Source organism: Castanea sativa, chromosome 8 (genome assembly GCF_040712315.1).
Source record: "Castanea sativa cultivar Marrone di Chiusa Pesio chromosome 8, ASM4071231v1".
NCBI lineage: Eukaryota > Viridiplantae > Streptophyta > Magnoliopsida > Fagales > Fagaceae > Castanea > Castanea sativa.
Genome location: NC_134020.1, coordinates 54015555 through 54076877, shown reverse-complemented (window position 1 = coordinate 54076877; position 61323 = coordinate 54015555). Strand labels below are relative to the sequence as shown.

Here is a 61323-nt window from a genome sequence, read left to right as displayed (position 1 = left end):
ATGGCCAGAGCAAGACATCATCTTGAATGGAGCAACAAAGAGGGATAGCCTTGATAGTAGCTACCTCAAAGTCATAGAAAATTCGGTCAAGCTCTTCTTTCCACGTTCTGTTGTTTGGGTCAATCAAATCACTCACCCTGACCGTGTCTTCTCCATCTGGTTTTGGTGATAAAATTCTGGGTTTGTTCTTCACAAGAAGCCAATTGTCGACCCACACCCGGATTGAAGTCCCTGTGCCTATTCTCCACACCGCTCCGCGTTTTATTACCTCCCTCCCTTTTATTATGCTTTTCCAAGCATAAGAAGCATTACTTGGGGATCTTGCTTCCATCAATGAGGTGTTTGGAAAAAATTTTGCTTTGAAAACCTTGTAGAATAATGATTGGGTGTCATGTAGAAGTCTCCACGTTTGTTTTGCCAAGAGTGCATCATTAAACGTGGCTAAGTCTTTAAAACCCATACCTCCTTGTGATTTAGGCTTACATAAATCCGACCATTTCACCCAATGAATCTTTCAATTATCACCTCTTTGACCCCAAAAAAATTTGTGGATTAGTGCTTCAATCTCATTACACAATGTAAGTGGTAATTTAAAGCAAGACATGGTGTAGGTGGGAAGAGCTTGTGCAACAGCTTTAATAAGAATTTCTCTACCTGCCTGAGACAAAAGCTTTGATTCCAACCTTGTAGTTTCTTCCAAACTTGTTGCTTTATGTGAGTGAAACTCTCGGTCTTATTTCTGCCAACTAGGGAGGGGAGACCTAAGTACTTCTCATATTGTTGAACCACTGTTACTCCAAGCATATTCTTGATCCTATCTTGGATCTCAGCATTAGTGGATTTGCTAAAAAAGAGCGTGGTTTTAGCTCGGTTTATTTATTGACGAGAGGCACGCTCATATTTAGCAAGAATGTTCAACAAAGTTTGGCATTCATTCTCCGTAGCCCTACAAAAAATTAGGCTATCGTCTGCAAAGAGTAAATAGGTTAGTTTTGGGCCATTGCGGCAAAGTGACACACCACGAATATCACCGTTTATTGATACTTTATTTATTAGTCCATGCAGCCCTTCTGTGCACATAAGGAAAAGGTATAGGGATAAGGGATCTCCTTGTTGAAGTCCCCCCTTGATGGTGTGATGTGACCATGGGGTTCTCCATTTATCAACACCGAATATGATGCCATGGTAATGCATGCCATCATTAGTTTCACCCATCTATCTTGAAAACCCATTTTCACCAAGACTTTCTCCATAAAAGACCACTCTACCCTGTCATATGCCTTACTCATGTCAAGTTTCAAGGCCATAAAACCCGTCTTCCCCTTATTATGATCTCTCATGTAGTGCAATGTTTCAAAAGCCACTAGGATATTATCTGAAATCAACTGATCAGATGTAAAAGCACTTAATTTGGTGCTCCTAAATGAGATGAGGCATAATAATTTTCAATCTATTTGCCAAAACTTTTAGAGAAAGTCCTATAAAGCACATTACTTAAGCTTATAGGCCTAAATTGAGACACATATTCTGGATTCTTAACCTTCGGTATCAGAGTGATGAAAGAGTGACAAAGAGATTGTAGGAGCACACTTGTATTGAGATAATGCAGTATGTAGTTGGTCACGTCGGACCCAATCAAAGACCAATAGTTTTGGTAGAATAAAGGGGCATACCGTCAGGACCAGGAGATTTAAGGGGGGCCATCTGCTTCACTGCTCTTTCCACCTCTTCAATAGTAAACTCTCTGTCAAGCTGAACGTTCATGTCAGGTGTAACCACATGTGGTATAACGTCAATCACTTCGGTCAGGCCACTCGGTTCATCAGATGAGAATAAGTTCTGGTAGAAATCTAGAATAGTAGCATTCACGTGTTCTTGCCCAACACACCAGTTACCCATGGCATCCCGTAGCTTGGTGATGTAGTTTCGTCGGCGTCGTTGTGAAGCTTTGCTGTGAAAAAATTTTGTATTACGGTCACCATCTCTAAGCCACATTACTCGTGAGCGCTGTCCCCACATCTTGGCTTCCTTGTCCAGCAACTGATTTACTTCCCTTTCTAATAACTTCATACGGGTTGAGTTTCCAGTTCGAGCTGCCTCCTTTTCTGCGTTTTTGAGTTGCTTACACTTTTTATCGAGCTCTCTTCTGACACTTCCAAAACATTTTTTGCTCCATCGTGCCAGCTCCTTTCCACACTTGTCTACCTTATTGAGAACTTTGGTGTCCCACGAGTCTTCAACCCTTTCCCTCCATACGGCTTCTACTGTATTAGTGCACCCTTCCTCCGTTAGCCACATTTGCTCAAATCTAAATGGTTTGTGGAAGCTCGAGTCCATCCCCTCTGGGGTTATCCACAGCGGTTTATGGTCAGAGGTTGTTACATCTAAATGGTGGATTTTTGTACCCGGGAATCTTGTAAACCACTCTATTGTGGCCAAACCTCTGTCAAGTCTCTCAAAAATTGTATAGTCAGCAAAGTGTTTATGCCAAGTGTAAGGAAACCCCACATACCCCAGGTCTATGAAACTACAATCATCCAGAGCGTCTCGAAAGAGTTACATCTGTGAATGCGGCCGGGTTCTCCCCCCTCTTTTCTCCGATTGACGAGTAATCTCATTGAAGTCTCCGGCACATAACCATGGTGAAGCTCTCCTATTTTTCAAATCTCTCAATTTATCCCACGATTCATATCTTTTTTGGGTGTCTAGTTCACCGTAGAAACCGGTGAATCTCCATTCTTCAGGTGTATTTTTATTAATTGTGGTGTCTATATGGTTCGGGGAGAAAGTTTCAACATTTAAGTTAAAGTCTTCCTTCCAAAATAGTGCCAGACCACCTGCTTTATTTCTCCTTGGAACTTCAAACAGATTCTTGAATTGAATTCTCCTTTTCACTTGTTCTAGCCTAGCTTTATCTGTCTATGTTTCGGCTATAAACACAACAGAGAGATCTTTTGCCCACACCAAATCTGCAAGCTGATCGACTGTCAATGGGTTCCCAAGCCCACGACAGTTCCATACTAGGAGACTCATTGCTTCTGGCAGGGCTGTTGAACAGCCTCTGCCAATATCTGAATATTTTCCTTACCACTCTGAGAATCCACAATTTTTTTGTTTGGTAACCCGGTGTGATTTGCATGGTTGCTAGCTAGCCTCTTCTGACCCAGGATTTCAATGTTGTCCGATGTTGGTTCCCCTCCATTTCTGAGCATACGTTTCCAAGTTGTGAGGTTGGCTTTGTTTTGCGGGTTTACTTTTGGGGTGGAAGTATCAGAGAGGGGATAGGGTGGTGTAAGTGTCGTGGTAATATTTTTGGAGGGACTATCATGGGTTTGTGTTTGCATGGTATTGTGGTTTGACGTGGGGTTGTTTTTCTTTTGTGGGGTTACTGTCAGGTTGGAAATATCAGAGAAAGGCATGGATGGTATTGGTGACGTGGTAGGACACTTGGGGTGAAAAGTGGGGTAATGTGTTTTTTGGATATTATGGGATGGTGTGTTATGATATTTGGGATAAGAGGTGGGGTCATGTGTTTTTTGGATATTAATATTATGGGATGGTGTGTTATGATATTTGGGATGAGAGGTGGGGTCTTGTGTTTCCAGGATATTATGGGATGACGTGGGTGGAGTGATATTTTGGGGTAGAATATTATGGGAATTGTTCTCTGGTAGAGGCAATTCAAATTTGCTTAAATCTCAGTCTATCTCTTCAATAACAGTCTAGAAATCATTCATATGAGTAAAGTGCGGCATAAAATCCGAGCGTGATGGAGACAAGTTAGCAGTGGGCTTACCAGTAAGGAAAGTATCTTCTACCTGCGGATTCGACGCCATTCTCGAGTCTGTACTTTCCTTGTCGGGTTGTGCTGCTTTTTCTAACCAAGTTGACTTATCAGACGTCGGCGAGTGATGGGTGGGTCCCTGAGAGTGTTCACCGGTCTGTTTGGCTACCTTCGCCGCGTAAAACCCCGGGACTAATATCACCGATCTACTCTTTCCATTGAATGGTGGTGCCTTAATCCAGGGTCCGTACTGCTTCTCCATTTCAGGTAATGTTCCTTCACTTTCGATCCATCAATCGCAATCCTTGTCGCTATGCGTCAGGCAACCGCACCAGTAACACAGGTTAGGAAGCCGTTCATATTTAAATGTGACCCATTGTTCTCTATTATCGTCAAAAGCAATCACGCGTCCCCTACACAGAGGCAATGAAATATCAATCGAAACCTGAACCCTCATAAAACTTCCCCCATCCTCTATAGGGGCATTCTGTAGGCAGCATACTTGACCAGCCGTCTCACATAAACCTTCCACCACTCTTTTGTTCATGAACCTAACCGGAATACCATGGACCTGAACCCAGAATTGGGTGAGGTTAAAAGGCAGGTTATCAACTTCAGAGTCCGCTTCATACCATTGCAAAACCATAAGAATTTTATCATAGCTCCATGGTTCATTTGCAATGATATTATCAACATCTACCTTACTATCGAAAATAAATAATACTATATGGTTTCCAAGATTTTTCAACCGGAAACCATTTTTGGATCGCCATAAAGGATGGAATATTGCTGCAATGGCGTCCATATTTAAAGCTCTCTTTGTTAAGAATTTGGCTGCGATAATATACTCCGTCGTATCCAAATCTGGTATCATACGGAACTTAGGTTCTTCCCGTTGAGAAAGAGAGAGGCCCTTCCATTGTTTCGTGAGTTCGTCCATGGAGATGAGTACAGTGTTTCCCAAATACCCGAGAAAAAAAAAATACCAACAAACCTTAGTGTAACCTTGTTACCCTAAGGGACATAGACACCTCCGGTGAGGGACGACTATTCTACAGCCTAGGAGAAGTTAGGGTTACTAACTTTCACTAGCGACAGAAAAGCTCAAAACTAGTTAGTTACTCTGTTTCTGGTATATAAGGAAAGAGCTAGATATTTAATACACACAAAATTCATTCTCTCAAGCATGGCAGTATGGGAATCTTCCTCTCCTAAACAAATTGGAGGTAAGATTGCTCACTATTACCTTTCCCAAACTCCGCAAAAAATGGAAATTTTGAGCATTATCTTCGACCATTTCACAATGGGAGAGATGGAGGGCGGAAAAACCTATGTTGCCTGAATCATCTGTAATGAATGGAGGAGAGGGTCCTAACAGCTACACTCAAGACTCCGCCTATCAGGTATTCTTCGTAATTCAAGCCTACATTTTTACCTATTTACTTGGAGTACCACATTGTCGTTTAACTGTGTTTGTTGAAGAAACTACAACTTATATGAATTCTGTTGGGATTGATATTGGCATACTTGATAACAATCACTCTGAAATATCAGTAACAACGGACCAAGTTACTTTAGAAGGGGTAACTTTCTTATGGTAAGATTGCAGCGGACTTAACCCGATAAAGAATTAGAACTTCAAGATTGGTTTATTTAACTTCATTTTGAGTTAGAGCCAAATTTATATTTATTACTCGGCTAAATTATACATTTTGACTTTGATGGGTTTTTTTTTTTTTTCAAAAACAAGTTCAATTTTATTTACCACATACTTGATTAACTTATTCATATTCTTTTCCCGTTCAAAGTATATATCATAGTTAAAATTATGTACTCATTCACAAATATAATGATTGATAACAAAATTATAATTGAGATTATATTCTTCAAGTTCTTTTATAAACTCTTGAAAACTAGGTTCATTAATCTCGTGTCGTTAGAATAATATATATTATGACATACTTCTACTACAAAAATGAACATGCTCATTTATATCATTAAAAATAATAAAATAATAGTTTGATATCTCATGAAATTATTTATAAAATTAAGAAAACTCTTTATCAATCTTACGTCACTTGATAACTATTTATTGGATTTTTTTTCTTTTTTTATTCAAAATATCCACAATTAGATTGTACATTCTCTTTGTTCTTTATCATGTATACCAAATTTCATAAAAATTGATGTTATATCATCCGATGAATGTTAAAAATGTTAATCATCTCGTGTTGTAGGGAGGGGCTGTTGAAGCAGCCAAAGAAAAGATCAACGAGGTCATAGACAATCACTTTGACATCAACTCCCTTTCATCAGTTTCTCCAAACCCAATATGTGTAGCAGACTTGGGTTGTTCCACGGGACCCAATACGTACTTTTATCTCAGTGCAGAACATAATAGAAGCAATAGAACTCAAATACAGATCAAAAGGAGTAAATACCGAAATCCTAAAATTTATAGTATTCTTCAATGACTAGGTCTCCAATGATTTCAACACCCTCTTCAAGTCCCTCCCTCGATCCCAACAGGCAATACTTTGCGATTGGGGTAACGGGTAGTTTTCATGGCATCTTGTCCTTATATCTCAGTGGTATGGGATTCAGATGCCAGATGGAGTTTTCTTGGGACTCAACATTCTCTAGGTTCGTGGAGGTGGTTTAGAATGTGATAGACTTGGGGGAACATCTTGATGAGTTGGCAATGCTGGCTTGGACCATATGGTTTCGGAGAAACCAGTTGAGAACTAATGATAGAGCCTTCCCGATTTCCCAGGTTAATTACTACACAAGCAAACTCATCACTAAGTGAGTTTGTTCGTGCTTTTCTAATAATTCCTTCAATTGTTCCCCAGATCAACTCTTTCAGAGTTGTACATTGGAATCCTTCTCCTGAAGCTATAGTTAAAGTGAACTACGATGGTGCTCTATTGAGAGCTTGGCGGCTGTTCATCCTCTATTATACTTTAGGATGATTCGGAAATTGTGAACAATGCTCTTAGAAGTGAAGAAGAATCTTTCACCTCGTTTGGCCACTTGATTGTTGAAGCCAAGACTCTTGCAAGGACCTTTTATACAATTACTTTCTCTCATACACGTAATCAAGCAAACTCTATAGCTCATAATTTTGCTAGACATGCTAGTTATGTTAGCAGTTTCACAATGTGGACAGAGAGTGTTCCTTCACCTCTCAATTCTGTAATTTTAGACGAACTTGGTTAAGTTTTTCTAATAAAATCTATTTTACTTTCTTCTTTAAAAAAAAAGAGTAATAGATGCCATGAATCATTTAACAATGATTCATTTAACAATGGTGGTGATTCATTTTTGTAAATGTAATTGATAACATATTAGTTTCAATCTTTGAAAATTGAAATTCAAATATGGCGCAAATATCTTTTGCTTGGGTCTTTTTCGCTGTCTTGCCACATGTCGAACTTTCATTAGTAGTTCTTGGACCCCAAGACAAGGCTTTTCTATTTTCTTTTAATTACAAATGCATTCACCATAAATTAAGCTGCTAATCATCAACATTCTCAAACAATCATTGCAATGGCTAAAACCATAGCAATACGTAGCCGAAGTCTGAACTGCAAATATTCTGTATTATATGCAAAATTGCAACTTAAATTTGGGAAATAGGCCAACACCTTCAGCCAGGTACGGCTGTATCACCAACAGAAAAGATTCTGCATCATAATGTACGGCTGTATCACCAACAGAAAAGATCAGACTGCTACCTGGATGAGCATATAATTATTTTCAACCAAGTCTAGATAATAAACAAAATTGGATTGGGTCATACTTCCAATGTACCATGTCTTATGAAACAGAAGTCATGCACAGCTTCAAAACATTCCCATTTCTTCCCGTTGCAACTTGCAATCATACTCATTCATCCAAAACAACCAAAAAGAGAGAAACAATAAGCACCCCAAGGAAACACTTTTTTCCAAAGACACTCGTGGGAAATTTCCCACCTCAAGCAGCAAAACCGGCTATGCATTTATCTAGTGAACAGATTATTGTCTATCAAATATATCAATCACAACCTCCCATTTGTCTGATTTTTTTCCCCATTTTAAACATTGGTTATTTTATAAGGAAAGAAAAAATCTAACAATTTGTGATTGATAGAAGCATAAATGGAACACAAAAAGTGAAATAGATGATTTTTATTTATCAAATTAGTATCATTTTGGTAAATCTCAACATAATTTAAAAGCTATACATAGAAAAATCCTTGTACAAGCTGTGCAATTCACATACAAAGCATTACCCAAACCAGCATACGAATTATCAAGAGGCTATACGACCATAAATAAGACCTAGCTAAATCCAATCCATTTAACCAAGGATGGAACAAAGTGACAAATTACATATCAAAAGCAATCAAATTATATAGCCAAAATGGATAGATGATACACAGCTACACTATTGTTGCTTATAGTAGCCACTTTGGTGAGGAGGAGGGTATAGAGCTAGGATGGTGTCCAGATTATTGTGCATGGGTGTTGGTAGTGCCTCGCCACCCCGGACAAGCAGGTTGGCCATACTCATGGCTTGCATGTGACTGCTGCTGTTGGGCCTGAGGATGTGGATATGGAACAGAAGTAGGTGGAACATGGTAAGGAGAAGGCACCTGTGGCGAGCGATAAGCGGGAGGGGGGGACCATACCCAGGCATTGTAGGCTGCTCCGGTGGCTGATAGTAAGGTGCTTGTGGCCGAGGATCTGCTTACTGTTGTGAATTGGATCTTTGATTCTGATGTTCTACTGAAGGGTAGTTTTTGTAAGCACCTACGTTTTTATTATCCTAGAAATTGAGGCCCGCCATTTGTCTTTGCATATCTTCAGTCATTTCCCGGCACTGGATGTTTCTGGTCATGACAAAATCGCTGCATTGCTGCTTTACATTTGTGATTGCATCCTGTTGAAAAAAGACAGCTCATTTATCAACTCTTTTTTTATGTTAATTCTATTGAAAAAAAAAAAAATATCTTGATGTATATACAAGTTACAAACATTCCTAAAGAATTAGGAAAGAGAGTCAAACAAAAAATAAGGCTCTAAAAGAAATAGTCTATATAATCTATAATGGAATGCTCATCCCAAATTCCAAGAGTAAAGAACTACTGATACAACACTGACTCTCAAAAAAGAACATTTCAACTCTATAACTGGAATCTCCACACCATTTTAAAAGTGGAAGGAATTCCTCCCTCACTCCACACCAAATGCATTACCACGATTACCAATACAAATATGCCACCCAGGAAGTACATACACATCTCCAAAAAAAAAAAAAAAAAAACCAAAAAACTAAAATTTATGATGCAGACAATATAACCAGTCACTTCTAGCAAGTTCACAAATACAATAATGAAAAAATCACGTACACATGCTCACAAGGAGAGATCTATGCACATCAATAATATTAAATCTCACCCACAGCTACAAAGAGAAGCAAGTGTATACTTGAACAATAACTTTATTAAATAAATACTTGCACCACAGTCTAACCAAACATTTCTAACCTGTAGAGTAACATAAAATTTCAGTCCCTCATTGATGTTCTCCTTAATCTCTCAGAACTTTGCTATGGCAGCTTGAATATGCTTGTAACATTTCTCACGAGATGCTGGAAAAAATAGAAGGGAAAAGATCAACACAGAACCTTCTTTTTTTTTTTTTGATAAATAAAATAAAACAAACTATTTTTGAATTCTAAAATGCAGCCTGTAAGCATCGCTGAAATAATATTAGCATTTGAAAAAATCAGGAACATTAGAGGAAATGTATGATAACAGAATCTGATTAAGTGATGTCCTTTGACCAGTAGAATCTGAACTTAAGAGAAACATGAATCTAATAGATTATTACATAATGGACGCGAGCACAAACACAGACCCCCCCAAAACAAGAAAGCCCAGGTTCAGGTATATTGATAGAGATGGGAACAGAAAGAACAAGGTCAGAATCCTAGTGGCACATTACAAGTTCATCTAACATAGTTGAGAGATAGGTGGACCTAAACTATTTCATAGATCTGGTACAGGTCACAGTTTTCAGGTGATCTGAGCTACTAAATTATGGTCAAGTTAACTAGGATTCCATATTCTGATGAGGTTATCACTTTGAACCCATCATCACTGACTAAATTTTCAAAACTCATCTCTCAAATGTAGGCCTCAATACAGCATCTCAGTAAATTTTTCGATAAGTGACATCCTCAGTAAATTGCAGAAGCCAACAAAAGCTGACATGCCAGAGCAACATGGTGTAAATGAAAAACTTTGAGCCATCCATTAGACTCTAAAAAGTTCAGCAAGAATGTAGATTTGTTGCACATTAATGATACATCAATGCCAGAAAATTGAATGAATGCTTAAAAAATCTATATGACAAACAGATAAAAGGAAAAAAAAATATTATAATCCAAAAAAAAAAAACACCAACCTTTATAATCTTCAAGATTAAAGATGGCTGAAAAATCATCATTCTGAGCCTGAAAGAAATGTCAAACAATATTTTGAGGATCATGAAATGCCTCTCAAAATCTTTCCTTTTATTAACTGAGAAGATATTAGAGACTAACAATTATATGAATAAAGATCTCAAATTTGGTTCATAACTTCTATTTGGTAAAACATCACTTTCAGTTAAAGAAAAAAGAAAGCTGATATTCAAAGAAAATAAACAAGAAAAAAAAATAGCAGTAAAATAAAGAATTAAAGCTGGATTTGCAGCAACAGTTGTTCTTGTGCCTCAATATTGTGGGCAATATCTTCACTAATGCGATCATATTTTGATATCTCCTTCCTGAAAAGATCCTCATAGGAGCCAGTTGATGTCATTAACTTTGGTAGTATATCGTCCTGAAGCCATATATAGAACACAAAACAATCAATTATATCATAATGTATCACAGCAATACTTTTGATTACCAAAAGCAAAAAAAAAAAAAAAAATGTAAGAATGAATACATACTGATCATGATACAATTTTATAGCCAGCCTGATATGTAGAAACCAAACAACCAACCAATTGATTACTTGCTTGCACAGAAATTGCCAAATAGAAAATAAGTGCAAAACCAGGATAATATAAAAAAAAGATTCTGCAATACAACAAATGTGCCTGTGACTTGTGCGCATGCCTTTGCCTTGCACAACTTCAAATATTAGGCCAAACCTTCTTGTAAAAATTCAACTGTCATTTTCTTAGACTATAATAACTCTCATATCCAAATGTATTAGCGGGTATGTTTAGCTCATACGCTAAGTAGCACATTTTCATAAAATTAGTACTTTCTGAAATTTATCCACAATCACAATACAGATATTAAAAAAATGAATTTTTTTATAAGGATTGGCTATATAGCACAAGATATAATATTAAGATAAAGGTTTGACTTTTGAGACACTTCTTGCTAATTGGGCTGATACAACAAACAACTAATACTCAGAGATCAATCTGTATTGGTTAAATGATCTAAACAAATGGAATCCTTGCCATACTATTGAAAATACTCACGATAATAATGACCTTGAGAAAGTCCAAAGCAATATCAGTGTAAGTTCAGTGGTTGAAAATCAAGTCAAAATTAAACCACATGGCTCATGTTTATCTAAACGCACAACAATTAATTCCCATCAGCCGCATGAGAAATACACTAAGAAATTTGCATACATTAACAAAAATTAAGCATTGAACAAAGAATCCTCATCTGTATGTTTGTTGGACGAAAAGAAAAACCCTTACCCAAGTTCAAACAAGAAAACACTATTATATTGGATTGACATGGAAAAAATCCATAAAGTATTAAAAAATAAAGAACACTAGAAAGGAAATATCAACGTTGCCCCAAAAATATTAATAAATAAACATAAGACCAGCCCACTAAATAATTATGTGCAAGCAATTAACAATCCAAACAACACACCTTTCTTTCAATAATTTATTACTTTACAAATTTTTAAAATAAAAAAAAAAGCAAAAAAAGAGTATCATTAATAACAATCCAACTTTTCTTTCAACAATTTTTTTTTAAATATTACTTTATAAAAAAAAAAAGTTAAGTCAAACAAGAGCATCATCAATCATATTTTGCACCTTTCTTTTCATCTCTTTAAGCATGTCTTCAAGACCAGCCCGTTGTGCACCAAGAGTTTCTAACTGCCTCTGTATTGAGCACAAAATTGAAAAAATACAAGTCAGAACACAAAATGTAGTGCAGAACATACCAACCTTAAAGCAGAACAACTGAAGATATGGTTTAGGACCTTCAGGTTTAATCACAAAAGCAAGAAAGATATTATATCTTCGACTATTTAAAGGTAAGAAAACATGATCTGATCTAGTTGACAAAAATTTTCCAATTCCCAATGTTTTGTGAACATGTTACTTAATAAAAGTTTGATTGTTTTGCTAAAACCACGTCTCCAGAACCTTGTCAGTTTTTAGCAAAAATACCCAAAGGCTCAGTTTTGAGGATCAATTTACAGAGGATGCAGATAAGTAGAGGTTTACTAGATTCCTGTCTCTTCAGAAAAAAAATTTATATATATAATCAGTTAACATGGGAACTTGCTGTGAGGTTAGGACCTTTTTTTATTATAACTCAAAATTCTTGAGCTGCTGTAAGGCATCGAGAAAGCTAAATGGATGTATTGCATGCCAATATACCACATGCCCATCATTAAGCACATGATCCCCAAAAACTAATTTTAGTACATGAGTGCAAGTGGTTATGCTTCAACATCTGCACATGTATTGGCACCCTTTTAATATTTTTCAAGCCGCATCCATGCAGGCACACTTGTTCTTTCCAGTGTCTACAAATATATAAAAGTTTACGGCAATGCTGCCCTTCCACAAACCTAAGCATTACCATTTAACCTTTTCAATCCTAGACTAATGGTGCAAAAAGTACAGTCCTACCACAAAATAAATTTGAAAATTTCCCTAGTCCTTCACCATCCCAATTTCAAGACACCCAATTGTTTAGCATTATTCTTGTTCATACAATTTCTGGATACAAATCCTTTTTTAAAATAAGTACTGTAAAAAGACAAATTTATAATAAATATTTAGAACAAAAATGTTAAAATCGTATCTGTCAGTAAACAAAGCACTATACATATTCTGTAAGTTATGTCAAACAACCATGTGATATGACTAGATTGTTATCATCTTCATGAAAGCTTCAAACTGATCACTAAGCAAATGAGCGGATAAAACTATATGTCCCTTACAAAATGTACATTGAGCATGAGCATGTGGTGAGAGAATAGGAAAGATGAAATTGACAGTCAACTTTCACAACGGGCCAAAGCACAAAAGATGTTGGGGGGGGGGGTGTTTAGAGATTTTACCAAGCTCTGCTTCAGAGCACCCACAACAGCATCCTCATTGGCATCCAGAGACATTATTGGCCTTGCCAAACTTGGGAGGGCTGATTCAATCTGACAAAAGAAAATGCAAATATAGGCTTAGAAGCAGATTGCACCCACAGATGATTAACTAAGATAAGCTCAGGAAAACAATGCTGGACAAAAACTAAACCCAGGGTGCTGCCAAAAGCTAAACCAGCCAATACAGGTCAATAAAAAAAATAACTAAATCAAACAAATGGTCAGTAGTTTGTACTTAGTGAATTCTTATTAGCAATAATAAAAAGGGCATCCCAAAAAATGATGAGAAGTAAGCTGTACAAAATTTATTAGTGTGAGAAAGGAGAAAGAAATTCCAGTAAATCTATTTGCGTCCCATTTCTTAGATACCAACTTTTCAGAAACTTAGAACATAAAGTCTTGTACTTGTACAGTAGGAAAATGGATACCTTTTATTTTTTTGGGGGGGAGGGGAAGGGGATGGGGGGGGGGGGGGGATTGCTAGGTGAAGGGTCAAAGGGATGACACCCCTAAGATTTGAACTGAGGCAGTCCCCATAGTGGAAAGCCAGACATGCCATCAAGCCAAGAGACTCTTACCATTTCTAGTGAGTACAGATAAATTACAATTGCCTCCCTCGAGGTTTGTGGAAATTTCAGAAACCCCCTCCTATTTTTATAGAAGACACTCCACCCCTTAATATTTTGATTTACACAACAAATAACCCCTTATGACCATTTATGTTCATTACAAATTTTCAAATTTCTCATATTAAATTCTCAACCAGAATAACCACCAAAAAAAAAATGCTTAATAACCAGATTGGTTATATCTTAAGAAAAATTAAAAAATAAAATAAATAAAAATAATAACCATAGGGGGCTCAGTGTCATTTTTAAAAATAAGAAAGGGATTCTGACATTTCCTCAAACCTTAAGGAAGGTTAGTGTAATTTACCAACAAAAAAAAAAAATCACCAATGAAACAACACAGCCTTACACAACAAATTGTACCAAAAACCTTAGACGCAAAAAGACAACCTTGGATCAAGAAATGCCTTTGAAATTCATATCAGCTTGCATTTTCAATATAGAACAATTATGCTATTTAAATTTTCTTATTGCATGTCAATGCATCATCCAAGGCCTATGGTATAAGGCACAGGAGACAAATGATAAAACATAAAAAACACAACAGTTCAACATACTGGACGGCGATCAAGGATTGACATGAGTGCTGAATGTTCTCTCACAGAAAGCTCAATCCGACCATCACTTTCTGCAGCTTGACTCAAGCTGTGGACATTTTATGATTTGCAAAAATTCAAGGGAATGTTTTAAATTTTCAATTTCAAACATTCAGTTGTATGTTTGTATTTTTTTTTTTTTTTTTTTCAGATGTACAGCTAAAAAGAAATATAAGTCAAATAAAGATTGAAACTTAGCTGCTCAAGTAGAATCAATACCTGATTTGGGTTGGGGCATCCATTTTTATGCAGCAGATGTGACCAATCTTTTGCCACTATTTTCCCATCTTCCTTGGCAATTGTTTTGTTAACTGCTCTTCTGGAATGTGTTTGACCAACCCTTCTGTGGCACTTGCTACTGACAAATGGAAATAATCTTACAAAAGAACCCATAAAAACTTGAGAACACCAGCTTTGGACTAACAATCTTAGAATAAATCATTTTACTTTTTTCCATTTTTTATCAGATTAACAAATTTTTCAAATTTAATTATCCATAAACAACGGAAGAAAGAAGCATAAATAAAATCAAATGGAGGCTTAGAGGGTTGAGTGGAACAAGTACCTTATTGTCAAGTGGTTTTTTATCTCATCTACACGTTTGGCTCAAATAATGAGACTTCATCATTCATTTGTATGATAGAGATGTGAACAATCTTGTGCCACACTTTTATTCTTTTTTTTGGAATTTTTTTTATCCAGGCAAGACATTGATGAAACTGTAGCTTAGAATGGAGACAAGAAATCCCATCTTCTAGCAGCTACTTTAGTCTTGGGCAGTCTGAAATAGACAATAGTTGAAGAGAGGTAAGGAGTTGAAGGCCCTTCTTGTCTAGGGATCTCAAATTTTGAAATTCCTTTATAGGAAGAGTGCTAAGACTTGTCGAAGTCTTCCTCACGAAAGCACTTCCCTTTCCTGCAATCATGACAAGACAATAATAATTGATTAGGAGAGTGAAGTCTTTGCAAACCCCACTGCTTCCTTTTTGGCAATGAGTTCCTCGGAAGCATCAATGGCAAGACAATTCATATTAGTTGGCAGACACTTGTTGATAGTTTGCAATATCCAAAATTTGAAGAGATGGGAGAAGCGTATCCATGTTTTCAGGAAGTGACTTGAGACAACGGCAATCATGAACTTTTAACAGTGTAAGGTTGGGGCTGGCAATCCCCCACTGGGAGAATCTGCAAAATTAAGGCATTCCTTGATTTCCAAAGCTAGGACAACAAGTTCATGTCCCTCCCAAACTGAAAGAGACTTGATGTTGCCACACATGTTGATTTTGAGACTAAAAAACTTTGGAAAGATATCCAAACCAAATGATGACAAAGAATTATATCTATTGAATCAAGGGAAGAGTGACATGGGCATGGAGGAAATTTTAATTCCCTACATTTAAAGATACCTTTGAAGATTTTTTAGTGTAGTCAGTGAGCCTCAACCTGAGCAATATAGGGCCAGCTGGATTTCCCTCACTCTGCGCCTCTGGACCCTTGTCTTAGCATTGTTAAAGTTAATGTTCTTGATGGCAAGAAGGGAGTTGGGCAGATCCTACTGGTGCGGAAAAAGAGGACATAAGGAAAATAATAATAATAAAATATAGGCCTTTGCCTTTTTTTTTTTTTTTTTTTGAAGAAAATTGCATATTAAAACTAGGGAATATCTGCATCCTCAAATTGTGAGCCCTGTGGAGTTGGTGTTTTTTAAAATTGCCACTTTTAAAGAAAATTGTTTTTTCATACTACAGATTTTCACAGCAACAACACTTTTCGCAGATTTTACCAAACCCTCAATTAAGATTATAAAAATCATGCTTTCAAAACCAAATGGACACCAATCATGAAGCATTTGGGTAGAAGACGAATCTTACCAAGTGGTGAAATTAACCTTGCATACAGCATACAGGGGATCTACATCAGTCAAATAAACATCATTTAACAAATGTTCAAGCAATTTTTCTTATTTTCTTACTAAGCAAATCATTAAATCGTATGGGTACTTACCTGGTTCACTAAAACAGGTAGCAATGCATGAATTTTGAGTTGCCCACTTTTCCATTTTCACTTTGAAAGCATTTGTTTAACAAAGAACAGGTAACTGAGCATGAATCCTGTCATAGAAATGTTCTTCTCCATTCACCATCGATGGACAACTTCATGAGCCCAACATTGTAAAAAAGCGAATCAGACAAAGAATTAACTAGCGTCAAAGAAATCGTTTATTATGAGTAGTATTTCTTCATTCACATATAATTAATAGACAATTTATAGAAAAAATAAATAAATTAAAAAGAACGCAAGTAAAATCAAGAGCGGGGCAAATACCTGATTTGCTTTATTTGATGTGTTGCGCTCAATGATTTCTATGAAGGGGGTGTGAGCAATGTTGCGCCACTCTTTTCCCTTCTTCCTTTGTAATCGTTTCGTCAACGAAGGACATGCAATGATCTTTACTTTCGAGATTGTGACAGGCAGCCCCTCTTCTGGCATGTGCTTGAGCTTCGGGCAGTTTTCCATGGACAAATATTGAAGAGAGGTAAGGTGTTGAAACCCCTTGTTGTCCAACGTTCTCAAATTTCCAAATCCAGTGATGTAAAGATGGATAACACTTGTGGGCAGTAAATACTCCTCCGGAAAGGACTCCACATTCCAGCAATGAGGATCATAATTTATGAATGCTAATCTTTTAAGAGACTGCAGTCTTTGCAAGCCCCACTCCATTCTATTGCGAATTAGTTTTTTGCAGTCGCTGATTCTTAAAGAAAATAGATTGGATGGCAGACCACCTTCCGGAAAAGACTCAATTTGTGGACAACTATTGATATCCAAAAATTGAAGAGACGGGAGAAACGTGTGCATGTTTTCTGGAAGTGAATTGAGACGAGGGCAATTACTGACTTCTAATTCTGAGAGATGGGGGGCCGACAATCCTCCACTGGGAAAAGCTACAAAATTAGGGCAATTTTTTATTTTCAACACTAGGAGTAGGAGATCAGTTTGGTGATGTCCCTCCGTAACTGAAAGGGACTCCATGTAGCTAGACCGTTCGATATTGAGATAACGAAGCTTCGGGAAGATGTGTAAAGGAAATGACCTTAGAGAATTACAGCTATTTTTTATAAAGAGATGCTTAAGGGAAGGGTAGCAGGGGTACATCGGGAATTCCACTTCCTTACAATCAGTGATAAAAAGATATTTTAGTGTAGTGGGACTGGGTAGACCACCACGAGGAAGAGACCTGAGCACAGGAAAATCAACGATAAATAACGTTTCAACACAGTGGTTGTGGTCCATCACTCCCTCTGGCAGAGACTCCAGGTTTTCGAATCCGATTACTGCGAGGTCGTGCAACGTGGGTGGCAATTCTTTCAACAACGCAACATTACAATTTCTTAATTCTAATTCAAGAATAGAAGGAGCAGTTGGGAGAGAAGTCTCAAGCTGTTCACATTCCTTAATCTCAAGTTTGGTTAAAGAAGGAAGGTGCTTGGGCAAGCTTCCACTTAGTTTTGGACATCTTTCAAGATAAAGCTCTTGGAGACTCGGAAAAGCTCCTCCTTCATCTTCGCCTTCTCCGTGATAAGGAGACCATTTCTCCCACTTCGACATTGCCTCAAATCTCAAAATTTTCAGTGATTGAAATGGCGTAATAGTAGAAGAACCACTACCATAAAAGTCAGCATCCACGGTAACAACTTCATCAAACCCAAAAATGAAGAGGTCTTGAAGAGAGGGGAGTTGTCCAAGTGATGGCAAACTAGAGCAATTTCTACAAGAGTTTAGATGAACAACTGTTATATTTGAAAATGAACTATCTCCAACCCAATTTGGAAAGCTTGTGTCATTGTAATTCTTGATAACAAGCGTTGTTAAGCTCGTATGAGGCTGCAGATTGTTGAGTACGTCTCTTTCACTTGGAGAAACAATGCCATTGGCAGCATCCCACTCCAATGTTAGCTCCTTGAGGTGCTCCTTATCCTTCAACTTTGCTTCCAAAGCATTAGTTGAGTTTATCACATTCTGGAGATTCGATATCACAATGACTCCCCGAAGATTTGAAAGTTTTCCTAACTCTTCAATTTGGAATCCAATGTCCTTGCCGACAACAAATTTGGTCAAAGTCTGAAGACATTGTAATCGGCCCATTTGTATTGGCGTATTTTTTATGCTAGTTCCACTTATATAAAGATGACGCAAATTAATGAGATTTCTCATATTTTTTGGCAAGTCAACTAGAAATTTGCATCCTGATAAATTCAACGTTTGTAAGTTGAACAACATACAGGTAGACTTAGGCAATCTCTTGATCCCAGTAAAAGAAACATCTAAATAGCGTAGATGTTTGAAATCTCCAATTGACTCTGGCAACTCTACATTACAATAATGTGAAAGAGAAAGCACACGTAAGAATCTTAGTTTCAATAATAGGTCATGTGGTACCCTCTTTGTTAAGTGGAACTCCATATTCTCATCGTCTTCTTTCATTTCTAACGAAATGAAGGTGCGTAAATTTTTAGCTTTGCACAAAGCCGTAAACTTCTCTGGGATGTCATATTTGGTTCTTAAGTAGGAAAAATGACGAGCTTTATCTATAATTTTGTTTGTGTTATCCCCTTCCGATCTAAAACAAAATTTGCCAGATACAGATGTAGCTAAATCATGGACTAGGTCATGCATTAGAAAGCACAATTTGTTTCCATTTGATCGTTGTAAAAGTGACCACGATACTAAATCAAGGAAGTACTTAGCACCTATAACTTCCATTTCTTCATTCATATTGTGTTGTTGCAAGAAACCCTCTCCCATCCACAACTGAACAAGTTCTTCCTTTTTGAATAGATAATTCTTTGGGAAGATTGAAAAATATGCAAAACATTGCTTTAAATGTGAGGGTAGGTAATTGTAACTTATTCTTAAAGCTGGAAGAATATTACCCCCATCATTAGGCAGACTCCAAATTTCGCTTTTCAAAATTTTATTCCAGTCCTCTACATCTAATTTAGAGTGCAATAGACAACCGAGTGTTTTTGCTGCTAATGGTAAACCATCACACTTCTTAATAATTTCTTCACCAATTTTTTTTAATTCTGGATATGCATCAGATTTTCCATTCTCAAAGGCATGATTTGCAAATAAAAGCCAACAATCTTCTTCTGATAATTTATCAAGATGAAAAATTTGAATAGGGCGCATGATCGATGCAACACTTTCGTTGCGTGTTGTCACAATAATTCTACTTCCTGATGTTCCATATTTAAAGGGAATACTCAAGAGCTCCCAATCATCACCTTTTTCATTCCATACATCATCAAGAATCAGTAAACATTTCTTTCCCATCAAATAATCCTTTAATTTAGTTTGGATAAGATCGAAGTCAGGGGTATTATATGTTTCTGAACTGACGACCTCAAGAATATTTTTAGTTATCTTAGGAACGTCAAATTCTTTTGAAACACAAACCCATGCTTTAAGGGAAAAATGGTCTATGACTCTTTGGTTGTTGTAGATGTCCCGAGCAAGGGTTGTCTTTCCAACCCCACCCATGCCCACAATGGGAATCACGCAAGGGTGGTTGTTGCTTGCTACATCGTTTGAGAGCAGCAAGTTGACTATTGCCTTTTCATCATCATCCCTACCGTAAATTATAGTTTCTGGATCTACCAGAGAAGTTGTGGGCACTCTTTGGGAAGATCTCCCTTCAACACCTTCTCTCAGACCTATAACATTTATTTGTGAAGCTAGATATTCCAGCTTATCTACGACTTCTTGTATCTTTGATTCTAGTTTTCTCCCAAACTGATCAAATGGAGTAGAGATGAAGTTACGTACCTTACTCGTACAGGTTACAAAATCAGCTTCCACCTGGCACCGCAAAGCTTCAGTAGCGATCTCATGCAAAAGGTCCTCTGCGTGATAGATAGCATCCTTAAGCTCATCAACCCAGTCTTTGACATTTGTGTCTGTGATTTCCCTTCCCTCTGCGTCATTGAGCACTTTGCTGAGGGTAAGACACGATGTCTTCAGCTTTGTTAGTAGTGTACCAGAGACTTTTCTTCCCCGGATGAACTTCACGACCTCCTGAGATGCCAAGTCAAGTAACAGTTTAACGGATTCATACAGTAATGCTTCTCCTACTATGGTAGCCATGTTTTTCTTTTTTGCAGTGGAAAGAAATTGACAAAATGAGTGACTCAAGGAAACTAAAAGAGATTGGCTTTTGCTTGTGGTGTCAAAGCCTCTACAATTCTTAGTTCTTATCATGGTTTTAAAAACCGGACCGGCCGGTTCAACTGGGAACCGGACCTTAATTCGGTCCGGTTATTATTAAAAACCGGAAGTTAAGAAAAAAACCACCGGTTTAACCAGAAAACCGAAAACCGGTACGGTTAAACCGGTTTTAAGTTGCTTTGTTCATTAACACTGTTTTTGACAAAAAATTAAAAAGATAAAGAGATTTTGTTTCAGATTTAAGAAGAACAAAGATTTTGACTTTGAAGATGTTGTTAAGTCTAAAGTTGTGAAGCCTAAAACGCCCACATTGACACCAAAAACATCAAATTTACTATTTATGAGTTGACACAGTTGAGGAAGAACCAAGGAATTGAGGAAGCCCAAACCAAAGAGATGCAGGTACAATTTGTCCGCTTCAGTTTAAGAGCTTTTAATTAACCAAGGTGTGGATGTAAGATTTCAAAATATGTGGTAGGTGGAGTATCATCATGTAAAGGTAGGATATGTGGTGGAAAAGAAATATCAAGTGGGCATGATATTCTTACTCACGGGTGTCTTTTTGTTATTTGAAAAATGAAAGAATAACTAGAATAATTTTTGTAGTGGGCTTGAGTTTCGCTATCTATATATAAATTAACAGATATGCTATGTTCACTATATTTTTACAATATTTTCATAACAAATCATAGGTGGTTAGTTGTTATTAGTTCAAATTTGAATTTAACACTAAGATTACTTTTTTTCCCTAACAATAACAACCAGTAACATTAGGAATTCTTGTAAAAATGTTGTGAAAATCTTGTGGACATATCATTTCTTATAAATTAAAGTTAAGGTTTAATGTTTAATGTTTTACTGTTATTTAATTTAATGTTTTAGTTAAAATATTAGTTATAAAATTATTTATTTATTTATATTTTATAATTATTAATTAATTATTTATGACATCATCGGTTTGACCATTAGTCCGACCCCGATCTGACTATAAAATTGAAAACCACTCTCCATTCCGGTTCTTTAACCGTACCGGTTTTTAAAACCATGGTTCTTATACCACATTTAAGTAGATGCAATTCTACTAGTCATTAGATTAGGTTCATGCATTCATAGTTGCACATGGGACTACCTTACCGCGTGGTTGACTTGACCCCGCATTGCCAATAATTCAACAATTGTTGGGTGCATCATAGCATCGTGGGTCCAGCCCATACTTGATAAAACACCTCATTAAAGAGGTAGTTGGACAAGCCACAAAAGTCAGCCTTTTCTTCTTGGGCAGTCACATAGGTGTGTTGGACACGCTGAGGAGAAAAAAGAAGAAAAGAAATGGGTTGATGCATTAAGGCTATTCAACCTAAGGGAGAGCTAAAGAAAAAGAAATTGGTTGAACCAAAAGTCAAGGCTTGTGTGCTTGCATTTATTGTGAATTGCTAAAAGGAAGAAAAGAGGAGAAAGATGAAGAAATAAAAGGAATGTCATTCGGCCATTTGGTGAAGAAGGGAAAAAGAAGAGAAGTCCTAGTGAGTGAGACTGAGGACAGTGCAGTCTTGAAGAACTGTGTGAGTGAGATCAAGCAAAAGAGAAGGGAAAATGAGCGAGTAAGAGAAAATTGTGAAAGATACATAAGGAGGAAGAAAGAAGTGAGTGAAAAGAAAAAGAAAGTTTTTTTTTTTGCTCAAGTTATATCTCTAAGTGTTGTAATCCTATTTAATATAGTGAAATTATTCGGAGTTTGCCCCGTGGTTTTTCCCTTCAAGAAGAAAGGGTTTCCACGTTAGTTTTTGTGTTCTTATGTGGTTGTGCTTCCGCTGTGCTTGCTAAAATTTATTCACAGTTATATAGAATTTTTGCCAACAACAATGTCTTTATTACTTTAACTCTACGAGGAATGCTTTTTAACAAAATGTAATTTTTTTACCACATATTGTTAATAATTCAACAATGTGAAAGCCCCAGCCATGCTTTCTTGTTAAACCAAAAAAACAAAAAACATAGTGGGTTTCAGAAGTGGGAAGGAGGATATATAGATTGTTTTTCTCTTTGAATCAATATATGCTTCAATGATTGAGAGTAGTTTAAACCAAATCCACATTTTTTTACCGTGGTACGCTTTAGAGAAAAATTTATGTTTGTAAGAAATACTGAATGATTGTATTGTATTTCTCAAGTAATAGAATATACATGAGTGCCTTTATATAGGAGGCAGGGTGTGTAGTACAAGTAAACAAGGTGGGCCTAAAGCCCACATACCCTAATACACGTTAACAGCCCCCCTCAAACTCAAGGTGGATGTGAGACCAACTTGAGGTTGTCAACCAAAGTACAAAGGCGTCCTTTAAGATGTGACTTGGCGAAGATATCTGCAAGTTGATCTTTAGAGGAAACTGAGATCAGCTTAAGAGCACCATGGACAAGATGATAACGGATAAAATGACAATCGATCTCGATGTGTTTAGTCCGTTCATGGAAAACATCATTATGAGCAATATAAATGGCACTATGGTTGTCACAATAAAGAGAAGTAGCAAAGAATGTGGACACACCTAAGTTTTTGAGAAGCCATCGTAGGCAAAGGAGCTCAGATGTGGTATCAGCAAGAGCACGATATTCTGTTTTAGTATTGGAGTGGGCCACATGAGTTTGTTCTTGCTTCGCTAAGAAATCAAAGAAGAACCAAGAAGAAAGTAATAACTAGTGGTGGACTTGCGATCAGTAGGATCTCGTACCCAATCAGTATTAGAAAATGCACGGAGAACAAGAGGAGACTGAGCAAAGTAGAAAAGACCATGGAAGAGAGTGTCATTTAGGTATCGAAGAATGCGCAAAACAACAGCATAGTGAGTCAATAGTGGAGTAGACAGATACTAGCTCACTTGGTGAACAACATAAGAAATGTCTGGACGAGTGACAGTGAGATACGCTAGGCTACCAAGTGTCTGTAAAGAGAGGGATTAGACAATGGTTTCCCCCTGAGAGAGTCAGATGCGCATTAAGCTCAACTGGAGTGTCAACAATCTTGCTATCAGTGAGTCTAGCTTGACACATGAGTTCAGAGGCATACTTGGCTTGAGTAATATAAAGCTCATCTGTAGAATGAGTGATTTCAAGACCCAAGAAGTAGCTAAGATGTCCAAAATCTTTCATCTCAAACTGTTGACTGAGAAAATCTTTGAGATCTTGAATGCCATTGAGGTCATCACCAGTTATGATCATATCATCCACATACAGGAGAAGTAAAATAGTGTCTTTGTCAGTGTGACGAAGAAATAAGGCAGAATCATAATGATTGGCCATATAACCCAAGCGAGAGATGGTAGAGCTAAATTTGGCAAACCAAGCTTGGGGAGCTTGTTTAAGGTCATAAAGTGCACGTCGAAGGTGACAAACCTTGTTTGTTTCAACAAAGAGACCAGGAAGAGGCTGCATAAACTTCTTCACTTAAATCCCCATTAAGGAATGCATTTTTGACATCCATCTGAAAAAAAGTCTCATTTACTGGCAGCAGCAACAGCTAAAAGGGCACTAACAATTAAGATATGAGCAATCGGAGTAAAGGTCTATTTATAATCAATCACATACTCCTGTGTAAAACCTTTTGCAATAAGACAAGCTTTGTAGTGCTCAATGGACCCATCAGAGCGAGTCTTAATCTTGTAGATCCACTTACAACCAACCATAGATTTCCTAGGGGGGAGAGCCACCAAATCCCATGTATGGTTTTTAGATAATGCATCAAGTTTCTCTTTCATTGCAATCTGCCATAAAGGTTCAGTGGAAGACTCATGATAGGTGTGAGACTTGTGCAGTGTAGCAAGGGTAGTGTAACAATGATAGTCAAGTAAATGTGCAAGAAAGGATCTTACCCAAGTTGAGTGACAAGGTGGAATGTTTTGTTCAAGATCTTCAAGCGGAGCAGGAATAGATGACCCAAGCTCAGGGTTGGGTAGCTCGTCTTCAATCTGTTCATCTTGCACCTGTTCATTAAAGGGTGAACTAGGAAAAGGATCAAAGATATTTGGTGGTTGGACAGAAAAGTCTATAGGAGAATCAGGAGCAACTACAGGAGGATCAGGAGCAGCTACAGAAGGAATATGTGCTCATCTGAAAAAAGATCTAAGACAGGAGAGGAAGATAGGGAGGCACGGAAGTGAGATAGCTCGACAAATGAGTGATGTTCCCAAAAGACAACATTGCGGGAGATACAAAGACGATGAGAGACAAGATCATAACACCAATACCCCTTTTGAGTTTCGCCATAGCCAAAAAAACAACAAAGTCTTGACCGAGGCTCAAGTTTATTATGCTCATGTAGCTAAAGAAGAATGAAATAGGCAAAACCGAAGGAGCGAAGGTGATGATAATCTGGAGGTGACCCAAAAAGGCGCTCATATGAAGTTTGATTTCGGATGACAGGACTGGGAATGTGATTAATAGCATGAATAGCATGAAGTACAGCTTTACCCCAAAAAGGAGCAGGAACTTTAGCTGAGAGAAGGAGAGCACGAACAATGTCAAGAACATGACAAAATTTACGTTTGGCTCTACCATTTTGCTGAGAGGTACCTGGACAAGTTAGTTGATGAACAGTGTCATAGGAATGCAAAACAACTTGGAAAGCATATTGAGTGTATTCAAGAGTATTATCAAATCAAAAAATTTTGATGCGTTTGGAAAACTGAGTTTTAACCATTTTTGCAAAATTACAATATACTTGCAATAATTCAGAATGATGTTTCATATGAAAAATTTAGTTATAGCGAGAGTAATCATCAATAAAGACAACAAAATATCGATGTTGGAAAATTTAGACCCCGGTTGATAGAATTAACAAGTTTTAAACCCAAGTTATTAATTAGGTTTATTATGAATAAAACTTGTTAAAATAAACAAACATAAATATCATGTCAAAATCATATAGTGAAAAAATAAATAAGACAAGATATGATGACGCGGGAAAACCAATGAAACAAACTAGTTTCATAGTAAAAAACTTGGGAGGAAACCTTCCTGAAAAGCAATTCACTATAGTAAAGAGAAGTTTCAGATCTAGAACAAAACCTTTGTCCCTAGACTCTACAATCCCCATAGTTGAACTTACAGCAGAAACCTTTTACCGCTTCAGAACCTCTGAACTCTTCAATATATGAACGCCACCCTTTGATGCACAGATCCCAGTACGTGACTAACTCCTTTGCACGAATCCTAGTACGTGACTCACTCACCAACTTAAGGAAGAAGAATGTTGACTGCAAAAATTCTTCACTTCATTAACAATGAAGATCAAGAAGCACTTGGTTACAAAACCCTATGGCGCAAAGACGCAGTAACTTCTTTCAGAGAGAATAAGGCATCGGTCACCTTTTGCATATGTTCTTCTTGTATTCTCATGTGTAACAGCCTCTAAAATAAGCCTTATATATGTTTAGGGTTGTGAGAAAAGAAACCCTACACAAATGCATAAGCATGAGCCGAAAATCAAATTTGAAAATTCTGATTTCGTAAAGCTCGATAGATACAACTGTCAAGCTAGCTGTCGAGACCTCAATAGATAGCTATCTGTCGAGCACCTGTCAAGTTTTAATGAATCAAGACTTCTTCACTTGTTTCTTGGACAGATTTGCATGGCTTCAATACTAAGCTTGAACTCTTGTTCTTTGAAGTATTAAACACATCCTAGATCTACCCAAATACAAGTAAAGTGCGTTTTGTCAAAGGATTAGCCAATTACATAACATGTTGACATATGTTCCTAACATCTAATCACATATGTCCTATCAATCTCCCCTTTTGGCAATCCATGACAAAACCACAACAAATAAATGAACATATGAGATGAGTCATAAATCACTCAGCTCATACTCACTTGTTAAGTACAATAAAATCTATCATAACACAAACTCTTGAAAAACTTTGGAAGAAGAGAGTTCGTGGCAAGTAGACTTTGACAACTTGTATTTCTGAAACACTTAAACAAAACTCATCAAGGCATCATTATATAAAACAGAAATAAAAGATTGCATACAAATAAAGAAGAAACATGTGTATAAAGATAGAAAAAAAAACAACACATATAAAGGTAGGTGAAGAAAACATACATCATCACATACACACACACACACACATATATATATATATATCAAAGATAAGCACTATGTATGTAAACATGGTCACAAAACCGATGTACAAAAGGAAGAAGCTAAAAGTAGCTCCTACAACAACAAGGAGGTAATCACTCCCCCTAACAAGATGAAACACACCTCCCCCTTACAAGGGCATGTATTTCTCCCCCTAACTTGTAGAATCTTAAAAAGAAACCACAATTTCTCTCCCTCTTTGTCATGATTGACAAAGGGTACAGAAAGCTAGAAAGCTTCACCTGAGAAACATAAAAATGATCAAGGGACAAAATAAATCCATATAAATGCATGAATGTAATGAAACAAGATGCTATGGATGACAGGATAATAGAAACATGCAAAAAAAAAATAATGCATGCAAGAGGATCTCGATGGATCGAAAGATGTCAAGCAGCTATCGAGCAGACCTCGATAGATCGAACAGCTATCGAGAAGCTATCGAGGAGACAGAAACTTTCTCGATGGATCGAGAAGCTGTTGAGAAGCTATTAAGATTGCGATAAAGAAAAAGCTGAAGAGCTCGATAGATAGCCTAGCTGTCGAGAGGTGTCGAGGAGTCATCGAGATTGCTTAAAAACAGTTTTTCAAAAAGAGAAAAATATAGACATGAATGCAATCGAACATGCAACTCAACCAAGGATCTAAACAACATGTTAATCTCTTAAAAACATCTCTCAACAAGAAAAAATGTCATGCATTTAGATCCAAAACACACACACACACACTAAACAAGTCTAACCAATTTTATATTTCAAAAACAAGTTAAGATAGTTTAGTGAGCATACATTAACACATGTAACCCTTGTGATGGTCAAATCACATTATACCTGCGCATGTATCAAAAGTAGCAAAGAATATTGCATGTTACGTGTGAAAAACATCACAAGATTGCATAAGTGTATCTATGTTATGACGATTTGAGATATGAGAAAATCACTTTAACTCACACACAATCATAACTGTTTGATGGGGACTATCACCTTTGAAGTACATCCTATAACTCCCACATCTCCTAGAATACACGCTTGCAATCATATATAAAACATTTTGATCCTTTTGCTTTTATTTTTCTTTGCATATTTTTCTTTTAAGCAAACCATGCATGGGCATATAAGAAATAGAACAGAAATACCCAATTATGTTAAGCATTTGACATTGCACTTTTGCTATGCCGAAGCATACAGATGTTATTGACATTGCACTTTTTCTATGCTAAAGCATACAGATGTCATTTTACGATTGGCGGGCAACAATGGTGAGATGATTATTTATACATTTCTCTTAGGATTTTTTAGTCCTTCCCGTCAAAAAGAGCGATACCAATGTTAAGTACAAGAGATTACTTAATCTTACTCATCACAAACAAAGAGCCACAAAGCTCACTTGCTTAGTTGTGCATAAAGATACTCATCTAAGCTACAAGAGATACAAAGTTTAGAAAATTTTGTTTCATTGGTCATTCAAGGCACACAAGTACCAATGTACACAAACACACTGTTTTTGTATTTTTCTAATTTTTCAAAAAAATTTATTTTGAAAACAAAATAAAATAAAAACTAAACAACCTAATAAAAATAAACAAGATGTAGATACAAGAAAGCATGATTTCAAAAGTAGATAAGAAATCAAGTAAAGAGAGTCCTACTTTAGATAGAAAGAATTAAAGTAGAGGACAATAGAAAAGACAATTAAGTCTTAGGCTCCTTTCTCACCCACATAGCACGAGTCTTTAGCGTGAAGATGAAAAGGCACGTGTCCTAATATGACTACTAAAGGACATAGAAGAATTAAGATTCTCCTAAAATTGAGTTAAAAAGCTCAAGGCTTTTAATAACTCTCCAAACAAAGGTATAGGTCCTTGAGAGAAAACCTGTGACCGTTTAGATACTTGCTTTTGAGGATACAACTTAAAGCAATTAGGACGAATGTGTCCGAAAACACCACAATTGTGACAAACATGAGACTTAACAAAGGATTTAGAATTAGCCAAATCAGTTTTGGATTTCATACCTTTATCACCTTTCTCAGATTGAGGCACAATGACAATCTTTGATCTAGAAGCCATGGAAGAGGAGGGGTATGAGGAAACAGCATATCCTAAGCCAGTCTTATCAGAACTAGGCTTTTGAGCACTCAATACCTCATCAATCTTTACACTAGAGATCCTCTCTATTTGAGTTCTAGCTTGACTAAACTCCACCTTGAGATTCTTGACCTTCTCTTCTAATGAGGTGTTCTCTGCAACAAGAGTCTCAACTAACCTTGTAGTCTCATCTAGTTTGACTAATAGATCAGTTTTTTCAGTTTTTACCTCATTATGCTCTTTTCTACAAAGATGAGAAATCTTTTCAGATTTTATGAATTTAGTGCATAGCTTATGATAGGCTTCATGAAAGATCAACTTCTTGGGTATTTCCTCATCAGAAGAATCCTCACTGTCACTAGCACTCTCTACAATCACCTTATCGATTGAGAAAGCAAAGGCCCTAACGTGACTACATTCATCCACATACTCATCAGAAGAGTCATTCTCAGTGTCACTCCAAGTAGCAACCAACTTTTTATCTTTTGACTTCTTGGTCTTTTCCTTCATAAGGTAGTTTGGGCACTCTATCCTCATATGGCCAAAACCTTTGCATTCATGGCATTGGATGAGGGGTTTCTCATTCTTAACCTTCCTAGAGGATTTAGATTTCCTAGGAAGTTTGCCCTTATCCTTTTTCTTAAATTGAAGAAGTTTGATAATCTCATCAGTTATGAAGGTTAGCTCCTCATCCTCATCATCATCTTCATCTTCATCTTCAGAGTCCTCAATCTCTTCCTCTATACCCTTAAGAGCCAAATTTTTACTCTTTCCACCTTTCCCCATTGAGCCTAATCCCATTTCATAGGTTTAAAGGTTCCCTACAAGCTCAGTCAAAGGAAGTTGATCAATGTCCTTCACTTCTTCAATGGCAATGATCTTGGCATGGAATCTTTCAAGTAAGGACCTAAGGATTTTCCTAACAATTTTGGATTCTGCTATAGATTCTCCAAGGTTGAAGGCAAAATTCACAATATCCTTGAGTTTAGCATAAAACTCATCAAAGGTCTCATCCTCCTCCATCCTTATTTCTTCAAAACTACTAGTGAGTCTTTGAAACTTCACAGTCTTTACTGCCTTGGTACCGTCATAGGTGGTCTCAAGAATGGTCTATGCTTCCCTGGCAACTTTCGTAGATGATATTTTCTTGAATTCCTCATTGGTCACTCCACAAAACAAAGCATTCAAGGCCCTACTGTTGAAATTTGCCGCTATGATTGTTGCATCACCCCAATCCACCGGCGATTCCTTTGGCGTAATCCAGCCAACTTCAACAGCTTGCCATACCTGTTCATCTAGAGCCTGCAAAAAAATTTCATACGAACTTTTCAGTACGCATAATTAGTGCCATCAAATAAAGGAGGAATCAAAAGAGATTGTACACGATCCATGACAACGGGGGTTAAGGATCACACTCAATAAATTAATCCAATCAGAATGTACCCACTCTGATACCACTTGTTAGAAAATTTAGACCCCGGTTGATATAATTAACAAGTTTTAAACTCAATTTGTTAATTAGGTTTATTATGAATGAAACTTGTTGAAATAAACAAACATCAATATCATGTTAAAATCATGCAGCTGAAAAATAAATAAGACAAGATATGATGACCCAGGAAAACCAATGAAACAAACTAGTTTCACAGTAAAAAAGCTGGGGGGAAACCTTCCCGAAAAGTAATTCACTATAGTAAAGAGAAGTATCAGATCTAGTACAAAACTTTTGTCCCTAGACTTTACACTCCCCGTAGATGAACTTACAGCAGAAACCTTATACCGCTTCAGAACCTCTGAACTCTTCAATATATGAACACCACCCTTTGATGCACGAATCCCAGTACGTGACTAACTCTTTTGCACGAATCCCAGTACGTGCCTCACTCACCAACTTGAGGAAGAAAAATGTTGACTGCAAAGTTCTTCACTTCATTAACAATGAAGATCAAGAAGCACTTGGTTACAAAATCCTAAGGTGTAAAGACACAGTAGCTTCTTTTAGAGAGAATCAGTCATCGGTCACCTTTTGCATATGTTCTCCTTGTATTCTTATGTGTGACAGCCTCTAAAATAAGCCTTATATATGTCTAGGGTTGTGAGAAAAGAAACCCTACACAAATACATAAGCATGGGCCGAAAATTAAACCTGAAAATTTTGATTTCGTAAAGCTCGATAGATACAGCTGTCGAGCTAGCTGTCGAGCTAGCTGTCGAAACCTCTATAGATAGCTATCTGTCGAAACCTCGATAGATTGCTATCTGTCGAACAGCTGTTGAGTTTTAATGAATCAGCAATTCTTCACTTGTTTCTTGGACAAATTTGCATGGCTTCAATACTAGACTTGAACTCTTGTTCTTTGAAGTATTAAACACATCCTAAATCTACCCAAATACAATTAAAGTGTGTTTTGTCAAAGGATTAGCCAATCAAATAACATGTTGACATATGTTCCTAACATCCAATCACATATGTCCTAATAATCGAGATCCACCAATACTAGAGACAGCCCCCAAACATCAGAATGAATAAGGTCAAAGATATCAATGGATATTGATTCACTAGTATTGAAAGGCAAAGCTGGTTGTTTTCCTAACTGACATGAAACACAATCAAAATTTTATGTAGACACTGAACCTAACGAACCACAAGAAGCCAATTGTTGTACCCGAGAGGAAGATGCATGACCAAGTTGAGCATGCCAAAGTGCAAGGGAAGGAATAGAAGAAACTGCAGCAGCTGCAGCAACAGAAACAGGAGCAACAAGTGGAAGACAAAGGTTATACACGGGAAACATAAGCCCAACTCTGGGACCATTCCCAAGCACCTGTCCCACTCTCAGATCCTGCGTAATACACCCAGAATAATCAAGGATAATGCGATAACCCAACTCAGCTAACTGTCCCATAGAAAAGAAATTGTAAGAAAGGTCAGAAACATTAAAGACCCCAAGTTAATTGTATTTTTAATGTTAATTGAAATGGATCACAAATGTAACTGAAATTTTCGTAAATGTATCACAACAAATGGATCACAAATAAGATGAGAGGAGAGAACAAAAATAAAAAATAAAAAAAGTCAAGATTCCATAGTTTTAAAAATTGAATTGGCCAATTTGACTAGAAACTGGGCATCAATTCAGTCCAATTATACCAAAAAACCAAAAATTACATAAAAAGTAAAGATAATCGAAAAACTGGTTGTTTAATAGAAAAAACCAAAAACCAGTACGATTGTACCGGTTTTAGAATGGTTCAGATAAATGTAAAAAACACTGTGTTTTCTCAAAAAAAAAAATAGAAAATAAAATTGAAAAAAACCCACATATGTTTGTAGAGAGATTGAGGTAAAGATTAGAGGGCGATTTTGATAATTTTTTTACGGTGGATTACCTTTACCTAGTTGTTTTCAACTTCACTTATTCTTGAAATTTTCAAGGAAGAAAGAGTGTTTAAGAGATGAAGAAGAAGAAGCAAATTCAGAATTTAAGAGAGAATACATAGAAGGCTTAAAGAAGTGGGGACTGGACTCGTTGGGATTTTTTTGCCATTTAACATGATTTTGCTAACAATTTCATTAGTTGACAAGTTTTTGAAACTAAATTGTAAAGTAGTATCTCAAGTCTCTATGACTCAAATTCCAAGCTCTAGAACAGCTAACATGTTATTTTCAATCCACATGAAATTTTTTATTCACTCCTCTTTTGCACTAAATTGGCTATCGAAGGTCCCCCAAGAAGTTATGGATGAAGGTTCTCCTGCATGGAACAAAGGGAGGATTTTTACCCAAATGCCCCAAAGGAAGTTGTGGCCGCATATGCAACTCAATTTGCAAACGACATGGAGTCATTCCTTTTTGCTAGGGAAAAAGAGCTTGTCATTGGAGGGCTACTTGCAGTTATCATACCTGCTGCCGCAACTCAGACACATTTACTGGTACAGATCGGACCTTCTGGGATATTGCCTAATGGATATGGTCAAAGTGGTGAGTAAAAGAATTTTCAATTCTTCCTCCTTGACCCTTGTTGGGGAAATTCTGGATAAACTAGGTGTGACTTTCAAAAAGTTGAAATAGAAATGAAAAAAATATATATATCAAGATTTATTACAACCATTCATCTTAAACTTCAAAATTCTACAATCAACAACTTAATTTGAAATTAATTTGTAGTGTCTACCTTGCCATCCAAATTAATAGATTATTGTATACTTATCCACCCTAAATTATGAGAACATTTGCGATCTATACTCTAAAATACAATATTCAACAAACCCACTCAGATTTGGTGATACAGTAATTTCAACCAAAAAAAACAAAATCATACTTTTATACCATACTTTCTATAAACCAATTTCGAAAAAATTAGCAAATTGAATAAATAAAATTTAATTGATATGCTATCCAGAAAAAAATATATATAACTAATATTTATATATTAAAAAATCTACTAAAATTTAATTATCACATTAGACCTCAAAATATAATGAGCCTACCCACCTTTTTGTCATTTGTTCCAACAACACTCTTTTTAAATTTCTTCCTCCTCTAGGTTTTTCATTTAAGGATTCTTCTTCTGACATGAATCTATGGTTTGCCAACGAGTCTTGAGGCTGACCAACGCTACCAAGGAGCAAGTAGTGGCTATGCAGTAATAAAGTTCCCAATAACTCAGTAGTATTTAAAACTGCTCTGCTTCTTTTTCTTTCTGTATCTAAAGGTGAATTTAAAAGTTCTATCTTTTTAGCTAATTCTGTCAAGCTATCATTTTGGGTATATATCATAGTTCTTTCAATTGCCTTTAGTAACAATAATAACACTAATAATTGGAGAACATCAATAGGAGATAAAATTAACAGGCAGATTGATAGATACAATAATAGTTTCCTAGATAGAATTGATAAAAAAAAATAGAATGTTTAGCAGCTATAGACACTACTAAAGAAAGAAATAATAGAATGGACAGTTTTTTGGATCTCTATGACAGCATAAAAGCTTTAAACTCACCTATAGAAAAAGAAAGAGAATTTGAACCCCATCATAGATCATCTTTAACAAAACCATGACAGATAACCGGTATAATAGGCAACAAAATAATTCAACAAGTATCGACATATCAATAAATCTGATAGATATAAGGAATACTACAAAAGATGGCTTCATATATGATGATAACAATAGTTTTAAAAATTCTAAAGCAACTGACAGACCTATATCTATAACATATAAAGAAAAAGAAAAGGACTTAAAAAAAGAAGAAAAGAATGAAAGCCTTATAGAAATAATGCATGAAGGAAAAAGTATAGAAAGACAAATGAACAATAATATTAAAGATGGCCTAATTTGGGAAAGAACAACACGTATGGAAGATAAAGGAATATTGAAGAAAGGTATAGTAAAAGGAATGATAGAAAAGATAGAAATGAAACATGGCAATAGTATTATTAAGATGGCCAACTCAAAGGAGAAAGAAGGTTTGAAGAAATCAAAAGAAACTCTGACAGAAAAGAAAGAAAGTAGTTCTATAGATATAGTACATAAGAATAAGCTAGACATGATGGATGAAGGCAAAGAAAGAAGACAAAATGCTAATACCTTAAAGATAGATGGCATAGAAACTCTACTTAAAGAACTAAATATAGAAAGAGACATAGAAATAGGAAAACACATGTCAAAAAAGGAAATAGAAAAAGAAAGACATAATAGTGATAGTTTAGAAATAGTCAACAAAGAAAGGAAAACTAATAATAATGAAAAGGAAAATAGTGATAGTGTAGTACAAGTCAACAAAAGGCGGGAAAATGATAATAGTTTAAAAGAAAAAATTGTTGAAAGATTAAAGGCAATTGAAAGAACTATGATATATACCCAAAATGATAGCTTGACAGAAATAGCTAAAAAAGATAGAACTTTTAAATTCACCCTTAGATACAAACAGCAAAAGAGGTATAGCAGTTTTAAATACTATTGAGTTATCGAACAATGAGAAGTATGACAGACACACTAAAGATATTATTTGTCATAAATGTAAAGATTATGGCCATACTAAAAAGCAATGTGACAGACATAATAAAATAGTTAAACAAATTAGTAAATTAGAGTTTGAGGAAGACATAATAAATAAACTAATGGAAATATTTAACGTCACTCAAAAAGAAATAGACCGAGTAAAGAAGGAAGAATTAAAATCAACCAACCCAATTAAAGTTAATAAAAGAAAAAGAAAACAAAAAGATATAATAATCTACCTAATCATTTAAAGGATAAGACAGATTATTTACTAAGCTTAAAAGATTCTATAAATATAACTATTGTTTGTATTAGATGTTGACAATATGGACATCATGTTATGGATTGTAGGAAACAAGAAAAAGCCAAGAAAGAAAGAGATAAGAAAGAAAAGACAAAAATGGCACAAGATGAAAAAGATGTAAAACCAGTAACTTTACAAGACCTAATGACAAAAGCAAAAATGATAAAAAGGGAAATTAAAGAAGATAATTTGACAGAAATAAATGAACAAAATATTGCAGAAATAATAAATCTAAAAGAATTCTCTAAACCCATGATAGACCCCCCTTCATCAGGAAAAGATGATAGTGATAGACAGAATTTCTTGAGTTTAATCGACAGAGTAATTTTTCAGAAATGGTATACAGAAATCACTTTAGTAATTAATAAAGAGTTCTCTCTGACAGAAATTGCTTTAATAGACTCAGGGGCGAATATGAACTATATACAAGAAGGATTAATACCTTCAAAGTATTATGAAAAATCATCTGAAAGATTAACACCTAATGTTTATATATGTAATGACGAAATATGCTTTAGGACAGACTTTGTTTTAATTAAGGACCTTCCTTTTAAAATTATTTTAGGAACTCCTTTTATGGCTTTACTTTAGCCCTTTTTAGTGACAGATGAAGGAATTAAAACTAATGTGTTGGGAAAAGATATATTCTTTAGATTCATTTTGCCACCTATCCTGAAAGAAAATTATTCTTCTAAAAAAGTCATTATCCTAAAAGATATAGATAAAGAAAGAATCTACAGAACAGAAAGACATTTGGCATTTTTACAGACAAAATCATCACTTGTTAACCAATTGAAAGAAAATGACATAAAGTCTAAACAGTATATAGAAACAGGGACAAAAAGCCATAAGCACCAACATATAGTCCAAACAGTTTGTCGAAAAGAATTTGGTGGAAAAAAGATAAAAGATGACAGTGTGTTTATAATTTGGACTGACAGTTTGATAGATGTACCAAGCAAGTTTACGGTATCCTCAAATACTCATACAACAGATGTTTTAATAAAAGAACTCTTGACAGATACTCCTTTATTAATTATTAATTGTGGTAATTTTTTGAATAAAGATAGATTTAATCTCTTGACAGATAGAATTAATCATCAGTCTCTGACAGATTTTCCAATTACAATAGCTAATGAAAGATTTTATGAAGAAGCTTTACTTTACATATTCTCGCAGAATGAGATATATAGTAATACATACATAGATAGAATCATGACAAATTTTTAAAATCGTTTGAATTCCACTCACTTTGACAAACTCCATCATGACTACTCTAACACCACTACTACTCTGCAAGAGCACAAAGGTGTACAAAGAAAAGTTTTTTTTATTATATATACTTTAAATTTTTTCCTTATAAAACATTTTAAAGAAATTTCACAAAAAGACATTGGTGAAGGAATTTTAAAAATGAATTTGAGAGAACCTTTGTATAAAAATGTTTATTCTCAAAATAATATTTCAAGGCATAATCCTTTTCCCAAAAACCAATTGCAGACCACTATGAGTAAAAGAACCTCCCAGGCAGACATGAAAGGAAAGGGTAAGGCACCAGCGGTGCAACACAAACAATTTTGAAAGCCTTCAATAAGGATTTCGGATGAGCATGAAGGTGTCTCGATAGAGGAAATATCCCTTAAGGATTTGGAATTACATCTTGTTAGAACCAGTGCTTTCACTAACGCATCTGGTTGTCAACTCCCAGACGAGGAGGATGGAGATTCAAGCTCCACAAAGACAGAATCACAGTCTCCAAAAAGCTATCTTATGGGAACGAGCTTTTCAAAGCTCCACCCTAAGATTCAGCAAAAAACGAGATTTGCCCTTACAACCTGACCCCCTAAAATCCAACAGAATATACTAACCCATAAAGTCATAACAAGTTCGTATGACAGATGGATGGATCTCCTCAAAGTATTAGTCTCTATAGCATTCATTAGAACAGAAGACATGACAGATGATATATGGCTATCTCATAAAGCTACATGGTACGAAAGCTTTGGAGAAGCATAGAGAGTTTATGAAGGAACTGGTGACAGATACAATCCCTATCCAGGATTACTTATCAATACAGAGACAGAGGATCCAATAATTTGTGATCCTTTATGGTTATTTGAAATGCTAGAAGTAGGGTTTATTAGCAAATTAATTATTACTTCTGGAATTCAAATTAGTTTATTTCCAAAAGTCATCCAAGAGGCAGCCGCACAGATTGGAGGATTTAATTATATGAACATCACTATTTGGAGTACTCTTCCAACTTGGGATAATAGCTATTATATGGAAGCTCGGCTAGCACACATTTTGGTCCTTATCCATGATTGGGATTGTATCCCTAAATACAACTGGTACACTAAAGATACTTATTTATCACTTGATGATCTAGACGCTCTGGCTCAAGAATGGTCTAATTTTATGAGTAACAAGATTTATGAGTAACAAGATTTATGAAATGTAGAAAGAATTAGACAGAGGTTTCCACTTATATGACTAGACAAACAAGATAACCGAATATGGTCCAAGACCTTCAACAAGAACGCTTATTGGAAAAAGAAAGACTGTTAAGGATCCCAGATTAATGACAACAAAGGATCGTGTTCCTATCTATCTCCCTATTTCATACTGTGTTCTATGTGGTAATTATGAAACTATCCATGAGCATGAGCAGTATATGGATAACTCTGATCCGCTAGATTATGATAACTACGCGGATACAGATTGATAGACAAACAGATATGCCGAGCAAGACAGAATACTCTCTCAGGCAGACAACAGCGACAGACTACTATTCACTAGCACGCGCACTATTACAAACTCTCAGACAAACTACTCCAAGACGGTCCAGACAAACAAAGACAAATATTCATTCAAGACAGCCCAGAGAGAAACAGACAGACAGGCAGAAACAGACAGATGTACTACTATTTACCAGCACTACTATTTACCAGCATGCGTAAGAAGGAAAAGAAACCTGATAGATTCCAAGACAGACTACTGCGCATCAATAGTAGTAAAGATAAGCTTCTACCGACAGATTAACTTGAATTAATTCTACAAACTCAGGTTACTTTTGAAGACTAACTATGGTTCTCTTCATCTATAAAAGGAACAGACTTTGAAGACAGAAGCAAGCTTTTACAATTTGAAGCCTAACATTTTGGAAAACCAATTGCAAAAAGAAAGCCTTTGATAGCCTTCCCTGTCCCTCATAAAGACTTTTGTACTCCTTCCTTTCTTTTATAATCTTGTAACTTTTCTCAGACAGATTTTATTTTGTAATCTTGTAACTCTTCAGAATATCTTTATTTTCAAAGCTTGTATCAAAGAAAGAAGTTTTCAGTTTTAATCAAAGACAGAAGTTTTTATTCAAGTAAGATTTTGTTAGTTTCTGTTTTCATATTCCATACTCCGTTTTAACCATATTTTGAATATAGCTATTTTGCTATTTTCTTCTTTATCATCTATTTTATCATTGTTTATGCTTCCATATTATTGTTGTGCTCTCTCTTGCATGGACAGAAAAACATACTATGATAGTTAGACAGATTAAAAAATATGTTAAACAACTCCCTTGCATTGTTATTCCTTCACCCCATGCTTTCAAGATTGTTGAGACAGATGCTTCTAATATAAGTTATGGTGGAATCCTAAAACAGGTAGCACAAGAAAATGTTAAAGAACAAATTGTCAGATTCCATTCTGGCTCTTGGTCGGCTACCCAGCAGAATTACAGTGCTATTAAAAAAGAAATTTTACCTCTTATATTATGTGTTTCAAAATTTCAAAATGATCTTTTTAATCAGAAGTTTTTAATCAGAGTTGATTGTAAAAGTGTTAAAGAAGTTTTACAAGAAAGGTGTTCAAAATCTTGTTTCTCAACAAAGTTTTGCTAGATGGCAAGCTGTTTTAAGTGTTTTTGACTTTGACATTGAATATATTAAAGGAGAATCTAATTCAATGCTTGATTTTTTAACTTGTGAATTCTTACAGAGAAGATGAGTTCCCATTTAGAAAAGAGCAACTCCCCAAAACCCAGAACCAGACAATCCTATGCTACTCCTCCTATTCCTCCTAGTAGATTTCTTCCTACCCCTTCCTTCACCTCACTTGCTACTTCTTCAACCAGACCCCAAGTGATATGTAGCCCAAACCCTTTTAGCCCACTTTCCCCAAGTACTAGTCCAACATCTAAATAGTCATATGCTATGCCCTCAACCTCAACCTCAACCCCTCCTTTAAAAACACCATTTAATATAGCAACAGCCTCTTTTCCCCCTTTAGCCTCTCCCTCCAGTCAACCAAAATACAGATCCTCATCCTCCACCTCTCAGGAAGCCTCAGCACCAAAAGAAAACCATAGTATTGAACTCCCAAAAGACTCCTGGAATTTTATCCTATGGATTGAACCAGAATACCAGCACATAATAAATACCATTTCTCTAGTCAGACAGCTTATACCCCCGGGATGGGAACATCCTAAAACAGAAACCTTCAAAACCCAAAGATTTTATGAGCATATTTTAGTTGAAACAGACTCAATAGTACTAACACATATGCCCTAACAGAATTGGCTACTCTAAAATAGTCATAAAACAGATTCTCACCCCCTCTCAGTGGAAAGCACAGCCTTGGATCACTAGGGACTTTTCAGTACAATTTGAACCCCAGTTTTATAACTATTATGACTATATGGAAGCTTGGGATAGGATCCTCCTACTCCAAAATAATATTTATAGACAAACTTAGTTTTTTCATTTTGATATGTACAGAAAGAAAGATATGATGATACCAAGATGGTTTATTGACTGGTGGAATTCCTATGGCCCTGAAGCTAGGATTCTTCCTCCTGATCTCCTTCAAGCCTATGAGACTCTCAAGAAAGAACCAAGCATTCCTCATCTAAAGGATTTCCCTCACCTTCTACAGTTCTTCTATAGGTTTCCAGATCTTCCATGGATTATCATATGGGAATACAAGATAGAAAAACATCCTCAGTATCCTTTTCCTATGCTTACCAGATAGTTTTCATTAAAATGGTGGAATAAGTTTAATTTTGATCATATTTGCCAAGAATTACAAAAAAAAATTCTCTAGTTTTCATTTTCTTTTGGAAAAAAGTCAAGTTCAGTGCCAACTCGCCTCTGTATCAGACAGAAACAGCTTAAAAAACTACTTGAAGCTGCATCACAGATTTCAGATGATGAAGATGACACAGTAATGGAGTCCTCATCTCCAAATTTCAAAACTCATCCAGAATTATTTCAAGATTCTCAAGATCCCTATGACATATGACAGATGGACAGACAGAATCATTACAGACCACTATTTACTAGCACTCTAGACAAATCCAAGACAGTCCAGACAGATACAGACAGATTTTTATTACTATTCACTAACACGCGTATTATTACAGATTCTCAGACAGACTACAATCAAGACAATCCAACAGACAGATATTCCAAGGCAGTGCAAACAGACACAAACAGACAGATAGATATTTATCACTACTATTTACCAGCATGCGTAAAAGAGACCTGACAGATTCTTAGACAGAATACTGCTTAGTAAGGATAAGCCTTATCCTCCACCAACAGAATAACTTGAGTTAATTCTACAAACTCAAGTTACTTTTCAAGACTTACCATGGTTCTCTTCACCTATAAAAGGGACAGACTCAGACAACAGAAGAGTAAGTCCAATATCCTGAAGCCTTAACATTTTGAAGCCTAACATTTTGAAGCCTTTAGAAAAGAGAAAACCTTTTAGAAGAAAGAAAACCTTTGATAGAATTCCCCCTCCCTCTCTCAGACAGACTTTTGTAACCCTTCTCTTCTTGTAATCTTGTAACCTTTCTCAGACAGATTTTACTTTGTAATCTTGTAACTCTTCAAACAGTTTTATTTCAAGTTTGTATCAAAGATAGAGTTTTCAGTTTTAATCAAAGACAGAAGTTTTTGTTCAGGTAAGATTTTACTAGTTTCTGTTTTTATATTCCATATTCTGTTTTAACCTTATTTTGAATATATCTATTTTGCTATTCACTTCTTTATCATCTATTTTATCATTGTTTATGCTTCCATATTACTGTTGTGCTCTCTCCTGGGTAACAATGATAAAAATTAATAAAAACAATTCTAATCTTCAAACGGAAAAATAACACACTAGGGAGACTTCAATACATAGAGGAACCGCATTTAATTTTAAAGTTTAACTCTCTTTTTTCTATTTCTTTTTAAATTTGTTAGTTACAAAAATGGGCGTTGATTAATTCAAATTATGATTCTTCTTATAAAGGAGAGTACGTAAACAATACTACTGTATTACAAAACTCTTAAATAGTCCAAAAACTCAAACTTATGGTTGTTGTATTTACTATATACATTAGGTAAATTCGAGGTCGAATTATAAAATAGGGTGTATTAAAAATTCACACCTAAAAAATCCATTGGATAATAGCAACTCCCTAATATGGATGAAGATGCGCATTTAACCCAAAATCACACACAATTCACCAATTAAAATCACAATTTCACAAATACTCTCAGTCAGATGGCTGTCCGCATTGAGTCTGTGGAAATTCCTTATTAGCTAGACATGTCCTCCCTCCTACGTGTCTCTTTGCTTGTGAATTTTCAAGAAAGTACCCATCATAATGAAAAGCAAAATACATGTTTTTTCAGAATGCATCCAATTACTACGTAAGACAAAACAATGAAACTTAAGTATCTATGCATCACTTGTTCAACATCAACGTGACAATATAGTTCATACATATTGGAATGTTACTTGACGAAACATAGTGGACCACAAATGGTGGGTTGATTTGGGTCCTCACAAATGGTATCAAGGAGAAAACCTGATAAGTTTGTGTGAGCTCTAGACGTCAAGGATTGCCTTAGGTTGATTGGATATTAATTACATGTGTGTTGTGTGAGTGTATTTTGAATTTCACATTGGGCATATAGCCCTGTAAATGATAATATTTTCTTTTCTTATTTCCCTTTTACTAGAAGAACCAATATTCAAATCTCCATCTCATTATTGTACTAAGTAATTAGCAATACAAGTGCAAGGTCAATTTGGGAATTGAATCTTTCTGCCATTAAAATTGAGGAAATAATTAGATGTCTATATATTGTTAAGAATATAAAGTGACAGAGAAAGACTGAATAGTCTGTATATTCTGTGTACACAATAATGTACAATAGAGAGCCTTATATAGGCTAGGTATGTGTGTACTACAAGTAATATGTGTGTAGTACAAGTAATATGAGTAAACTATAAGTACAGTATACTGGGCCAAGCCCAATAGGCTAATCTAGTCTAAGCTATACACTAACATCCCTCCTCAAACTCGAGGTGGCAAGGAGGAAGCCAACTAGAGTTTGGATATAAGATCTCAAAGACGACCAGGTGGGTGAGTCTTGGTGAAGATATCAGCAGGCTGATCAGCAGAGGAGATGGAGAACAACTGGAGATTACCTTTCTTGAGATGCTGGCGAGTGATGTGGCAATCAATCTCAATGTGCTTGGTGCACTCATGGAAGACATCATTATGAGCAATGTAGATGGCACTATGATTGTCACAATAAAAAGGAGTGGCAGTGGGCTGTGGAGCATCCATGTCAGCCAAGAACCAGCGAAGCCAGACAAGCTCGCAGGTGGTGTCGGCAAGGGCACGATACTCAGCCTCAGTACTGGAACGCGAAACCACATCCTGCTTCTTGCTACGCCATGAGACAAGGGAAGTACCCAACAGGAAAAAGAAACCTGTTATAGAGCATCGATCAGTCGGATCACCTGCCCAGTTTGCATCTGAATAAGCATGAAGCTCGAGAGAAGACCGAAAGGAGTAATGGAGACCATGATAAAGTGTGCCTTTGACATATCGGAGAATCTGAAGAACTGCAGCATAGTGGACAGAACGAGGGGCATCCATGAACTTACTAACCATACCTACGGCATGTGAGATATCCAAACGAGTAACAGTGAGATAGATCAGACTACCAACCAACTGACGATAACGAGTAGCATCAGATATAGGTTCACCATCCAAAGGTGTGAGCTTTGCATTGTATTCCAAGGGAGTGGAAACAGTCTTGTTGTCGGTGATGCCGACTTTGGAGAGAAGATCAGAAGCATATTTAGCTTGGGAAAGATAGTATCCATCAGAGGATGAGGTAACCTCAAGCCCAAGAAAATAGCTGAGAGTGCCTTGATCTTTCATCTTAAAATGCTGACAAAGGAAGTGCTGAAGAGAGCGGATACCTACAGAATCATCTCCAGTAATAATCATATCATCAACATAAAGAAAAATAAGAGTGATACCAGCAGAGGATCTTTGGAAAAAAAAAAAGCAGTGTCATGAGGACTTGAAGTGAAACCCTGCTAAGCAACAACTGAGCTAAACTTCTCAAACCAAGCTCGAGGAGCCTGCTTAAGGCCATAAAGAGCACGACAAAGGTGAAAAAGTTGACTTCCTGAGTGTGGATAGCTAGGGGTGGTTGCATGTACACTTCTTCTTGGAGGTCTCCATTAAGGAAAGCATTCTCCACATCCATTTGATAAAGAGGCCAATGGCGAACAGCAGCCACAGCAATGAGACATCTGACAGATGTAAGGCGAGCAATAGGAGCAAATGTTTCCTCATAGTCAATGCCATACTCCTGAGTAAAGCCCTTGGCAACGAGGCGAGCCTTGTATCGTTCAACAGATCCATTAGCCTTGGTCTTGATCTTGTAAACCCACCTACAACCTACTACAGACTGACCAGGAGGCAAATCAACCATATCCCAAGTGTGATTTTTATGAAGAGCATCTAGTTCTTCATTCATAGTTTGCTGCCAAAGAGGGTCAGTATGAGCCTCACGATAGGTGTGAGGTTCATAGAGGGTGGCAAGAGCAAAAGAGCAGTGATAATCAGTGAGATAAGGGGGAGGAATGCTTACCTGGGTGGAACGACGAAGTTTAGGATCAACAGGTAACTCAGGAGAGGGTGGTGCCACAAGATCCAAGACAGGCGGGTCATGTGCCGGGGACAGAATCGGAGATGAGTCGTCTGGAGAGGCAGCAGATGTTGAAGAATCCTCCACAATTTCAGGATAGAAAGGGAGGAAAAGATCAGTAAAAATGGGAGACTCTGAGGAAGAGGATGCAGGAAACTGCTAAAGACTCGTGAAAGGACGATGTTCCCAAAACTCAACATGACGAGAGACACGAAGCCGATGAGAAACGGGATCATAGCAGCGAAACCCCTTTTGAGAGACACCATAACCAAGGAAACAACAGAGACAAGCACAAGGCTGGAGCTTTGTTCATTCATGAAGAGGAAGAGAGACAAAGCAAGCACAACCAAAAACCTGAAGACAGGAGTAGTTAGGGGTTTGATTATAGAGAAGCTCAAATGGTGATTTGTTATGTGTAGTTGGTGAAGGAATATGATTAATGGTGTACACAACAATGAGTACTGCCTCACCCCAAAAGCGCTCAAGAAGAGAGACAAAAATGAGAAGGGTGCGGACAACATCAAGAATGTGACAATGTTTTCATTCTGCACGACCATTTTGTTGAGAGGTGTAAGGACAAGACCGCTGAGGAAGTGTACCATGACTGTCTAAAAAGGATAGGAAAGATTTATCATTATATTCTTGGGCATTATCTGATCGAAAGACTTTGACGGTGCGATTAAACTGTGTTTCAATCATTTTATGAAATGTTTGGTAAATAGACACAATTTCAAACCTATGGTGAAGCAGATAAATCCAAGTATATCGAGAAAAATCATCCACAAATATGACAAAATATCTAGATCCCCCCTCAGTGGGAACCGGTGCAGGACCCCAAATATCAGAATGTATAAGATCAAAAGGTGCAGAAGAAAAAGAGTTACTATTATTAAAGGGCAATTTTGCTTGTTTGCCAAAATGACAGGAAGTACAATCAAATTTTTGAAACCGAACTGAACCTGAATGACCTTGAGAAGTTAATAACCGAAGACGAGATAAGGATGGATGACCAAGATTAGCATGCCATAAATCAGGTGAGGGGGTGGCAGTGGTAACAGTTGCAGAAACAATTTGTGAAGGAATCTTCAAATCATGAACCTCAAACATGCGACCAACCTTACGCCCTGTCCCAAGCACTTGACCCGTTCGGGGATCCTACACATCCACACCATGATTAGTAAATAGAAGATCTACGCCTAATTCACAAAGTTGACCAACAGAAAGAAAATTGAGGGATAACTTTGGGCTATGTAAGGTGTCACTAAGGGATAAACCAGGAGAAGAGATTGTTCCTTTATGACTAACAGGCATAGGAGTTCCATCAGCAGTGTAAATAGTGATAGGGTGTCCTAAGGGTGCCTTGTCTAAAAATTGGGATTCATCAGGAGTCATATGGTTACAACATGCAGTATCAAAAAACGAAAGTTGTTTACCTGAGGTGACAGATAGGGCAGTGGAAGTTCGGGATCAAACCTGTTGAACTACTGCTTCAATATCAGCCGTAGTAAGTGAGGAAGGCAAAGATGGACCTGTAGGAACCCTATGGATCTGAAGGACATACAGCAGATGCTCGAGGAAGAGAAGCTTTATTCTGCTCGTGCACAAATTTCTGCAGTTTGCGACAAACTGAGATGTCATGGCCTTTGGCACTACAAAACTCGCAGCGAGTACCTTTGGAAGACTGAGAGGTGGGACACCCAAAGTTTATTCGGGGAGGAGCAGTGAACGCAGCAACAGGAGGCTGTAGAGATGGTGTAGCCAAGACATGATCAGATGATGATGACATGTGATAAGTAGGCCGATGATTCTTCTCAGAAATGAGCTCCTTGACTGCAGCATGAAGAGAAGGAGTAGGAGACCAGCTCAGCAGAGAAGCCCTAGTAGGCTTAAAATCCTCACGTAAACCCATCATGAAGTGCATAAATTTACGGCGATCCCGATATTTGACAAAGAGCTCAATGTCCTTAGAACACACCAGTGGAGGATCTACAACAGAGAGTTGTTCCCACATAGTAGAAGTCTGAGAATAATAATCAGAAATAGACTGACCTGTCTCTTGGCGCATTTGATAAAGTTTTGATTCAATGTGGAACTCCAGGCTTGAATCATTAGTACAATTATAGCGATCGGCCAGAAATTTCCAAGCTGCCTCAGCAGTCTCAAGACGATGAAGAAGATTATGAATGAAGGGAATAGAGGTATTGATAAACCAAGACAAAATCTTACTCTGAATACTCTCCCATTCCTCTAGGCGTTCTTCATAATCATCCACTGTAGCAACGGTCTTTGAGGCATCTTCAGCAGCTGTGGCTTTGGATTTAGGTTTTGGTACTGGCTTAGGAATTGAACCAGTCACATATCTCCATAGTTTACGACCCTTGAGAAAGACAGTCATATTCTGAGACCATGCATGATAGCTAGCAGGACCATCCAACATAATGGTGATAGGACGTATGATATCTTGTTCGTTCTGTGGAGCCATAATGAAGAAAATGACCAAAAAACTGGGATTTAGATACCTCAAATGTAGAAACGGAGCTCAAAATCGGAATCTACGCGAAAAACTGAGCAAGACAGGTCTTGTTGAAAAATTTTGACTTTGGTCAAAAAGTCAACGGTCAACAGTGATGGTCAACATTCAAAGTCAACGGCTCGCGTGTGCTGACATAAGCGGATGACTCAGACGCTGACGTAAGCAGGATGACATCAGCCTAGGGCTGACATGGACAGACGCGGATGGTCTCAGGCGCGTGGAGATCGTGAAGGAGCGTGGAGGATCTCGTTCTGACGCGTGCAGCGCGTGATGAACCTCTGGTGGCGCGTGGAGGCGCATGTAGCGTGTATTCGACAGTCAGAATCTTCAACAGCGCGTGTGGGCGCGTGTGAGTTCTTTTCTGGCTATTCTTGGTTGGGTTTTGCTCAGGATTGGTTGTTCTGTCACTATATGTCTTTGCTTTGACAATTGGATGAACAGAAATGTGAGATCCGAGAGTTGCAGGAACTGTGGGCGTGACGGCGGTGACTTGCTTCTGACTGTGGCTACTAGATGAAGGCGAGGGCAGCGGAAGAACGCTGGAGATGTCCACAGGAGCCAGAAAGTCAGAGAGTTGGCTTTGATACCATGTTAAGAATGTAAAGTGAGAGAGAAAGACTGAATAGTCTGTATATTCTGTGTACACAATAATGTACAATAGAGAGCCTTATATAGGCTAGGTATGTGTGTACTACAAGTAATATGTGTGTAGTACAAGTAATATGAGTAAACTACAAGTACAGTATACTGGGCCAAGTCCAATAGGCTAATCTAGTCTAAGCTATACACTAACATATATTAGATCAATTATAGTGCCCTTATAACTACAACTATTTTCAACAAACATCTGAAGAATTAATGCATTTAGATATATATATAGCAGGTATATGTATGTGAATTTATGTCGAAGAGAGAGAGAGAGAGAGATATGGAGGGGGAAAGGACCTATGTATTGACTGAATCATATGCAATGAACGGAGGAGAGGGCCCTAATAGCAATGCTCAAAAATCCACCTATCAAATGTACTTTTGGTTTGTATTACATCGCCATCTATTTATCTCTTTACATAAGCCTTTTTAAATGAAGCAAGTTTGACAATTGTTAGTGTTTTCTGTAAATATAAGTTCTATTTCGAGTTTTTTTTATTATAAATATTTGTAGGATATTGAGAAATATAAGTTGGGGAGTCTGAAAACTTTTCATTATTTAAATCAACCTAATTGCTATGAGCTGAATGGTGTAAATGATGCTCATGAATATCTTGCAACCAGAAGGGCTATGGGCACAGTTGGATTTAGTGAGCAAGAACAAGATGCCTTTTTGTAACTTTCGAAGATATATTTTCTTTATGAATGTTCGATCAGATTTCTCATCACTATATAATTCTTTTCAGGAGGCAAGATTCGGCGTTATAGATGCAATTCTTCACCTAGATATATTGAGCTTTAGTAGTTCTTTGATTCTTCTTGGATTGAAGCTATACCATTGTTGTTGTTTTTTCTTTTTTCTTTTTTTTCTTTTTGTCTCATTGTTAAGCAAATTTGTTGGATTTTTTTTTTTTTAATTTTAAATTTAGGCCTTTTTAGCCTTTTTTTTTTTTTGTGCCTAATTTTCATTTCATGTAAATTTTATTTAATAATGATTAGCACCAAATTTCTTCTTTGCTACCTTCAGTTTTGTTTTGTTTTCTAAACTCATCAAAGACCTAAATTTACTTTCTACCGAATAGAAAAGAAGAAAGGAACCGAATTCAACCAATTGCCTAAAAATCAAGAGTTCATTGACTCTAGACCAAAATATTCAAAATTAGAAACAAAATATTTTAAATTTGGAGATGGTTCTGGCAATAAATTAAAGTTTTTTTTTTTTTTTGAACTCACATGTGCAGCTTATGTTTTCGACGACAGAATCAAAAGAATGAAATAAATTTAATAAACTTTTGAACCATAACAGATAATGAATGGGATATTTTTTCCTAAGATGGAATGGATCAAAATTAAATTCATCTTCTTATGTCGAAAATTTTATCAAGACGACCTTGATAGCAAAACATTACTTCATGACAAAGTTAATCTTTTGATAAGGCATTGATCATGGTTTCCAATTGCAGGGATTAGTCAATGAAGCAAAAGTGGATACATTCAATTTTCCTCTTTATTTCCCAACTCCTAGGGAATTGAAGGCATTGGTTGAAAGAAGTGAGTATTTCAGCTTTGAGAGAATGGCAATATTGAAAAACCAGAAAAAGCATGTTACCTTGCAGAGCCCATCGATGCGTGCTTTATTTTTGAGAGCCCCATTTGAAGGTTTACTTGAAAAGCAGTTTGGAAATGAGATAATGGATGAGTTGTTTGATCGCTACACTGAGAAAGTTGCAAGGTCCTCCTTTTTCTTAAATCCAGAAATTGATAAAACAATTGAATTGTTTGTCCTTCTTAAACGTAAAATTTAGATTCCAATTATATTTCAACCAAAAAAATCTTATGACTCCCAATAAAAATGTAACAATAAAAAGAGAATACTCTGTATAAGCAACTATCTCTATTCATGCACCTCTATCCGTATAATTATTATGAAAATGATAATTATTATGAGATATAATGCATGTTTTTTATAACCAAAAAAAAATACATGTTACTTATTTATTGACTTACACGCACAAATTCATTGTGATTGTATGTGTTTTTTTGGATATATATATATATATATATATATGTTTACAGTTTGACTTTATATTTTGATAAATGTATAAAAGTAGTAGTATATAATAAAGTATTAAATACATCTACTCTTAGAGTATTCATTAACAAAATTCTATTTAATTTAGCTTTTAGCTTTGAGCTTATATTTACAGTTTCAGCAAAAAATTAAATAAAGTGTCCGCAAACTAACAAGTAGACTAAATAATTAAAAGTAAGCTATGAAACACCGAAACAATTCAACTTACACCTAGACTAAAGACAGAGTCAATAGATAACAAATTTAACCTATCTTTTTTGTAAAACTCAATGAAAGCACTGGATACGAATAGTTTGAATATGTACAAAACAATCAAGCAATCAAGAGACGGTATCATTAAGACCATAAAACTTGATAGGTTTTCTTTTCAGCAAAAAATAAAAATAAAAACCATAGAACTTGATCATAAAGTCAATAGTCTTAATTTGACTAAAATGATCAATCAATCAAGGAATTAACCATCCAAACATGCTAACGAATAAGCACAGCAAGTAATAAATCAACATACTCTACATCAAAGATGATTACACAACTCAATTAGAGTTAAAGCATAGTACAAAGCAAGCAGTCCAACTAAGAATATGAAATACAACTTCAAAATGCGTAGCTAAAAGTTTAGAGATGTTTGGAGATTACAACCAATGTAGTGAAGTATCATAAATCTCTAACATAACAACATCAACAAAAGTTCATCTCCCCCTATCTATGTGCTTTCCCTCACATGTATAACAGAAAAAAAATATCTAATTCCCCAAAATTGCTCTTTCTCCCCCTCGGAGCACTACCAAAATGACCATATCCAAGTAATAATAGTATAAGCTAACAAAAAGAGTGTTACTATCCTTCTCGAGCTCCATTCAAAATGGTGATTATTAATAAAAAATTTTGAAAAAATGTTTTTCAGTTGTGGTAAATACAAACAAAATGCATCTTGTAGGTTCTTTAAATGGCAGATCTGAAAAATTGGTCATTTTGCAATAGAACTCAATTACAGATTAGAAGGAGTAAATACTGAAATCCCAAAATTCATAGTATTCTTCAATGACCAGGTCTCCAATGATTTCAACACCCTCTTCAAGTCCCTCCCTCCCAACAGGCAGTACTTTGCGGTTGGGGTACCGGGTAGTTTTCATGGCATCTTGTCCTTATATCTCAGTGGTATGGGATTCAGATGCCAGATGGAGTTTTCTTGGGACTCACCACTTCTCTAGGTTAGTGGAGATGGTTTAGAATGTGATAGACTTGGGGAACATCTTGATGAGTTCGCAACGCTGGCTTGGACCTTATGGTTTCAGAGAAACCAGTTGAGAACTAATGATAGAGCCTTCCCGATTTCCCAGTTACTACACAAGCAAACTCATCACTGTTAGTCCCTTATTGAGTATGGTGATGTCATTAGACTGAATCGCCAATACAGACAAAGAGAATAAAATTATGTAACATAACAATGAATGAGGAGTCCTAGTATTTATAGACTTTTCATGTCTTTTGGAAAGAGATATGTCCATTTCCCAAGAGTTGTATCTTCTCTAAAAGACACAGCTTCTTAGATAACTAACTTTAACGCATAATCAATTCTCTCTATTGTTGGTTGGTGAAGCAACACTATCCACCAAGTGAGTGTTATTATATAGGTGAAGGTGCACCATATTATAGTGTGATCACCTATTATTATTATATACTAACAATCACTAAGTGAGTTTGTTCATGCTTTTCTAATAATTCCTTCAATTGTTCCCCAAATCAGCTCTTCTGGAGTTGTACATTGGAATCCTTCTAAAGCTATGGTTAAAGTGAACTACGATGGTGCTCTATTTTTTGAATTAGATGAAGCGGGAGTGATGGTTGTTATCTGAATCCACTTGGGACTGGTATTAGCGTCAATGGTAGATAAGGTTCTGTTCATCCTCTTCTAATTGTGGGTTTCCTCTATTTTACTTGAGGGAGATTCGGAAATTGTGAACAATGCTATTAGAATTTAGAAGTGAAGAAGAATCTTTCACCTCATTTGGCCACTTAATTGTTGAAGCCAAGACTCGACCTTTTATACGATTACTTTCTCCCATACCCGTAATCAAGCAAACTCTATAACTCCTAATTTTGCTAGACATGCTAATTATATTAGCAGTTTCATGATGTGGACAAACAGTGTTCCCCCACACTTAAATTCTGTAACTTCAGCCGAACTTGGCTAAGTTTTTCTAATAATATCTATTTTGCTTTCTTCTTAAAAAAAATAATAGATGCCATGAATCATTTAACGATGATTCGTTTTATGATGGGGTGATTCATTTTTGTAAATGTAATTGATAGCATATAAATTTCAATCTTTGAAAATTGAAATTCAAATAAGGCAAAAATATCTTTTGCTTGGGTCTTTTTCGTCATCTCGCCATATGTTGAGCTTTCATTAGTAGTTCTTGGACCCTGAGATGAGGCTTTTCTATTTTCTTTAAAGTACAAATGCATTCACCATAAATTAAGCTGCTAATCATCAACATTCTCGAACAATCATTGCAATTGCTAAAACCATAGCAATACGTAGCCAAAGTCTGGGCTGCAAATATTCTGTATTACATGCAAAATTGCAACTTAAATTGGGAAATAGGTCAACACCTGATGTTAGTGTACGGCAGAATCACCAACAGAAAAGATCAGATTGTGACCAGGATGAGCATATAATTATTTTCAACCAAGTCTAGATAAGTCTAGATAATAAACAAAATTGGATTGGGTCATACTTCCAATGTACCATGTCTTATGAAACAGTAGTCATGCACAGCTTCAAAACTTTCCCTCCTCTTCCCGTTGCAACTTGCAATCATACTCATTCATCAAAAAACAACCAAAAAGAGAGACACAATAAGCACCTCGAAGGAAACACTTTTTTCTAAAGACACTCATAGGAAATTTCCCACCTCAAGCAGCAAAACCGGCTATGCATTTATCTAGTGAATAGATTATCGTCTATCAAATATATCAATCACAACCTCCCATTTGTCTGATTTTTTTTCTCCATTTTAAACGTTGGTTATTTTATAAGGAAAAAAAAAATCTAACAATTGGTGATTGATAGAAGCATAAATGGAACACAAAAGGTGAAATAGATGATTTTTATTTATCAAATTAGTATCATTTCAGTAACTCTCAACATAATTTAAAAGCTATACATAGAAAAATCCGTGTACAAGCTATGCAATTCACATACAAAGCATTACGCAAACCAGCATACGAATTATCAAGAGGCTATACGATCATAAATAAGATCTAGCTAAATTCAATCCATTTAACCAAGGATGGAACAAAGTGACAGATTACATATCAAAAGCAATCAAATATATAGCCAAAATGGATAGATGATACACAGCTACACTATTGTTGCTTATAGTAGCCACTTTGGTGAGGAGGAGGGTATGGAGCTGGGATGGTGTAAGGAGGCCGAGGATGAGATCCAGATTGTTGTGCATGGGCATTGTAGTATGGGCCTCGCCACCCCGGATAAGCAGGTTGGCCATACTCATGGCTTGCATGTGACTGCTGTTGTTGGACCTGAGGATGTGGATATGGAACAGAAGTAGGTGGAACATGGTAAGGAGAAGGCACCTGTGGCGAGCTATAAGCGGGAGGTGGGGGACCATACCCAGGCATTGTAGGCTGCTCCGGTGGCTGATAGTAAGGTGCTTGTGGCCTAGGATCTGCTTGCTGTTGTGAATTGGATCTTTGATTCTGATGTCCTACTGAAGGGTAGTTGTTGTAAGCACCTGCGTTTTTATTATCCTGGAAATTGAGGCCTGCCATTTGTCTTTGCACATCTTCAGTCATTTCCCGGCACTGGATGTTTCTGGTCATGACAAAATCGCTGCATTGCTGCTTTACATTTGTGATTGCATCCTGTTGAAAAAGGACAGCTCATTTATCCACTCTTTTTTTATGTTAATTCTATTGAAAAAAGAAAATCTTGCAAACGCATGATGTATATACAAGTTAAAAACATTCCTAAAGAATTAGGAAGAGAGTCCAACAAAAAATAAGGCTCTAAAAGAAATAGTCTATATAATCTATAATGGAATGCTCATCCCTAGTTCCAAGAGTAAAGAACTACTCATACAACACTCTGACTCTCAAAAAAGAACATTTCAACTCCATAACTGGAATCTCCACACCATTTTAAAAGTGGAAGGAATTCCTCCCTCTCACTCCACACCAAATGCATTACCATGATTACCAATACAAATATGCCACCCAGGAAGTACATACACATCTCCCCAAAAAAAAAAAAACTAAAAAACTAAAATTTATGGTGCAGACAAAATAACCAGTCGCTTCTAGCAAAGTTCACAAATTCAATAATGAAAAAATCACGTACACATGCTCACAAGGGGAGATCTATGCACATCAATAATATTAAATCTCACCCACAGCTACAAAGAGGAGCAAGCATATACTTGAACAACTTTATTAAATAAATACTTGCACCACACAGTCTAACCAAACAATTCTAACCTGTAGAGTAACATAAAATTTCAGTCCCTCATTGATGTTCTCCTTAATCTCTCGGAACTTTGCTATGGCAGCTTGAATCTGCTTGTAACATTTCTCACGAGATGCTGGAAAAAAATAGAAGGGAAAAGATCAACACATAACCTTTTTTTTTTATAAATAAAATAAAAACAAACTATTTTTGAATTGTAAAATGCAGCCTGTAAGCATCGTTGAAATAATATTAGCATTTGAAAAAAGCAGGAACATTAGAGGAAATGTATGATAATAGAATCTGATTAAGTGATGTCCTTTGACCAGTAGAATCTGAACTTCAGAGAAACATGAATATGATAGATTATTACATAATGGACAAGCACAAACACAGACCCCCCAAAACAAGAAAGCCCAGGTTCAGGTATATTGATAGAGATGGGTACAGAAAGAACAAGGTCAGAATCCTAGTGGCATATTACAAGTTCATCTAAAATAGTTGAGAGATAGGTGGACCTAAACTATTTCATAGATCTGGTACAGGTCACAGTTTTCAGGTGATCTGAACTACTAAGTTATGGTCAAGTCAACTAGGATTCCATGTTCTAATGAGGTTATCACTTTGAATCCAACATCACCGATTAAATTTTCTAAACTCATCTCTCAAATGTAGGCCTCAATATGGCATCTCAGTAAATTTTTCGATAAGTGACATCCTCAGTAAACTGCAGAAGCCAACAAAAGCTGACATGCCAGAGCAACATGGTGTAAATGAAAAACTTTGAGCCATTCATTAGACTCTAAAAAGTACAGCAAGAATGTAGATTTGTTACACATTAATGATACATCAATGCCAGAAAATTGAATGAATGCTTAAAAAATCTATATGACAAACAGATAAAAGAAAAAAAATATTATAATCCAAAAAAAAAAAAACCAACCTTTATAATCTTCAAGATTAAAGATGGCTGAAAAATCATCATTCTGAGCCTGAAAGAAATGTCAAACAATAATTTGAGGATCATGAAATGCCTCTTAAAATCTCCCCTTTTTTTAACTGAGAAGATATTAGAGACTAACAATTATATGAATAAAGATATCAAATTTGGTTCATTACATATTCTCCAGTCAAAACCAATTCTATTTGGTAAAACATCACATTCAGTAAAAGAAAAAACAAAGCTGATATTCAAAGAAAATAAACAAAAAAAAAATGCAATAAAATAAAGAATTAAACCTGGATTTGCAGCAACAGTTGTTCTTGTGCCTCAATATTGTGGGCAATATCTTCACTAATGCGATCATATTTTGATATCTCCTTCCTGAAAAGATCCTCATAGGAGCCAGTTGATGTCATCAACTTTGGTAGTATATCGTCCTGAAGCCAAATATAGAACACAAAAACAACCAATTATATCATAATGTATCACAGCAATACTTTTGATTACCAAAAGCAAAAAAAAATATATAAATATACAAATGAACACATACTGATCATGATAGAATTTTATAGCCAGCCTGATATGTAAAAACCAAAAAACCAATCAATTAATTACTTGCTTGCACAGAAATTGCCAAAAGGAAAATAAGTGCAAAACCAAGATAATATAGAAAAGAAAGCTCTGCAATACAACAAATGTGCCTGTGACTTGTGTGCATGCCTTCGCCTTGCACAACTTCAAATATTAGGCCAAACCTTTTTGTAAAGATAAAATTCAACTGTCATTTTCTTGGACTATAATAACTCTCATATCCAAACCGTATTAGCTGGTAAGTTTAGCTCATATGCTAAGTAGCACATTTTCATAAGCTATAAAAGTTTAGCTTCTATTAGTACTTTCTAAAATTTATCCACAATCACAATGCAGTTTTTATAAGGATTGGCCATATAGCATAAGATATAATATTAAAATAAAGGTTTGACTTTTGAGACACTTCTTGCTAATTGGGCTGATACAACAAACAACTAATACTCAGAGATCAATCTGTATTGGTTAAATGATCTAAACAAATGGAATCCTTGCCAGACTGTTGAAAATACTCACGATGATAATGACCTTGAGATAGTCCAAAGCAATATCAGTAGTAAGTTCAGTGGTTGAAAATCATGTAAAAATTAAACGACATGGCTCATGCTTATCTAAACGCAACAACAATTAATTCCCATCAGCTGCATGAGAAATACACTAAGAAATTTGCATACATTAACAGAAATTAAGCATTGAACAAAGAATCCTCATCTGTATATTTGTTGGATGAAAAGAAAAACCCTTACCCAAGTTCAAACAAGAAAACACTATTATATTAAATTTTCATGGAAAAAATCCATAAAGTATTAAAAAATAAAGAACACTAGAAAGGAAATATCAACGTTGCCCAAAAATATTAATAAATAAACATAAGACCAGCCCACTAAATAATTATGTGCAAGAAATTAACAATCCAAACAACACACTTTTCTTTCAATAATTTATTACTTTACAAATAAAAAATAAAAGCAAAACAAGAGTGTCATTAATAACAATCCAACTTTTCTTTCAATAATTTTTTTTTAAATATTACTTTATAAAAAAAAATAAAAATAAAAATAAAAAGTCAAACAAGAGCATCATCAATCATATTTCGCACCTTTCTTTTCATCTCTTTAAGCATGTCTTCAAGACCAGCCCGTTGTGCACCAAGAGTTTCTAATTGCCTCTGTATTGAGCACAAAATTGAAAAAATACAAGTCAAAGACAAAATGTAGCGCAGAACATACCAACCTTAAAGTAGAACAACTCAAGATATGGTATAGGACCTTCAGGTTTAATCACAAAAGCAAGACAGATATTATTTCTTCGACTATTTAAAGGTAAGAAAACATGATCTGATCTAGTTGACAAAAATTTTCCAGTTCCCAATGTTTTGTGAACATGATACTTCATAAAAGTTTGATTGTTTTGCTAATACCACCTCTCCAGAACCTTATCAGTTTTTAGCAAAAACACCCAAAGGCTCAGTTTTGAGGGTCAATTTACAGAGGATGCAGATAAGTAGAGGTTTACTAGATTCCTGTTTCTTCAGGAAAAAAAAAATATATATATATATATAATCAGTTAACATGGGAACTTGCTGTTAGGTTAGGACCTTTGTTTATTATAATTCAAAATTCTTGAGCTGCTGTAAGGCATCGAGAAAGCTATATGGATGTATTGCATGCCAATATACCACATGCCCATCATTAAGCACATGATCCCCAAAAATAATTTTAGTGAATGAGTGCAAGTGGTTATGCTTCAACATCTGCGCACGTATTGGCACCCTTTTAATATTTTTCAAGCCACATCCATGCAGGCACACTTATGTTTTCTAGTATCTACAAATATATAAAAGTTTATGGCAATGCAGTCCTTCCACAAACCTAAGCATTAACATTTAACCTTTTCAATCCTAGACTAATGGTGCAAAAAGTACAGTCCTACCACAAAATAAATTTGAAAATTTCCCTAGTCCTTCACCATCCCAATTTCAAGACACCCAATTGTTTAGCATTATTCTTGTTCATACAATTTCTGGATACATATCCTTTTTTAAAATAAGTACTGTAAAAGTATCCATATTCATTACAAATAACATAATACAAATTTCTAATAAATATTTAGAACAAGAATGTTAAAATCGTATCTATCAGTAAACAAAGCACAATACATATTCTGTAAGTTATGTCAAACAACCATGTGATATGACTAGATTGTTATCATCTTCATGAAAGCTTCAAAGAAATTGACAGTCAACTTTCACAACAGGCCAAAGCACAAAAGATGTTTGGGGGGGGGGGGGTTAGAGATTTTACCAAGCTCTGCTTCAGAGCACCCACAACAGCATCCTCATTGGCATCCAGAGACATTATTGGCCTTGCCAAACTTGGGAGGGCTGATTCAATCTGACAAAAGAAAATGCAAATATAGGCTTAGAAGCAGATTGCACCCACAGATGATTAACTAAGATCAGCTAAGGAAAACAATGCTGGACAAAAACTAAACCTAGGGTGCTGCCAAAAGCTAAACCAGCCAATACAGGTCAATAAAAAAATAACTAAATCAAACAAATGGTCAGTAGTTTGTACTTAGTGAATTAGTTTGTACTTAGTGAATTCTTATTAGCAATAATAAAAAGGGCATCCCTAAAAATGATGAGAAGTAAGCTGTACAAAATTTATTAGTGTGAGAAAGGAGAAAGAAATTCCAGTAAATCTATTTGCGTCCCACTTCTTACATACCAACTTCTCAGAAACTTAGAACATAAAGTCTAGTACTTGTACAGTAGGAAAATGGATACTTTTTATTTTTGGTGGGGGGGGGGGGGTGGTGTGGATTGCTAGGTGAAGGGTCAAATGGATGACACCCCCAAGATTTGAACTGAGGCATTCCCCATAGTGGAAAGCCAGACATGCCATCAAGCCAAGAGACTCTTACCATTCCTAGTGACTAAGTAGAAGAGAAAAAAGTACAGGTAAATTACAATTGCCTCCCTCGAGGTTTGTGGAAATTTCAAAAACCCCCTCCTATTTTTATAAAAGACACTCCACCCCTTAATATTTTGATTTACCCAACAAATAACCCCTTATGACCATTTATGTTCATTACAAATTTTCAAATTTCTCCAATTAAATTCTCAACCAGTACAACCACCAAAAAAAATGCTTAATAACCAGATTGGTTATATCTTAAGAAAAATTAAAAAATAATAACCATTGGGGGCTAAGTGTCATTTTCAAAAATAAGAGAGGTATTCTGACATTTCCTCAAACCTTAAGGAAGGTTAGTGTAATTTACCACCAAAAAAAAAAAAAATTCACCCATGAAACAACACAACCCTACACAACAAATTGTACCAAAAACCTTAAACGCAAAAAGACAACCTTGGATCAAGAAATGCCTTTGAAATTCATATCAGCTTGCATTTTTGATATAGTATGATTGTGCTATTTAAATTTTCTTATTGCATGTCAATGCATCATCCAAGGCCTATGGTATAAGGCACGGGAGACAAATGATAAACATAAATAATACAAACAGTTCAACATACTGGACGGCGATCAAGGATTGACATGAGTGCTGAATGTTCTCTCACAGAACGCTCAATCCGGCCATCACTTTCTGCAGCTTGCTTCAAGTTAGCTGCAAATCTATTCAACCTATCCTGTAAGTTTTTTGTTAGAGTGCTGGACTGAGGTCTAGTCCACCGTGTTCCAAATTGGCCTCTAAATTGAGCATCTTCTCTTGCCTCTTTCTGCAAAAGCTCCTCTATCTGGACCAGCATTTCCTGGTTGACCCTCCTCAGATCCCTAAGTTGCTGTAACTCTGCTTCCAAACCAGCAGGGCCCCCACTTATCTGCACTGCCTCCACATCTTCTTTGAGCTCCGTTGGGAGAGTGAAATTCCCTTCTAAAGCTAGAATGGAATCAGGAAGGTCCATCTCTTTGAGCCTTACTCGGGTTAACTCACTGGCTTGTTGTAATTTTTCAGCTTGTGTTCTGATAACATCATCAACCATTTCAGTATACCTAGAAAGTGCCTTTGCACTGCTGTCAGGAACAAGGCTTGCAAACATCTTCTCCTTGCTCGCATCCAATACCTCACTCATTGCCATTGACTTAACCATGGAGAATGCTGGAAGAGGTGGTAGGGAACTGGGGGAAGGGACCCTCATGAGGTAAACTCTGTCATTCTCTTTCATGGCCCTCTCTAGGTTCCGATTAATATTGACCTCTAACTTGCTAATTGCATCCAGAAGTTGTGCTGGAGCCCCCTTTGCAGATTTCTTTGACTCCGTTATAGCACTAACCGCACTCCTCAACCGTGCAATTTCCTCAGCAATCTCTTCTTTCTCGTGTAGCTCTAAACTGTACCTATAGCAAGCTTCTGCATAAAATAGAACCGCCTTTAGTTGCACATGAGATATCCAGCCCTTGTCAAAATGCTGGTTCAGAGGTGCAACATTCAGTGCTGCCAAAGCTTCCTCGTAGTACAACCCAACCTGTAATCACATACATCTCAAACCAAATTAGAAAATATGTAACATCACTAAAAATACCTAATATAAAGATACATTTCACCGTACTTGTGGAATGCAAACATGTACCAGAGTCCCAAATGACATTTAATTCAAAATGCAACTACAAAGACAGTGCTAATTTAAATCACTATTATTAAAATCATATTGTTCTACTAATGTTTACACGGATATCCCAATGTACAAAAAATCCACATCCCACACATGCAAAAAAAAAAAATCGTCTAAACATCCCAATCATCTAACAAGCAAAGAGTTCACATTAAATGATTTTTTCTCATATATGGATAAGGATAGGATTTGAAACCTATGGTGTTTACTCCATGATATTGCTATTTACCATTAAACCAACACACAAATCGGTTTATTTTTGGAGTAAGCCGGATTTGAGCCTTAACCCAAATCCCTTATTCGAAAACTAGAAACTGTACTAGTTGAGCTAACTAGAACCCACACAGAGTTAACATTTCATTGGTGCAATATCAAAATTGATCACTTATCAAAGAGACCCATCATTCAAATATACCCAAATATCAAAATCCACATCCACTCCAATTCATCATCAAACAAGAGATTTCACACTACATGATCAAACCACCAATTGGTGCAATATCAAGATGGATCACTTATCAAAGAGGTATCAAAATCCACATACATTCCAATTCATCAAACAAGCACAAACAATTCCTAATCAAATACCAAAATTGAAACACATACCTGCCTGGAGATCTTAGCACAGACCCCCGGCGTGCTCCCTTTCGCGATAGTATTCTCAAACACAGACTCCTGCGCTTGCGCAAGCATCAACCTTTCGAGCATCCCGGCGCACTCCACGCCGACGTCCACGGTGGCGCCGCCTCCAATCGCGGCTTTCGTCGCCGCATTATCCCTCAGATAAGCAAACGCGCCGGCCGCCGCGATAAACGCGTGCGAAGCCAATCTCCGGCCGTCCACGGTGGCGCGATCGTAGGTCAGGCCAATCTGACTATACACCGCCCCCAAATTGAACAGCACCGCCGCTTTTTCCAGGTGAATGTTCTGCTGCGCCGCCTTCTGCTTCGGCTTGAACGCGTCGAACCACGTGAACGTGACGGTGTTGACGTGGTCCTTATCGGGAGAGATCGGGAAGCGAGTCTCGACGAGGCAGAGGGCTTTGAAGTAATTCTGGAGGAGGTCGCGACGGGCGGACGGAGTCGGGTCGGGCGAGCGCTCCAAATCGGCGCGGTACTGCTTTAGGGTTTGGAGATCGTCCTCGAGGTTCTGAGCTTCGCGCTCGGAGTAATTGAAGGCGATGTAGTTGCGGAGAGGCCTGTAGAGCTCGACGGAAGTAGTTTT

General features: G+C 36.4%; 4 protein-coding genes and 1 pseudogene across 8 annotated transcripts in view; 1 reads left to right on the top strand and 4 right to left on the bottom strand.

The window, feature by feature from the left end:
* Positions 1 to 1052: 1052 nt before the first annotated feature.
* Positions 1053 to 2298, bottom strand: LOC142606558 (uncharacterized). The gene is made up of 2 exons (XM_075777877.1): positions 1674 to 2298; positions 1053 to 1375 (listed from the first exon to the last, which is right to left on the bottom strand). The coding sequence occupies exons 1-2, from the start codon at positions 2296 to 2298 to the stop codon at positions 1053 to 1055; spliced, it is 948 nt and encodes a 315-aa protein (XP_075633992.1).
* A 1778-nt stretch (positions 2299 to 4076) lies between these two features.
* LOC142606557 (uncharacterized protein At4g02000-like) lies at positions 4077 to 4589 on the bottom strand. The gene has a single exon (XM_075777876.1). The coding sequence runs from the start codon at positions 4587 to 4589 to the stop codon at positions 4077 to 4079; it is 513 nt and encodes a 170-aa protein (XP_075633991.1).
* Positions 4590 to 5115: 526 nt separating this feature from the next.
* LOC142606556 (loganic acid O-methyltransferase-like) lies at positions 5116 to 49174 on the top strand (annotated as a pseudogene).
* On the bottom strand, positions 11916 to 20658 carry LOC142607270 (putative disease resistance RPP13-like protein 1). 5 transcript variants are annotated; one of them, XM_075778709.1, is made up of 8 exons: positions 16747 to 20658; positions 16426 to 16574; positions 16293 to 16332; positions 15828 to 15976; positions 14987 to 15337; positions 14641 to 14797; positions 13158 to 13247; positions 11916 to 11964 (listed from the first exon to the last, which is right to left on the bottom strand). In XM_075778709.1, the coding sequence occupies exons 1-2, from the start codon at positions 20566 to 20568 to the stop codon at positions 16536 to 16538; spliced, it is 3861 nt and encodes a 1286-aa protein (XP_075634824.1). In that variant the 5' UTR covers positions 20569 to 20658; the 3' UTR covers positions 11916 to 11964; positions 13158 to 13247; positions 14641 to 14797; positions 14987 to 15337; positions 15828 to 15976; positions 16293 to 16332; positions 16426 to 16535. The 5 variants fall into 5 exon arrangements, with proteins under 5 accessions (XP_075634824.1, XP_075634823.1, XP_075634826.1 ...); XM_075778708.1 differs by having other exon boundaries at positions 14641 to 14776; XM_075778711.1 differs by having other exon boundaries at positions 14641 to 14776; positions 14987 to 15606; positions 15828 to 15973.
* A 3372-nt stretch (positions 49175 to 52546) lies between the features above and the next one.
* LOC142607267 (vacuolar-sorting protein BRO1) overlaps positions 52547 to 61323 on the bottom strand; it is an 8944-nt gene continuing 167 nt past the window's right edge. Inside the window, exons 1-8 of the mRNA XM_075778694.1 lie at positions 60706 to 61323; positions 59002 to 59952; positions 57767 to 57856; positions 56563 to 56631; positions 55172 to 55312; positions 54876 to 54924; positions 53965 to 54068; positions 52547 to 53352 (exon numbers count right to left, since the gene is read on the bottom strand). The exon at positions 60706 to 61323 is cut by the window's right edge and continues 167 nt beyond it. Of these exons, the coding sequence (XP_075634809.1) occupies positions 52834 to 53352; positions 53965 to 54068; positions 54876 to 54924; positions 55172 to 55312; positions 56563 to 56631; positions 57767 to 57856; positions 59002 to 59952; positions 60706 to 61323 (2541 nt within the window). The 3' untranslated portion in view covers positions 52547 to 52833. The remainder of the gene's footprint in view (positions 53353 to 53964; positions 54069 to 54875; positions 54925 to 55171; positions 55313 to 56562; positions 56632 to 57766; positions 57857 to 59001; positions 59953 to 60705) is intronic.

Excerpts from the sequence above, each read along its gene's own strand:
- LOC142606557 (XM_075777876.1), bottom strand. The coding sequence starts at position 4,589 with ATGGACGCCATTGCAGCAATATTCCATCCTTTATGGCGATCCAAAAAT.
- LOC142607270 (XM_075778709.1), bottom strand. The coding sequence starts at position 20,568 with ATGGCTACCATAGTAGGAGAAGCATTACTGTATGAATCCGTTAAACTG. Across the intron at positions 16,575-16,746 it reads CATCAAATAAAGCAAATCAG|TTGTCCATCGATGGTGAATG; the intron begins GTATTTGCCCCG and ends GGGCTCATGAAG.
- LOC142606558 (XM_075777877.1), bottom strand. The coding sequence starts at position 2,298 with ATGTGGCTAACGGAGGAAGGGTGCACTAATACAGTAGAAGCCGTATGG. Across the intron at positions 1,376-1,673 it reads TAAATCTCCTGGTCCTGACG|ATAATATCCTAGTGGCTTTT; the intron begins GTATGCCCCTTT and ends AGTTGATTTCAG.